Source organism: Malania oleifera, chromosome 1, assembly GCF_029873635.1.
Source record: "Malania oleifera isolate guangnan ecotype guangnan chromosome 1, ASM2987363v1, whole genome shotgun sequence".
NCBI lineage: Eukaryota > Viridiplantae > Streptophyta > Magnoliopsida > Santalales > Ximeniaceae > Malania > Malania oleifera.
Genome location: NC_080417.1, coordinates 91,756,917 through 91,829,005, shown reverse-complemented (window position 1 = coordinate 91,829,005; position 72,089 = coordinate 91,756,917). Strand labels below are relative to the sequence as shown.

Below are 72,089 nucleotides of genomic sequence, written 5' to 3'. Positions count from 1 at the left end.
CTTGCATGTTCTCTATGTGTGTGTGTGTGTGTATCTTTGCTTAAATTCCATCCTCACCAGAATTAGCGAAGTTATAATTTTTTATGCTCAGCATATGAGTTTGGCTAACAGCAACATTATACTGTTGGCAAGTGAGGCTACCCCTCAAATCCTAGCTTGACACAGACATAAATAATAGTTGCAGTGTAGTTTGGAGAATAGATGGTTGCATCAACTTGTGGACATTTTATTAAAGATGATTATTACAAAAATTATATACACTAAAAACATCTAGTATATTATTTATTTTTAGGTTGTGTGAATTAATCAATATAATTTTATGCTCATCTGATATATTGTATTCATTTATCCACTTTTAGGTGATCTCTGCCATTGTCTCCTATGCTTGTCAGCCAATTCAGGTTTATATTGTTGCACATGAAAAATCAAAATGGCAAGCTCCTCGTTAAACAAAAGTATATGAAAAGAATTAAGAAATGTAGCAGAAATTATTATTGACCCCTTAATTTTTATCAGGCTTTCTTAGAAAGACCTAGTGATTGAAATTGACTTTAAATCTGATCATAACTCCGATTGTTTCAATTTTGAGTCATTTTCAAAATTAGCTTCCCCCTTGAAAAACCAATTTTCCCAAAATATTCTTACAAATTCAGTTGAATCCCATTCAAAGTCCTAATCATTTTAAAATAATCTTGTCATAAATGAGTCCTGTTGAATCCTTTTATTGTAATAAATTCCCTAGTCACAAAACACTATCTCTTTCTTTCAGGGTTGTAAGATAAGCCATGCTTTAAATAAAGCCCTCCTGGTTTCAAGACCAATTCCTTGGATCAGGTTTAATTTTAAGTATCTCAGTTGAGTGTCGAAAACAATCAGGCCTTTTTATTTTCATTTTCGAGCCTCTTAAATTATGTTAGTGGCAAAATCAATCTCTTTCAATTTTAGGTCTCAAAATGACAAAATAATCCTCTCATTGAAGGTTATTTTCAAAACTTTAAATGGCGTTCTAAATGTTTAATTTGTGAAATCTGTTCTTTCAATCTTTTAAATCAAATTTTTAATTGAGTGAGTCCTTTTATTTTCAAACGGGGTTTTCTTTTGATGTTAAGGTCATGTTGTAATAACAGGCTCTTTTGAGTCAAAATTGGTCAACCAATTTTAGAGTCAAAATTGAAAAGTCACATGCACTTTATTAAGCGGGTGGGGGAACACATGCAGTAGATGTACACGCAGAAGTAATATGACATACATAAAGGAAAATGCAAGTGTACGAAATTAATGTTGCAAGAGAGAGTTCCCGGGATACATGTGGAATACATCAGCCAAAAAAGAAAGATGGAAAAAAAAATACAAAATAAAAATCCAAATGGAAGAGGCCTTGCCCTCCACTCGTGGGTTGCCACCCGGAACCATCCCAAAAGCCCGCAAATCCTAGACAGACACTTGGATCTTCACCTGCGCACAGAATGGGAAAATTGGCACCGTTAGTTAGCAGGAAAAGGAAAATAATAATAATAAAGGTAATCACTAAAAGGAATCATTCCCTGACACAGTTCGTTAGAGGTGAAATTTATTAGAAAAATTGGCGCCAAGGCCACGTAGTTCCCTATAAATAGAGAGGGGCTCGCACACTGCAAGGACACCCGGGGAGAGCATAGGAACTCTACAAGAATTAGAGAGCGCTAATAGAGCCCTATAGAAATTAGGAGAGAAGGGAGTGCCAAAAACACCCTGCAGGAGTGAAGAGAGAGAGAGAGAGAGAGAGGGAGAGAGAATGAGTAGAGCAATTCCTTAGAATTGCGGAGGGATTAGGGTTGTATAGAGAGCTAAAGGAAAGTGCCGCTTAGATTCAGAAAGCTTTGCAGCTGGTAGAGCAATCCGGGTTGTTCTCTGAGCATTCCATCCCAACCCGAATGCAAAAGACACCTCAAGGTGTCATCATTGTTCCAGTCTAGAATTCAGAACCGAGGAGCAATTTCCCCAATCGACATCTAGCTAAGTACAGTAAAGAGAAGAAGAAGACCGGAGGAGAAAGAAGTTAGAGGTATAATCACCCATTCCCTTCCTTGTTTCCTGCAATTCAACTACCATTCTGCATGCTAACAATGGTGCAGGAATTCGTGTTTAAGCCTTGAGTTCTCATATGAACATGAATTTGGGAACTCAAGTTTGGGTTTGAGGTCGCTTAACCAGCCCAACTCTCAATGACCCTGGTCAGCTCTTTGTTTTCAAATTCAAAGCCCATAGCCCAATTGTCCAACCTAGCCCATTCTAATTTTTAAACGGGCCTTGTTTAAAATTTTAAAACCCCCCGAGCCCGGTTGGAGTAAAGCCCATTTGTCTTTGAAAACCCCAAGGCCCATTTTCAATTTTTAAACCAACTAAACCAATTTTAAAAATTTTAACTCCGAGCCTAGTTTCAAAATTAACCCTGGCTGGCTTGTTTTTAAAATCCAACTCAAGCCCAATCCCAAAATGAATGCGGGCTGGCCCGTTTTTGAAAAGGTAAACCCAAGCCCATCCGTTAGCTAACCCAAAGACACCCACATGCATTCCTTAACCCCACACGAGCTCTAGCCACTGCATCTTTATCCCTGGGTTGACCCATGTGAGTCAACCCTTACATCAACTCACTAGGTTGAGACGAGTTCACTCGTCTTCAACCCAAGGCCAGAAACCCTAACCTCGCCAAGGCAAAAATCCTATGTGTCTAGACCGTGTTTCAGATAATAAAGATCAGGACAGTAGCACACATGGACCACACTCACACATATCATATTTCAAGACAATAACAAGAAAAAAATAAAAGAAAAACAGAGAATCAAAGAGAAGAGTTACTTATCTCTTCCTCAATCCTCTCTAGGATTTCCCTCATGAGGTTTTTTGAGTGTCTTGTTACTTCTCGTGGTCCAAGTGTGTTTTGTTCTGATCCGTACCCACCTGTCTGTACAAGTGATTCGCCAATGGCCGAATAGACAGGGAGGATTGGTCCGTAGAAGGATTTCATTTTAGGGAACAACTGAGATAAGGGATGAGGCGATCACAGGATAGGGTTTCGCTTGCCCACTTACATAGGGTGAAGTAGCTGTATAAAAAAAAAAAAAAAAGGGTAGAAAGGGGGAGTTGGGGGATTTCGATTTGCAGAGAAGATGTTGAAAGTAAGCTGGAAGATAGAAGAATGAGGTTTGCGGTTAGGGTTTTCAAAGAAACAGAAGGAAGAAGAAAGAGAGAACGGAGAGCATTTGAAAGAGAGACAAAAAAAAAAATAAAAAATGAGAAAACACAAAAATGAGGGCTTAAGTATCTACGGCTTCCGAGCCATAGGATCTCACCATGTGGCACGTTAATACCCATTTGATCACATAATCATGTGTCCCTCTTGGAGCTACATGATCCACATTTCTCATGAATGCCTCAGATCGAGCCACATCCTCAACCGGTGCGCACATGGTTTGCCACCCTTCGATTGAATGGTCCTTCAACAGTGGTGATTCACCTTCGTCAATAGCTCTGACACACTCGATCACCACCGTCCAATCTCCATAGCGTGTCAATGGCCCATATTGTCCACGTTAGAAACAATAAATGCTACCATACACACATACCTGTCTCCCTCATCCACCATGCGACACGTGGCGCACCGTCCCGAGGCCACTAATGATCCCTGCTACTCACTGCTGCTCATCCGATCGCGTCATGCCCCATGCCCCCCTAGTCTCCATCATAATCAATGCAAAGGCGTCCCCAGTTCTTAGCTATTTGATTGTCGCTGCATCAACAATTCTAGCTGCCAGCGTCAGAACGCCGATCATGCGTGCAAACGACATTGCCTAAAAACCAACACGTGGTTTTCCCCTGGCGATAAACAAGGGAGCCTCGTTGTTCCCTGGCCATCGAATCCATGCACCCGTGGGCTATCCAGATACTCGACGCGTGGTGCATGTCTACCCCACATGAAGCTAACACAATGCGGCCGTTTCTCAACTATTGGATCGCCCTCACTCAAGGGACAGATGGGATCTAGCCATGCCGAAGATCTCACTTATGCTAACCAAACCGCCCTCATGTTACCACGTGTCCCTGTTGGACCGGATGGTCTTGCCCCAGACCTTAAACCTAGTTGACCTACGTTGATTTGTTCGGATTCCCGAACCGTTTAGGTCCGTTAAACCGGTCTGTAGCCAGTTTAACTTCAATAACTCAAAAATAAATTCCAATAAATTCAATAAAAGCCATAAAAATCCAAAAAAAATAATAAAAATGTCATAAAATCACAAAAATTCGGGAAATTCATAAGAAAAATCTAAAAAAAAAAATATTTTGGCCTTGATCTTTGGTGCTTCACTTAATTAACTTTGTGTTATTTTAATTAAAGATAAAAAATCATCAAATCACAATTTTGAAATTAAAATTGCTTTGGGATATGAAGACCACTCCCATCCTGATACACTCACTCTTATGCATTCTCACAAAAATCACCACATGTTGGCTTAGTGGTCTCAACCAAGACCTTAAACTGGTTTTCTCCCATACCGGTCAATGGTTGACCGGTTTGTCATCCCCCGAATTAGTCCACACCGATTTTCCTATTTCACTTGATTAATATTCAAAAAATCCACAAAATTGGTCCCGACTAAGACCTTAAACCGGTTTTTCCCTGGATCGGTCAACGTTTGATTGGTTCATTCCCCCTTAAACCGGTTCACGCCGGTTTTCTTTATTTATTATTATATTTAGAAAATTCACAAAAATCACAAAATTCTCAAAAATCCCAAAAACATTTTCGTACTTCGATTTTCATTGATTTTATTTGTGTTATTTTTGAAGTTCGGGAAAAATCACAGAAAAACACAAAAAATGTTTTCACACTTGAAAAAATCACAAAACATGTTTTTAGGCACAGAAAATCATTTCCATCTCGAACAAATTTCAAAAACCTCCCGGAGTAGTATTTTCCTACTTAGAAAAACCTACAAATTTCAAAAAGCCTGAGAGCGTATTTCGTACTTTATTTTCTTGATTTTCTTTCCTGATGATTGCAACAAAGGGCATGAACTCTTCACAGTATTGGACTGCCCCGGTTTTGAGGGAATACCTATATAGTATTTTCATTCTTTGATTTTTGGAAGGGAGTAATCTTTAAAGGTTTATTACATTTATTTTGGGATAATTTTTGATTAATCTGGTATCGTTCGTAAGAACAGGCGTGTAGGGGGTGCTAATACCATCCCCTCGTGTAACCGTACTCCCGAGACCGACTCTGGTAACGCAGAATGATTCTACCCCTAACGGGGTAGCAATCAAGTATTCTAACCGCACTTCAAAAGGTTAGTGGCGACTTTATCTCACATTATTTTCCATGAAAAATACATTTTCAAAATCATACATCCTATATTTCCCTATTCGCAGCCGTACCCACACACATTTGTGCTAGAGAGCAGGTTTTCTCTGGGCCGGGTCCGGGACGTCTCGACAATTATTTACTTACCTTTCTCAAAAAAATTGCTATGATGGTAGAAGGGATGTTTTTCGGAGTATTGTGCAATCACAATACAAACCTTGGCTTACTATCACACAGGACAACCATCTTCTTCAACCCAATTGGCTTACACACTTGACACTACGCCAAGTATCGTGCATTATAATCACACTACAAACCTTTGTCCACTTTAGATAAACTCTCCAATTTTCAAAAGAAAGAGAAATTTCTTGTTGCTACAATGTATCCATTTGAAGCTAGCAAGATATAGCAACTTACATATGATATTCCAATATAAGCTCACGAACCTAAACTACAATGTAAACCAATAAAGACCAACTTAATTTACTGAGTTATCCTTTTTAAGAGTGTATATTTCTAATAATATTCATTCAATCCAATCCTCCATATATAGATCAATTCTTAGCCTAAGCATCCAACGATTTTTGAGGATGTATTAAATGTTCACTGGTTACTTTATATTTGGAGGATGTCTTTAGTAGTACAAATTTGACAACTAGACTATCTAATTCATGGCACCAATTAAAAAAATGTAAGTGAATTATTTATGTGGAATTATGCTTCAACATGGAGGGGGCAAACTATCTCCATTGTATTATCCATTTAAATGTTTATTTATTCATGTTGTCGAATATTCCTTAAATTTGACATGCCATGGGATGACACTCTCACTCAAGGAAATTTATGATAACTCTTAAGGTGTCTTGTTTGTAAAGTAATATTAACTTTTGTAATAAAAATATGAGGAAATGTTGTAGAACAAAAATTTACTTCAAGGCACGTTAGAATGTCGTTTTCCTTAAAACATTATTTGCCCCCACTAGATTGGTGTGTATTGGGTCAGCAAATACGTTTCCAGGATACAATGAAACTTAGAATATGATTTGATATCAGTTTTCGTTACACACAAACGAAAACTAATCACAAACACTGTTAGAGTAATCTGAATAAATATTCTAGAATTCTATCTCTGCGGAAAATAGATCCCAAATTTGAAAAAAGATATAATTTGTAGAAGGTTTATGTAAAAACTAGAAGGAGAGAATGATGAATTTTCTTGTGTATTTTGTGGAGTTAACCCTATATATTTATAGAAAAAAGTATTCCTTTTTTGAAAGGTTGCATCTGTTCAAATCGTGAAGTTTCGAAAGGTCGCATCTATTTGAATCGCGAAACAGATTTGACCTGGTCGCACCTGGCGTTGACCTAGTCGCACCAGGCATTGACTTGGTCGCGCCCCTGGTCGAGACTCTCGGTATTTCAAGTTCAGTCGATGGTCACATGCGTGTGCATGTGCGGACGGTGCAAAGGTGCACTAGAGTACACACTAGCACTTTCTTTTAACCAATTTTAAGAGATTATTCCACCTTATCATTTATTAATGATCTTTTGTTTTTCCACTTTTTCTAATATGAGACAAACACACATAACATTAAATGCTTTAGAAAATTCATCAAATGAAGACTTTGAAAATACCCCATAAAATCGTATATTTTAGAAAATATTTCAACATTCCCCCACCATTTTCAAAATATAGATGAAAAACAATTTATTTAGATAAAAGATAATTTATGCATAAATGAAGGTGTTTTTAGAACTTGAACCTTCACTTAGTGAATACGTATCAAAGTTAGTTAGGATTACATAGTAGACGAACTTTGAACTAGTAATCCTATTTTGATTAACCGAATACATATCACACAAAAATTATTAAATCTTTGGGTGTTACCATAAGCTGACGCATGGATTGGCTTTGTGTCTATATCCCAGTTTGATGATTGCTCTAGAGATAAATCCATTTCTTATAGGAAACGACACCACTTCCGACACTCATATAAGTAGGTTTATCAAAGGTACCCTGTAACTAAAGTACCTCACATAACTTGTTATAAACCTATTAAGAGCTTAAAATCAGCCTTCACCTTTTTCACATTATAGGTGCAAAGCACTATTTTCCTTAGGATGAATTATGTGACACACATATACATTTTAGTACTTTCAGTCACTACATAAGATGTTCGTTGCTCATTGAACTCAAGAGCTTGAAAATTTCAAGTGTTAAGCCGAGTTTTCATCATTGGTGACTATGGGTTATGGATTTAAGTCACACCCCCTTTGATGTTTTCCATACCATCTCTTGCAAGTCCTTTTGTTACTGGGTAAGCCAAATTTTGGCTTGATCTCACAAAATCTATGGTAATTACTCCATTAGTAATCAACTGCCTCATAGAACTATGTCTTAGGAAAATATGTCTAGATTTACCATTATATATATTACTATATGCCCGTGACAAAATTGCCTCCCTATCATAATGCAAAGATATAGGTGGCATAGGCTTTGGCCAAATTGAAATTTCTAATAGCAAATTCCTAAGTCATTCTGCCTCTTTGCTATAAGAAGCTAAAGCCACAAATTATGATGTCACAGTGGAATCTGTTATAAGGCTTTACTTCTTTGAACCCCAAGAGATAGCTCCTCCACCAAGTGTCACGCACCGAACCCGGTAATGGGACCCAGGGTGTGATGTAGTAACCTAACCTGCCCCTGTATCATACAAGGCACACTTGATACTATAATGAATGAGGGTTCGACCCCCTGGGGTTTACATACACCCTATACACATCCACATACATGACATATACGCAGAGAAAAAGTTCATTCCATACATACATTGTACTATAACAAAGTCTATACAAATAGAGTCTAAGCTCCATATTACAAAACATAACCCAGGGTGCTAGCAATGCCCAAAACGACAACCCTGTTACAGTCCTAGTACTTACACAAGTACTTTACGTAGTAAACCGATCACCACGCTCCCAACACAAATACGCTAGTTCTGGTTACTCAAAAGACCTGAAAACATGTACATACGATAGGGGCGAGACACCTCTTAGTAAGGAAGAATCAGGTTATATTGGTGTGTGGCATATAAGTGTTATCATGCCATAAAACATACACAACTTAATTGTAATATTTTCACAAAACAGTTCCAGTATAGTTCTCAACACACACATGATCAATCAACCTAGTGTCATCACACCCTTCGACACGAAGTCGGCCTGCATTACACGGCATCCCTGGCACATGGCGTAGCCCCAGGCTACCATGGCATTGTACCGGTACATCTGGTGGATCCACACCCTTTGGTGATCAGTTGGTAAGAGGCAATATTTCATGCCCTCAGATATAGAGTCAAACACTCTTGCCATTAGCAGGTGGTATTTCACACCCTCAGATATAGAGTCAGATACTCTTTTACAACCTAGAATAATTCGGAACTCACATTCCTATATCTCATTTCAACAAATCACAACTCAATGCATATTCATATAATAGTTCATTCCACACTCATTTGGTAATCTCAAAATCATGATTTTCAAAATATAGTTTAAAATAAGTCAAGGCACAGCCATCTCCATAACACAATATATCCACAGTTTTCCAACGAAACCAGAGATACAACTCGATGCCCCCTTTTTTCAAAACTGTAACATGAAAACCCCAAAAATTTACCTGTTAGATTTCTCCAAATAAGTAGCCAAAACACATACAGGATCGTGAACCATAGTTCTTCCGAATCCGATTTCAAAAATAACCGATATAAACAGAATCCTTTTAACTTTCCCCGAAAATCCAAACACGAACTCTACAACTCCTAAACAATGAATCGAGTTCCCAAAACCTATAAATCATAGTGCAATAATTGCATACAATCTTACACTCTACAGATCTATCAAAACGGAAATAAAAATCGAGCCTTACTTTGATTTTTGGGTCAAAACCCGAAGACCTCAAAACGAAGATCCATTCCACATAACTCATAGAGATTCCTTCCCTGATCCTCGCAGTAACGTTGGTTCTTCTATTCTAACAATGAATGGCGAAGAAATCTAGAGAGAGAGAAAAAAATATTAGGATATCTTAGCTTCTAAGCAACCCAAAATGATATTTATAACACCTTTGACTTAGCATACTTCGTCGATGAGGCGGCGTCTTCGTTGACGAGCCAGCGAAGGAAATTCGTTGACGTAGTGGTGGTCTCGTCGACAAGCCTAGGATTTCAGGATTTCACAAACCTCTCGGCTTTTATTCGTTGACAAACCTCTACATTTCTTCGTCGAGCAATAGAAGGGCCTTCATCGACGAAGCATACTCAAATTACTATTTTACCCTTTTCTTATTTATTTATTCCATATCTCAAGGGTTGGGTTCTTACAACCTCCCATCTTTACAAAACTTTTTTCCTCGAAATTTGTAATCTCTTATTTACAAACTCATTCACCCAACCAAATACACATACTCGACTCTTGGAAGAGCCGACGGCCACTTACAACACAGCCTGTTACAACACATACATACCCTCGCTTATAACAAAGGAATACCATGGTTACATACATATACCATCTCAAGAGTTCACAATAACACACACTCCCAAAAACTAACCACCGATCACAATACAATAGCAGCATTACTTACATGTACCCAACTAACTCTATTACCCAAGCTACCTCTCAGAACAACTGTGGATACTTTCGGCATATCTCTGTTTCCAATTCCCAAGAAGCTTATACAACCTCGTGATTCCACCACAATACCTTCACTAATGGTATATCCTTTGTACGTAGCTTCTGAACTTTACGGTCCAAAATCGAAACGGGTACCTCCTCATACGCTAAAGCATCCCCAATTTCCAAGTTCTCGTAACCAATAACATGCGACGAATCCGACATGTACCTCCTCAACATGGATACATGGAGCACATCAAGGATCTTCGAGAGCGCTAGGGGTAGTGCAATCTTGTAGGCTATTGGACCCACTTGCTCAAGAACCTAAAATGGTATGATATACCTCAGGCTCAACTTGCCCTTCTTTCGAATCTCATCACCCTTTTCATCGGAGCGATTCTCAAGAATATCTTACCCCCCACCTCAAATTTCAACTTATAGCAGAAAACATCCGTGTAACTTTTCTGTCTACTTTGGGCCGATTTAATCCTATCCCGGACCAAACCCACCTTCTCAGACGTCTACTACATGAGTTCAGGTCCTAAAACTTGACGTTCACAAACCTTATCCTAAAATAGAGGAGACCGACACATCCGACCATATAGAGCCTCGAACGGTGCCATCTCGATACAAACCTAGAAGCTATTGTTATAGGCAAACTCTACTAGTGGAAAAAACTACATCCAACCACCACTGAAGTTTAACACGCAGGCCCGTAACATATCCTCCAAGATCTGTATTGTTCTCTCCGACTGTCTATCAGTTTAGGGGTGGAACCTTGTACTAAAAGTAAGCTTCGTCCCCAATGCTTCCTGCAAGCTCTTCCAGAATTGAGAGGTAAACCTCGAGTCTCGATCTGACACAATGGAGACTAGTATCCCATGCATTCTGACTATCTCGTGCACGTACAGGTCTGTTAGCCTACTCAAGGGGTAGCTAACCTTCATCGGTATAAAGTGAGTAGATTTTGTCAACCTGTCAATGATTACCCAAATGACATTTTTCCCGTGAAGCGTTGGCGGCAATCCGGTAACAAAATCCATGGAAATATGCTCTCATTTCCACTCCAGAATAGCTAAGGGCTGTAACGGCTCTATCGGCCTCTAATGTTCAACTTTCACCTACTGACACATCAGACATTGCTCCATAAACCGAGCAATCTCCCTTTTCATACCACGCCACCAGAAGGTCTCATGCAAATCCTGATACATCTTTGTGCTACTAGGATGTACCACATACAAATAACGATGCGCTTCCTCCAGAATCATCCTTTTGATCTCTTCATCATTTGGAGCACACAACTTGGTTCCAAACCTCAACACACCTCCCTTAGAGATGTTAAAATTTGCAGCCAACCCCTACTGCACTTTCTCTAGAGTTTTAACAAACTTCGCATCACTAGCCTGTGTAGCTTTAATATGCTCAAACAAAGCCACCTGGATCACCAAGCTAGCAATGAAATCCTGATGATCACTGGCCACCAACTCTATACCAAGGCTTTCCAGATTCTGTCTGATATGATGCTGAGCTACAACTGCAGATACTATCAGTTGAATTTTTGGGTCCGTCTCTTGTTTTGATTATGACAAACAACAGTATCTCATCTGTGTGCTTTGAGTATTTGAACAGGTTTATTTTTCTAAGCACGGATGACAGATGAGAAATGGAAGCCTAGAAACACTTAAGTAAGCATACCTCGGTGTTTTCCATGGAATTGCAAAGAAGCAGCGCATGAAGACCGATTTTATTTTCAGTTGTATTAGTATATTTTATTTTATTCATTTCGGCTCTATGATAATTCAAAGGTCTATAATAATGAATGCATGACATGCATGGTAGGGACTATAAGCTCAAGACCGTAGTTTGACTTTAGGGATCACCCTTCGGTCGACCGATGCTAGATTTTTTTGGTGTCGTAAAGAAGATCTAGATTGACCTTAGGACTCCCTATAATTCCTAAAGATATGCACTATCGTTTTAAATAAATATGCTCACATGAATAGGGTTAATATAATAAGGGACTTTGAACTGAAATGTATGAAAAATACATGCTCAATCGATTGAACTTAAAAGCATAATTTCTCACGGTCGACCGAACTGGCCTAGGTCAATAGTTTGACCATGGCTCGGTCGACCGAAAAAGACCAGTTCAATTATGCTGGTCGATTGAACTTTCCCTGGTCAAAACTTTGACCTTTCGATCGACTGACCAGGAAAGCACTTCAACGCCCTGGTTGACCGAAGGTTCTCGGGAGATGCCATAACTTCCCAATTGACCGAACCACTCAGTTTAAAATCACCTGGTCGACCCAACTGCGCGAAAATGGAAAAATCACCTTGGAATCCTTTCTCTGGATGACCGAACTCTCCGTTCAAATTTGTCTCAATCGACCAAACTTTGTCACTTGGTCAACTGAACCTTGCATCCAGTCGATCGGTGCTCTCGGGGTGGAAAATTATTTTTACCCCAGTTAAAGTTTTTAAACAGGGTTAATTTTCTTAATAATTTTTAAAACAAATTTAATAATACCCTATGTATCCCCAATAACTATAATTTACCCCTCTCCTATATACATTTCTTCATTTGTCCAGATTAGGGAGAGATTAGGAAAAAGATTAAGAAAAATATTCTCTCAATTTTCCAAACCTATTTTTCACATACTACTTCCATACACTCTCATACTCTGAATTTCTTAATTAACCAAGCTTTTTAAGAGTTTCTATTGTATTTATTGCAGCCTGCTTAATACTCTCAATATTGTGCTTGTAGTTTGTTGTTGATTTTTTGAGAGTCAAGCAAAGAGTTATCCCACTAATTTAATTCGATAAATCTAGTGTTAGGAAAAACTCATAAGTTTGAGGATCTTTGCATTGTCATTGCAAGACTCCTATAGCTAAAATTTTTGGTGTGCAAATATTTTTCCAAGCTATAATATTTTCAAACTACTTTTGTGCTTGTTTCATTCAAGGAAAATATTTTAAGTTAGTTTGAATATTTGATTAGCATCTTTGAAACTCTGATTTGTTATTGAAATTTGTTATAACTTGTTTCAAAGAAATATCTTGTTAGAACACTCTTGAGCATATACGTGATTATACATTACTGAGTGTTTGCTTGCACAAAGATCGTTACACACATACTCTCACATACTGCTTGATATATTGACATTGTTTAGAGAGTAGTCACATTAAACTTCATTGACCTTATAGTTCTTATCTCTTGGAAGTGCATTGGTTATTGTATACGTGTATTGGTACAAATTTGCTTGTTGGAGAAGCACTGAAATTGTACACAAATTTTATATTGTAAATCTATTGTATTCTAGGCGCAGCCTGAGGGGGCGGTGATGTAGCCCGTAAGGATTGGTAGGGTATTCCTCGCCCCGCGAGTATTTGTAAAGGTTGAGGTCAGCCCTATGCTAATTGACCTAGTTGTAGTCGGTGTTGCTCCACCCGTTAAGTGAGCTTTAGTGGAATCCTCGGACTTGCGAGCTAGAGGCAAGGATGTAGGCACAGTTGGCCAAACCTCGATAACATTTCTTATGTGTGTTTTTAATTTTCGCATTTTAAATTTCAGCACACGAATGTTTATATTTTATTATTGTGAATGATTGAGTTTATAATTGTATAGACAGACCCTAGGTCATATACTACTGCTAATCTGGTTTAACCTAGGAGGAATAAATTTAAATTCCCAATTCACCCCCCTTTTGGGAATACACCAAGGCTAATAATTGGTATCAGAGCCTCGTTGCACTAGACTTAAACATTTTTGCAAAAAGATCACAGTGACTTAATTTGGTGTATCCCATTCGGTGAGGGACAGTCACCTTCTAGGCACCTGTATTTTGTGGTGTCGATTACACCACTTGAAAAATTTAAATGAGTGTATTTATAAAATCAATGGATTGGATGGCTTGGCGAGTGATTGTTAATGGGATTTGTATGCCCTTGAATGAAAATGATATTAGGTTAATGCATGTGAATTCATATGCCATGGACATGTTATATTTTGCATTAGATTCTGATATTTTTCTTGAGTTTGTGGCATGTCGGACTACAAAGGATATCTGGGATGAACTTGAAAGGAAATATGGAGAGTCTTAGGAGAATGAGACCACCACTCAAGGAGTGGTAAATGATAAGGAAATGGCATTAACAAAAGAAGAGGTATATGATTCTAGCTCAAACTCAATTCATAATTCTTATGCTGAATGTTGTGTTGTATCAAATGATGAATTATCCATTGAATTTCATTATAGTTCTATTGTTGATGCATGCGATGATTCTTATGAAATTTTTTTTGATATATCTTATAATGAGTCATTGACTATTTCTGATAATGATACTGTATGCATTGATTCATATGATAGTTATAGAGATAAATCTTGTATTGAATTGTGCTATGATTTTTATGATGAAAGCATGTCATTGAATAGACAACTAGAAAAGGATTCATTTAAAATTCATAAGTCTCTAGTTAGAATGTCTTATCATAAATTTTTTTTTTTTTGAAAATTCAAAACAAAAGGTTGGCTAAACAATTAGAGGAATTAAAAGATTATCATGCCACCTTAGAGAAGAAAAGCATGAAGAAAATATTGAAAATAATGTGCCAGGATGAAGAAATGGGAGATGATAAACCCTTAGGTCGTAAAAAGAAAAATGTTTTCAAAAAGGGTTCAAAATCACTTAATAAATCCCATACAAACTTTTATGCCTCATCGAGCAAACATAAGATTAGTAAATATAGCCTTTCACGAAAATTCAAAACTTGCTTACAACATAAAAGAGAAGGGCACAACGGGTTTAATTGTTTAGTCAGAGGTGCTAGAGCCTTAGAAAAAGAAATGAAATGAATAATCATGAAAGCAAACCCTGTAGGACCTTTGGAAAAATGGATCTAAAGTAATATTGCACAATCAATTAATCCATCTTTAGTTTCTAGGTTTAGGGGTAGTGATGACCAAAAGGCTAGGAAGTGGTCTTTGCTTAAAATATCAAATCTTGGTATATGTACTCACTATATAATATTGTTTTACCAAGAACCTTTAGAGAATCACGTCAGTGAGGAAATACATGTAATATATCCAATCTCAACTTAATACATATATAACATAATGATTGGTGAAAATATGAAAACATTGGCAATTTGTTGAAATAAATCCACTTCCAAATGGACATGGCATCTTTGCCAAGTAATTAATTTCAAATGCTCAATCCATACTTGAATGTACAAATCTTAAGTTAAGCATATATTGTCCATTGCATAAGCTTATGGTTTAGGGAACTTCACACTATATATCACTTAATCCTAAACCCATCCTTGAACTTAAAAGCCTTGAACAAGTAGTAGTCATTACTCTAGGCTTAAAGCACTATTAATCATAAATAACTAATATATATTGAGTGTTTCTCATAGTTATAACCAAATTAGGGGCATCTTCTAAGGGAATCAAGTCTTCATCTAGATATCATAAAATTGTTCCCTTTGAGTTTAAATCATAAATCCTCTATTTCTAGCTTATCCCATCCACAAGAAATCTTTACCACTTCATGATCATATTTGGTAAAGTATTATCCATCCATGGGCTCATATCCTTAACTTAACTGGTCAATTATGTTTCAACGGATACCCTCTAGCCATGGTTGATCTTAAATTATCAAATAGCATCATTCTTTAAATATTCTTACACTCTATACTACTCTTTTCTAAAACTAGTTAGGACATATTGGTTGGCGTACTCATCATTCATATTGTCCTGCTAGCACTTAAATACTCTTCTGAACCTAATAGAAATTTAATCCCTAAGAGTATTTGGTCAAATTCCTTTCTTAAGCTCTCAATCGTTAAATCAAATCCCTTAGAGCTTAGGACTCCCTATAATTTATAAAAATAAAATAAAATATGCCCTATAGTCTTAAACATTAATATGTCTTCATTTGTCCAAATTAGGTGGAGACTAGGAAAAAGACAAAGAAAAATATTCTCTCAATTTTCCAAGCCTATTTTTCAAATACTACTTCCATACACTCTCACACTCTGAATTTCTTGATTAACCAAGCTTTGTGAGAAATTCTATTGTGTTTATTGTAGCTTGCTTAATACTCTCAATATTGTGTTTGTAGTTGAGTTATCCCACTGATTTAATTCGATAAATCTAGTGTTAGGAAAAACTCATAAGCTTGAGGAACTCCTATAGCTATAATTTTTGGTGTGCAAATATTTTTCCAAGTTATAATATTTTCAAACTACTCTTTGTTCTTATTTCATTGAAGGAAAATATTTTGAGCTAGTTTGAATATTTGATTAGCATCTTTGAAACTATGATTTTTTATTGAAATTTGTTATAACTTGTTTCAAAGAAATAGCTTGTTAGAACACTCTTGAGCATATACGTGATTATACATTGCTGAGTGTTTTCTTGCACAAAGATCATTACACACATACTCTCACATACTACTTGATATATTAACATTGTTTATAGAGTAGTCACATTAAACTTCATTGAGCTTATAGTTCTTATCTCTTGGAAGTGCATTGGTTATTGCATGCGTGTATTGGTACAAATCTTCTTGGTGGAGAAGCACTGAAATTGTACAAGAAATTTATATTGTAAATTGGTTGTATTCCAGATGCTGCCTGAGGGGGTGGTGATCTAGCCCATAAGGATGGGTAGGGCCTTCTCCGCCCCATAATGAGAATTTGTAAAGGTTTAGGTCAGCCCTCTTCTAATTAATCTGGTTGAAATCGGTGCCGCTCTACCTGTTAAGTGAGCTCTAGTGGAATCCTCGGGCTTTCGTGTAATGACCTGCCTATTTTACAATTTTTTTTAATAATAATACAAAAAATAATAAATCTTGCAGATCATATCCACCTGTACTCGTGGGTACCAGAGATATATCAAAAATACAGTACGGAAGCCTAAGCAGTCGGAAAACATAAAATCGTATACATAACATAATATCACTTAATACAATACCGGAGTTTATTATATCCATAAAAAACATCCCACAATAACCAAAAACCAACCCTAGGATTAGCACCCAAAACCACCATCGAACCCTAGCAACCGACTTACCCTTCAGAAAGGGCAGGTTAGCTGTATCTACCTCAATGGAGCTTTATCCACTCTGCTATCCAGGGCTCCTAAAAAGTTCATGAAATTTTAGGGTGAGACACCTCTCAGTAAGGGAAATTAAACTAATACCAGTGTGTGGCAACATGAGTACTTCCATGTTCTATATAAAATCATACATAAACATATCAGTGTAACTGTCTGTATCATATCTAGGAACATATATTATCATATCATGGTAAAACATACATGATTTTCATAAACATAATTTATCTCATATAATATAATACGAAAAAAATCCTGGTAGGTTAGCTGACTAATGTCATGTATTACCCCCACATGACTAGGTTGTGTGGCTCGAAGGCAGGACCTGACAATGGCTGGTCAACCACTGCCAAGTCAAAATAAATGTCTGTAAGTATGATGGGTCTGCCAGACTGGTCCGCACACTAGGGTGCTAACACTTCAATAATCACATCGACTATCCATCCTCACACTGCCTCGTACGACAACGATAACACAAATATCATGATAAACGTGACCACATAGCTACGGTACCGTGTCTAGTGTAGCCTAAACCAAAACAGCCAGGTTTTGATAACATATATCATATTCCAAACCATGATACATCATTATTCCATAGTAATAATTATCAATTCACTATCATCATATCACATTTCATATACAAAGTGAAATATCATCGGCCCATATGCCGGCATGTCATATTTTATCAATCATGGCCCATACGCCGCGTCACATAACAAATAAGAAGCTCGGTCCGTATGCTGGCTCAATCACATCAATAGCTCGGCCCGTACACTGGCATATCATATTAATAGCTCGGCCTATACATTGGCATATCATATTAATAGCTCAGCCCGTACGTCAGTTTTTCCCATTGTAAAAACTCTACATTTTCTCAGAAATAGTATTTCACAATAAATCTTACTCATGCCACACCGAATGGGTGTTAGATATATTTAAACACTTCGTCATTTATCACAGTATTTTCCCAACATAAAATATACATATATATATATATATATTCATTTTCCTGAAGCCAAATAGTATAAGATTATATATATTTTTTCATATAATTACTGGCTTAGTTTATTTACTTACCTGATTCTGGAAAAGCCCCTAAAATAATCCGCCCTGCACCCGTAGGGTTCCCCGCTCAAGACCCTGAAAACAATATTTCTCAGAACTAAACCTCAGTATTTCATCGTATATAGCATTTCTTACAATTATAGTAAGGCCAAATACTGAGTAGAAAGTCTTACCATAAACTTGGATGGTTTCCAACTCAGCCCCACTGACGATCCACTCTGGATGATTTGAAGAGAATTCTCCCAGGAGTCTCATGGTGGCTTCATATTGTCGAACCGGCAGAAATCTGACCCTGAAAGTAAGAGAGAAGAGTGGAAAACCGAAGGGAGGGGAGAGAGAGAGTCTGTTCATGTGAAATCTGCCAAAAATTGGCATTTAGCACTATTTATACTGTGGCCTTCATTGACGAGCCACGTTACGTCATCGACGAGGTCATGAAGACAACTAGACAATGAAATTCAGAGTCACCCAAAACCCTCTCTCGATATTTTCTCATCAACGAGACACATCCTCGTCGACGAGCCCAATTGTAACTTCGTTGACAAGGCCTGCTACCCCTTTCTTTTCCCTTCCAACTTCTATTTCCCCCTCTTTATCATTATTTTAAATACCATAATTTCTCCGAGTCATTACATTCTCCCCTTCTTATAAAAATTTCGTCCTCGAAATTTGCTATTCATGTAGTTCATCATTCCTTAAAGAAAATGGTCTACTTATATTATTACCTACCCTACTTATGGTGGAGGAATACTGTGGTTACATTCCGAGTCCTGAGAGATTACATAAAGAAAATAAAATTCTCCCAAAACTAAAATATCACTTACCAATTAAACTATTACATCTACCTGCAAAAAGAAATATACCTAACTACTTAAGCTTCTCGAAATAATTGTGGATGCTTTTGCATCATTTGCTCCTCAGACTCCTAAGAAGCCTCTTCCACTGTATGATTCCTCCACAAAAATTTTAGTAGAGGAATGTTCTTGTTACGTAACTCATGTACTTTCCTATTTAAAGTCTATACTGGTACCTCCACATACAACAGTGAATCATTGAACTCTAATTCACCATAACTAATAATATGAGAAAGGTCTGGAACGTATTTCCTCAACATAGATATGTGGAATACGTCGTGAATTCTAGATAACACAGGTGGCAAAGCTAGCCTGTAGGCCACCGGCCCCACTTTCTCTAGAATCTCAAATGGACCGATAAACCTAAGACTAAGTTTACCTTCTTTCCAAATCGCATAATCCCTTTCAACGGGGCTATTTTCAAAAATACATGATCGCCAACTTCAAATTCTAAATTCCTACGGCGATTATCAGCACAACTCTTCTGTCGGCTCTGAGCTACACTAATTCTGTCTCTAATAAGATAAACCTTGTCATGCACATGCTGAACGAGCTCTGGTCTTATTACTCGCTGCTCACCCACTTCATCCCAAAATAAAGGAGAATGACATCTCCTACAGTATAAAGCCTCAAACGGTGTGATGCCAATGTTGGCCTGATAATTGTTATTATACATAAATTCTACTAGGGCATGAACTGATTCCAATTACCCCCAAAATTCAATACGCACGCTTGGAGCATATCTTCTAATATCCGTACCGTCATCTTAGTTTGCCCATTTGACTGAGAATGGAATGCCATGCTAAAAGACAACTGAGACCCTAATGCTTCTTGCAGACTCTTCCAAACACGTGACATGAAAGGCGGGTATTGATCTGACACAGTCGATACTAGCATCCCATGAGAACAAACTATTTACTGAATGTAAATCTCTGCCAAATGGTTGAGGGAGTAGCTGATCTTGATAGGTAAGAAATGGACAATCTTAGTCAAACGGTTAATAATCACCCAGATGACATTTTGGCCATGCAACGCCGTTGGCTGTCTTGACATGAAGTCCATGGATATATGATCCCACTTCCATGCTGGGATAAATAACGGCTGCAACTAACCTGCCAGCCTCTGGTGCTAAGCTTTTACCTGCTGGCACGTCAAACATTGTGTTACATACTCGGTGATCTCTTTCTTCGTACCACTCCACCAGTACGACTTTCGCAGATCCCTATACATCTTCGTACTTTCGGGATGAGCTATATACAAAGATCTGTGAGCTTCCTCTAAAATTGTCTTTCTGATGTCAACATCGGCAGGAACACATAACCTGGAATAGAAAAGATCTCACACCTCTCGCCATATAGATAATGCCTCCAAATCTTGAATGCATGTACAACTGTAGTCAATTCAAGATCATGGGTAGGGTAGTTCTTCTCATACTCCTTCAACTGTCTGGAAGCATATGCCTCCACCCTGTCATGCTGCATCAATACACAGTCAAGTCCGTTCAAGGATGCATCACTGTAAATAGTATAACCCTCACCCCCTGACGAGATGATCAATACTAGTGCTGTGACTAATCTCTGCTTCAATTTTTGGAAACTCTACTCACAACTGTCGTCCCACTCAAATCTAACATTCTTCCTCGTCAGTCATGCCCAAGGCCCTAATAATGCTAAGAATCCCTCAACAAAATGATGATAATACCTAGCTAGCCCCAAAAAACTCCTGATCTCCTAGATGTTCCTCGGTCTAGTCTAATACACTACTACCTCAATCTTGCTGGGATCCACAGAAATTCCATCTTCAGAAATAACATGCCCCAAAGACATGACCCTCTCAAGCCAGAAATCACATTTACTAAACTTTGCGTACAACCTTTTTTCCCATAACGTCTGCAGCACTTGTCTCAAGTGTGTCTCATGCTCCTTATAGTTCCTCAAGTAGACTAGTACATCATCAATAAAAAACAACAAAAAACTGATCTAAATATGGATGAAAGATCTTATTTATCAGATCCATAAATATTGTGGGAGCATTTGTCAAACCAAATGGCATAATAAGTAACTCGTAATGCTCATACCTGGTCTTGAAGGCTGTTTTTGAGACGTCTTCTGCTTTCACTTTCGTTTGATGATAGCCAGATCTAAGATCAATTTTTGAATAAACTCGTGTACCCTGGAGCTGATCAAACAAATCATCTATACGGGGTAGGGGATATTTGTTCTTGACTGTCACTTTATTAATCTCCCTATAGTCTGTACACATCCTCATAGACCCGTCTTTCTTCTTCATGAATAAAACTGGAGCTCCCCACGGAGATACACTAGATCGTATAAAATTCTTATCAAGCAAAACTTGCAACTGATTTTTCAATTCTGCCAACTCCACTGGCGCCATCCGGTAAGGTACTTTGGAAATCGATGTTGTACCAGGAAGTAGATCAATAGGAAAAATCTATCTCACAATCAGGTAGCAAGCCTGGTAGTTCATCTGGAAATACATCTATAAACTCCTTTACTATAGGCGTGCTAGCAAGTTTCAATTCATTCTTTGACATCTCCTTCACAAAAGCCACAAACCCTTGACAACCACTCCGTAGTAATCTACGCACTTTAATAGCCGAAACTAACTGAGGGAGGCATTGTACTTACGACCCTATGAACTTAAATTCTGCTCATCTCGGAGGTCTGAATATCACTTCTCATGCATGACAATCTATGCTGGAAAAATTAGTTGCTAGACAATCAACACCAAATATGAAATCAAACCCGTGCATGTCCAGCACTATTAAATCACCAGACAAAGTCTTCCCCTGGATATCAATTGGACAGTTTCGGAGCACCTTACTACACCTCACCGCTGACCCGGCCGGTGTAGATACCAACAACTTCATATCTAATAATTACGTTTCTACCCCACATAATCTAATGCACTCCAAGGACAAAAACGAATGCGTAGTGCTAGAATCAAATAATGCAATAACTTTAAAGGAAAGCATGCTAACCATACCAGTCACCACATCGTCAGCTATCTCTATAAGAACTCAAAATATGAAAAATGGGTTTAAATATTAAGAGAGGGGCAAAATTGGAAATTTCCCGGGTCAAAGGGCTATAAAGGAAATTCTCATTTCTTCCAAGCTAAGCAAACTTAGATTTTTATATCTCTCTCTCTCTCTCTAAACCTCTCCCTACTCCTTCTCTCTAGAATTCTTCACCGATCATTGACGGAATCGAAAAATGGAAGCTACCACGAAGATCGTGGAAGGATTCTCTACAACTTCTATGGATCAGAATCTCGTTTCGGAGATTTTCGGGTTTCAGCGTAAAATCGAGGTAAGACTCGGTTTTCAATTATGATCCAGTAGATTTGTAGGTAACTGTTTTGTGAACATATAATGTACGGTGATTGGTAGGTTTTAAAACTCGGTTCGCTATTTGGGGACCTTGGAGTTCAGGATTTGCTTACGGGGTTAAGGTAAGGGGAACTATGTTTATATTGGTTATTTTTGAAATTGGATTCGGTGGAACTGTGGTCCAAGGTCTTGTGTGTGTGTTTTGGCTACTCATTTGGGGGATCTAATGGGGAAACTATGGGTTTTTCATTATTACAGTTTTGGGAAAAAGGGGGTGACGGGCTGAATCTCGTGTTTTGTTGAAAATCGAGTATATGTGTGATTTATACTGTGATATTGGGATAGCCGTGCCTTGACTTTGTCTAAACTGTATTTTTTTGGAAAACCATGATTTATATTACCAAATGAGTGTGGTTTGTTTGGTTATATGAGCATGCATGTGTGTGTAATATGTTGAAATGCTAGTAGGAACATGGTTCTGAAATTTTCCCAAGTAATGAGAGTGTCCAGCTCTATATCCGAGGGCGTGTTATCGCCTGACATGTAGGCAAGAGTTTCTGACTCTATATACAAAGGCATGAGCCTATTCCAACAGATCAGGCCGAAGGGTGTGGATCCACCAGTTTAGCGACGGTACAATGCCATGGGAGTCGGGGAATAGCCATGTGTCGGTGGCGCCGTGTTCGCGGGTTGGCTATGGGCCAACGCCGTATGTTGCGGGCTGGTTTCAGGCTGAAGAGTGTGATGACACTAAGGATTACTGATCATGTCTATGTATTATGACGGGGCTGCATATAAATGGCCACCGTATGTGTGTGTGTATGCACTGTGTAAATTAGTACTGGAATGCATTTAACTGTGCGTATGTTGTATCATGATAACACTCAAATGCCACACACCGATATAACCTGTGTTCTTCCTTACTAAGAGGTGTCTCACCCCTACTGTACGTACATTTTTACAGGTCCTTCGGGTAACCGGAACTAGCGTTCTGGTGTAGGGAGCGTAGTGGCCGGTGTACTACGGTAGCGCTTGGGTAAGTGCTAGGACTGTAGTTTTGTTGGGTTGCCATTTTGAGTTGTATTTGGGCACCCAGTTTGTACATTTTTTTAGAGCCATGTGCTGCTCTTATATCGACTCTGGTATGGTACTGCATATGTTGATATAGAATGACTTTTTCTTGCTACATATATGATTATGATTTGATGTGTTTAGAGTGCCTGGAAATCCCACGGGGTTGGACCCTCATCCTTTGTACTGTATCTGTGATGATTTGTATGATACAAGGACAGGTTATATTATATTTTCACCCTCGGGTCCCATTTTCGAGTTCGGGGCGTGACAATCTTGGCATCAGCTGGCATCAAAGTAAAAACTTTGGTTGGAGTCGTATTCCTCTGCTGGCCCCCACGTGGTGCCTGATAGACCCCCAATGTGGTTTGGGAGGTGGAGAACCATCTGGTGGTGTAGGGTAATCACGCATTAAATGCCCCTGTCTACCATAGCGATAGTAGAAAACTCACCCCATTCGACACTCTCCCTAGTGCCTCCTCCCACAAGTTTGACAGACAGGAGGATTCTGCACCGCTTGCACCTCATGACCCCTAACCACTCACCTTTGTCCTCTACCATAGTTTCCTCTCCTCCATTGACCCTACCTAGGACCTTACTAAAAACTTGATGATACAGATCTCTTCTTCTGTCCCTACTCCTCTGCATCTATGCGCTCGTTAATCTCAGTTAAAGTTGCTTTATCGACCAACTCAGCAAAGTCATGTATCTTCAGCATTACCACCTTCTTGAATATACCTCGCCTCAAACCTCTATCAAACTGTCTCGCCTTCTTAATCTCATCAGGAACAATATACGGAGCGAATCGTGAGTGATCTATAAACCGCGCCGCATACAGTTGTATCGACAACTGTCCCTGTTTCAAATTTAAGAACTCTTCCACTTTAGCTTCCCTGATCGTGGTTGGGAAAACTTGTCAAAGAATAACTATTTAAACCGGCCCCAAGTCATGGCTATTGGTGTCATCCTCTACTACTCCATAAGCCTCACTGTAGTCCACCACCTCTCAGCCTCTCCCGCCAGTTTATAGGTGGCGAAGAGGATCCTATGTTCTTCCGTACAGTACAACACAGCCAAGATCTTCTCAATCTCCTACATGCAATCCTCAGCAGCTGCAGGATCGACCCCTCCTGAAAATGTCAGAGGATTAATCTTTGTAAACTTCTTTATAGTGCACCCATGCCCTGCAGACAGACCTCCCTACTCTTTAAAGCTCCCAGCGATCTCACTCATAACCTGCTGAGCCATGCTGCGTAAAACTGCATCAGAATCAGCCCCACCTACAGTCGAGGGCCCTGCTCCATCACTACCACTCGCGTGGGCACTACCTCCTCCAAGGTTTGTCTTGAAAAAAAATAAACATGATTTAGATACCTATTCCCTATATTTCACTCACCCTACATAGTCCCTTATCTTAATAACCTCATCCTATTCCTAAATCTAGTTCTACATTCTAGGAACACAACCCGATAATAGTTTACTATGGTTTTCCTAAAATCATCACCCTATGAAAAACACAGCATCTACCACGGAAGTCCTGTCACCATACTGTAGAACAAAACCTCAAATCTTTTTCCTATACTCTGGTATTGTTTCCACTGCGTTATAAAGTCTACAGAACCTAGCAACCTAGGCTTACTCTGATACCAAACTGTAACGACCTGCCTATTTTACCATTTTTTTTAAAAAAATAATAATACTCAAAATAATGAATCTTGCAAATCATATCCACCTGTACCTGTGGGTACCAGGGATATATCAAGAATACAGTACGGAAGCCTAAGCAGCAGGAAAACATAAAATCGTATACATAACCTAATATCACTTAATACAATACTAGAGTTTATTATATCCATAAAACACATCCCACAATAACCAAAAACTAGCCCTAGGGTCAACACCCAAAACCACCATCGAACCCTAGCAACCAACTTACCCTTCAGAAAGGTCAACTGTAACTACCTTAGTGGAGCTTTATCCGCTCTCCTATCTGGGGCTCCTAAAAAGTTCATGAAATTTTAGGGTGAGACACCTCTCAGTAAGGGAAAATAAACTAATACCAGTATGTGGGAACATGAGTATTTCAGTGTTCTATATAAAATTATACATAAACATATTAGTGTAACTATCTGTATCATATCTGGGAACATATATTATCATATCATGGCAGAACATACATGATTTTCATCAACATAATTCATCTCATATAATATTATACGAAAACAATCCTGGTAGGATAGATGGCTAATGTCATGTATTACCCCCACATGACTGGGTTGTGTGGCCCGAAGGTAGGGCCTGACAATGGTTGGCCGACCACTGCCAAGTCAAAATAAATGTTTGTAAGTACGATGGGTCTTCCATACTGGTCCGTACACTAGGGCGCCAACACTTCAATAACCACATCGACTATCCATCTTCACACTGCCCCGTACAACAACGATAACACAAATATCACGATAAACATGATCACATAGCTACGGTACTGTGTCCAGTGTAGCCTAAAACCAAGCTAACCAGGTTTTGATAACATATATCATATTCCAAACCGTGATACATCATTATTCCATAGTAATAATTATCAATTCACTATCATCATATCACATTTCATATACAACGTGAAAAATCATCAGCTTGTACGCTGACATTTTATATTTTATCAATCACGGCCCGTACGCCACATCACATAACAAATAAGAAGCTCGGTCCGTACGCCGGCTTAATCACATCAATAGCTCGGCCTGTACACAAACATATCATATTAATAGCTCGGCCCATACACCAGTTTTTCCCATTGTAAAAACTCTACATTTTCTCAAAAATAGTATTTCACAATAAATCTTACTCATGCCACACCGAATGGGTGTTAGATATATTTAAACACGTCGTCATTTATCACAGTATTTTACCAACATAAAATATACATATATGTTCATTTTTCTTGAAGCCAAATAGTGTAAGATTATATATATATTTTTATAGAATTACTGGCTGAGTTTATCCCCTTACCTGATTCCTGGAAAGCCCCTAAAATAATCTGCCCTGCACCCGCAAGGTTCCCTGCTCAACACCCTGAAAACAATATTTTCTAGAATCTAAGCAATTATAAATCCAATCATTTATAATAGTAAAATATAAACACGCGTGTGTTGGAATTTAAAATGCGAAAATTAAAAGTACACATAAGAAATGTTATCGGGGTTCGGCCAACTATGCCTATGTCTCCATCTCTAGCTCGCAATGTAATGACGCGGAGAAACTATGGTATTGATAAAGAGGGGGAAATAGAAGTTGGAAGGGAAAATAAAGGGGCATTAGGCCTCGTCAATGAGGACGTGTCTCGTCAATTAGAAAATACAGAGAGAGGGTTTTGGGAGACTTTGAATTTCGTCGACGAGGAAAGAGTTTGTCGACGAGTTGTCTTCATGACCTTGTCGACAAGGTGAAGCGGCTTGTCGACGAAGGCCAAAGTATAAATAGTGCTAAACGCCAATTTTCGGCAGATTTCACGTGAACTGACTCTCTCTGTCCCATCCCTTCGGTTTTCCACTCTTCTCTCTTAGTTTCTGGTTCGAATTTCCGCCGATTCGACAATCTGAAGCCACCACAACACTCATGGGAGAATTCTCTTCAAATATGCTGGAGTGGATCGTCGGTGGGGCTGAGTTGGAAACCATCCTAAATTTAGGGTAAGGCTTTCTACTTAATATTTGACCTTACTATAATTGTCAGAAATGCTATATATGATGAAATACTGAGACCCTCGGTCGTGTAATACTGTTAATCTGCTTTAACCTAGGAGGTATAAATTTTAAATTCCTAATTCACCCCCCTTTTGGGAATACACCAAGGTTAATAATTGGTATCAGAGCCTCATTGCCATTTAGCGAGGGACAATCACCTTCTAGGCCTCTTGTATTTTGTGGTGTCGATTACACCACCTGGAAAATTAGAATGAGTATATTTATAAAATCAATGGATTGGATGACCTGACGGGTGATTGTTAATGGTATTCGTATGCCCTTGAATGAAAATGATATTAGGTTAATGCATATGAATTCATATGCCATGGACATGTTTGATCTTGCATTAGATTCTTATATTTTTGTTGAGATTATGGAATCTTCTAGTGCAAAGGATATGTGGGAAGAGTTGGACAGGAGATATGGACTAGGCAAAGAGGAGGAGTCTGCTGCTCTATATGATCAAGAGGAGATAAACCATGAGCTAGTAATCAACGATGAGGTATATAATTCTCACTCTAGCTCAATTGGTGATTCTTATGCTGAATGTTGTGCTGTGTCATATGCTAAATCATTTGTTGATATTACTATTAATGATGTATGCGGTGATTCTTATGAAAAGTATTGCAGCATATCGTATGATGAATCATCTGATAATCTTTGTGATAGTCCTATTGAACAAGCATGCAATGATTCATATAATTTGTGTGATATATCTTATGATGAATCATGTAATGAACTAAATGTTAAAAGCTTGCCCTCGTATGGAGAACTAGAGAAAGCTTCATTTAAATTTCATAAGTTTCTAGTTAGATTATCTAAGCAAGAAATTTTGGTGAAAAATGAAAATAAAGGATTAGAAAAACAATTAAGAGATTTGAAAAATTATCATGCCATCTTAGAAAAGAAAAAGATTGTCAAGGTATTGAAAATCGTCTGTTTAGAAAGAAAGTTTGAAGATAATTCTAAAATGATTTTCAATCCAAAGATGGGAAGTGTAGTTCAAACAAACCCTTAAGAGTTAAAAAGAAAAATATTTTCAAAAAGGTTTCATCCTTCAAATCCCATAATCTTGCCTCATCAAGAAAAAAGAATTTAAATAAGCATAATGTTTTGCATATACACAAAATATGCTTATTTCATGAAAGAAAAGGGCACATGTGGTTTAACTGCCTATCTAGAAGTGCTGGAGGCTTGAGTAAAGAGATGATATAGGTTGTCATGATAGCAAACCCAATAGGAGATGAGGAAGGATGGTTTCAATAGAAATTGCATAATTATTTAATTCTTCTTTAGTTCTTAGTTTTAGGGGGATGTGATGACTGTAGGTTTGGGAAGTAATTGTTGTTTAAAATGAAAATCTTAGTATACGCACTCACTAAACACTATCTTGTTATACTAAGAATCTCTATCCACTTCCAAATGGACATGACATCTATGCCTGCTATTTAATTCAAAATGCTTAACCCACATTAACGTGAAAATCACAAGTTTAAGCCACAGTTGTCCATTACATAGAGATGAGCTTTAGGGGTCCATCCTATTCTATACATCTTTGACCATAATCTCATTAATCAAAATCCAGTCATCACTCTAGGTATAAGCACCATTGATAACAAATCTCATATCTATCTAGTGCTAATAAAAGGTCATCCTCCTTGTAATCAAAATTAGAGGCATCCACTAGGGGATTATTCCCTTTGATTTTAATATTTAAATCCTCTAATCTTGATTCACATATCCCCTTCATGGGAAATCCTTACCAAACCACGATCATATTTGGTAAGGTTTCACTCATTCCTTGGTTCGTATCCTTGCTCTAAATTGAAATCATATCTAAAGGATACTTTCCATCCTCTAAAGAGCACTGTTCCATAAATAATAATAATATACTCCTAGTTGTTATTGGTTTAACTATTCGGACATATTAGCTAGCACGAATACATTTTGAACAATGTCCTACCTCTCCAAAATACTCTTCAGAACTTAATAGAAATTTAACTGTTAAGAGTATTCATTCTTTACTTCGCTTCACAAGCTCTCAAAATGTTAAGTCATATCCTTTAGAGCTTCATATCCTTGGAAGTGAGTTGAATGGTTAAGTTGGTTGCACTAGGTCTTAATCTAGATGAACGCATAAAATTCAAGTAGACCGATGCTTATGCATTTTAAAATTGGAAACCATTCAAACTTGTGCCTCTCACTTGTTAGGATTCAAAAAGAAAAGAGGCAATGTAGACTTAGTTCATTTAAAGAGATACTCATTGTGACTTTTTGGTCCTCTAAGCCTAAGCATGATAAGCCAAGAGTAAATAATGAAAAATATAAAACACTTGGCTAAGTAATTAGAAAATGAAAAAGGCATTAAATGAGTTGAGTGCAAAACTCAAGGGGAGCTTTTATTCTTCATATCTATATAAACTAAAATGCTCTCATATCCTTATATTGTTTATGCCATATACCTATATGTACATAGCATTGCAGCACTATGCATGATTCAATAAATGGTTAAAATTTCTTTGATGGATAGTTTATGTATTTTCCTAGCACAAACTACTGTTGAGCTATATTGAATATCTTAAGTTGATCATACTACTGGATTGCATGCTTGTGTTGAATGCCTCCTGGATGGCGGATGTAGTGGATGTGTATTGCATGCTAGTAGTGGATATAGGTTCTTGCATGCTCAAACTAAAATATTTGAATTAATTGCTTGAATCTATCAGGTCTTGGTGCATAAAAATTTGGGAAATGTTCAATTTATAGTCGGCATGCTGCCGAAATTTCAGTGGAATTTTCCCAAACCAAATCCATGCACAAAGATGATTATAATGATAAAAATGTTAAAATCTTTTTGAAATGATGAGTGAAAACTTAATAAAAATTAAATTTCATCCTTACATAATCATCAGGTAATTAAAGAGCATAGCTCCATCCCTAGAGAAAGAGCATAAAGAACTCATATGCATCATGCTTTGATTTTTGAATATTGGGGCTCTTTTAAGAACCCTGAACATCATATCTCGCTTTTAAAGCTCTATGTTTTGATATGGATTGTTCTCAGTTATGTGCTTTATTTCATGCCTTAATGTATATTTTCTTATGCATGTGTGATCTATAGGGATGATTATACTGGTCAAATGGTAAAATGAATAAATTTTAATCCAGTATATTCGTTTTAAAAGACTTAAAAAAATTGATTGCTTATACTTCATGGTAAATTAATCCTTATTAAGTGTAAGCAATTTATCTCATCTAAGCTTGGATTCAACTTGAAAGGGGGAGCATCTTAAACTAAATTCTTATCGTGCTATGCTCACCAATATCTTTTAACTTAGACCCGTTTTGAATCAAGTGTGGCATGTGCTTGAATGAAAAGTCATTATTGAAAATCATAATTTGAAATATGTTGATCTGTCACAATCATTTGATTTTGTCATATGATCTTTACTTTAAATTGTTAAATCTTTAGGATCATTATGGTTGTGTTTTTCTAGTTATATCTTAGTATGTGCTTAATTGACAAATCAGAAAATTTGTGCTTACTTGTTTTACATTAAAGCTTCTTTTTCAGCAAGCAATCCCTAGCACCATTTTACAAACATTATAAGGGGGATATATATTATATACATATATATATATATATATATATATATGTATATATACATGTATTTTTGGCAAGATTAAAGTTCAAAACTAAACCTTTTATCACTTGCCTTATTATTATTATATACTATATGTTTTAAATTGCATAACTAATTTAATAACTTCACATAAAAATGCATATGAACTTATTGGACTTTTTTTTTTTTTTTTTATGCTCAAACCATCTATTTGCTTTCATATGTCATGTGCTTAGTCACCATATTTTTCATGAACACTTATATTTTTTATATGCCCTTTTGCTGATGACAAAAGGGGCAGATGTTTTACACAAGCAAAAGTAGTCCTTCTCTCTGCACTTTTGTTACTTAAAATAGAAAATAATTGTTGTATTTAATTGCACAACTTGAAAATATTCTAAAGTCTTCATGCTTGTATGTGAAATATATTGAATATCACAATTTGTTCATAATGTTAGGGGGACCCTTGTCCGGCGAATCCACATTTGCTCCTGTGTTTGTCATCATAAAAAAGGGGGAGATTGTTGACTTTTTGGGTCCGTCTTTTATTTTGATTATGAAAAACCACAGTATCTAATTTGTGTGCTTTGAGTATTTGAATAAGTTTATTTTTCAAAGCATGGATGATAGATGAGAAATGGAAGCTGAGAAGCACTTAAACAAGCATACCCTGGCGTTTTCCATAGAATTGCAAAGGAGCAATGCATGAAGACCGATCTTTATTTTCAGTTGTATTATTATATTTTCTTTTATTCATGTTGGGTCTATAATAATTCAAAGGTCTATAATAATGAATGCATAGCATGCATGGTAGGGACTAAAAGCTCAATACCGTAGTTTGACCTTAGGGATCACCATTCGGTTGACCGATGCCAAATTTTTTCGGTGTCCTAAAGAAGATCTAGACTAACCTTAGGACTCTCTATAATTATAAAAAAATATGCCTGATAGTCTTAAACATTAATCATTATATGAATAGGTTTAATATACATAGGAAATAGGACCGAAATACATTAAAAATGCATGTTCGGTCGACCGTACTTTCATAGTGTAAATCTGTTGGTCGACCGAACTAGTCACCAGGTCTACAATTTGACCATGATACGATCAACCGAACTTACTCAATTCAAAATTGTTGGTCGAATGAACTCCATGGGGTCAACACTTTCACCTTTCAGTCGACCGACCAAGAAAGTACTTCAACGCCCTAGTGGACCAAAGGTCCTCGGGAAATGCCACAACTGTTTGGTCGGCTAAACTTCTTAGTTCAAAGTGTCCCGGTCAATTGAACAATGCGAATATGGAAAATTACCTTTGAACCCTTTGTCTGGTCGATCGAACTTTCAATTCAAATTTCTCCCGGTCGACCGAACTTCGTCACTTGGTCAACCGAACCTCATGTTCAGTCGACCGATACTCTCGGGTTGGACAATTATTTTTACCACAATTAATTTTTTTAAACAGGGTTAATTGTGCTAAAACGTTTTAAAACAATCCTAATAATACCCTGTGTATCCCCAACGACTATAATTTACCCCTCTTCTATATATATGTCTTCATTTGTCTAGATTAGGTGGAGATTAGGAAAAAGATTAAGAAAAATATTCTCTCAATTCACATACTACTTCCATACACTCTCATACTCTGAATTTCTTGATTAACCAAGCTTTGTGAGAGTTTCTATTGTGTTTATTGTAGCTTGCTTAATACTCTCAATATTGTGCTTGTAGTTTGTTGTTGATTTTTGAGAGTTAAGCAAAGAGTTATCCCATTGATTTAATTCGATAAATCTAGTGTTAGGAAAAACTCATAAGTTTGAGGATCTTTGCATTGTCATTGCAAGACTCCTATAGCTATAATTTTTGGTGTGCAAATTTTTTTCCAAGCTACATTATTTTCGAACTACTCTTATGATTATTTCATTGAAGGAAAATATTTTGAGTTAGTTTGAATATTTGATTGGCATTTTGAAACTCTAATTTGTTATTGAAATTTGTTATAACTTGCTTCAAAGAAATAGCTTGTTAGAATAATCTTGAGCATATATGTGATTATACATTGATGAGTCTTTGCTTGCACAAAGATCATTACACACATACTCTCACATACTACTTGATATATTGAGATTGTTTAAAGAGTAGTCACATTAAACTTCATTGAACTTATAGTTCTTATCTCTTGGAAGTGCATTGGTTATTACATGCGCATATTGGTACAAATCTGCTTGGTGGAGAAGCACTGAAATTGTACACAAAATTTATATTGTAAATCGGTTGTATTCCAGATGCAGCCTAAGGGGGTGGTAATCTAGCCTGTAAGGATCGGTAGGGCCTTTTCTGCCCCACAAGGAGAATTTTTAAAGGTTGAGGTCAGTCCCGTGCTAATTGACTTGGTTGTAATCGGTGCCGCTTTACCCGTTAAGTGAACTTTAGTGGAATCCTCGGGCTTGCGAGCTTAAGGTGGGGATGCAAGCACAGTTGGCCGAACCCCGATAACATTTCTTGTGCATGCTTTTAATTTCTATATTTTAAATTCCAACACATGAATGTTTATATTTTACTATTATGAATGATAGAGTTTATAATTGCATAGATAGACCCTAAGTCATGTAATACTACTAATTTGGTTTAACCTAGGAGGAATAAATTTTAAATTCAAAATTCACCCCCCTCTTGGGAATACACCAAGGCTAATACTGTGCAGCCTAGTCATTTCTTGCATAATCTAAAAGGTCCATTTTTTTGAAAATCCTCTTTTTTATTGACTCCCTAGGGAACACAGACAATCTAACTTTGTAAGAGGTAGCAGCAAGTAGGAAGATTAGCTTCAGAATTTGGATTGTTTATCAGTCAATTCCTAGATTCCTTGTCCCCAAACTTTGAATGAGTTAAAGGACAGTGGAACTGACCAAACAATTCTAAACTGCAGGACTAAACCCTGAAGTATTTGCACTAGGTTGTCATTAGGCATTTACACTTTTTTTTTTCTTTCATAGTGTTGACTATACGAGTCCAATCCAATTTTGATAATGATAAATCACTTGGTATTTGATCTGTGCATTGGGTTTGTAAACAGGATCTATATTAAGCATGCATGGAAGGATAACAAGTCATGGAAGTCATAAAGTAAAGCTTACATATCTTGACAAGATCCATGGAACTCAAAGAGTACGAGAATCAAGATGCAAGCGGCAAAGTTCAAGAACGTCATGGGAATGGGTACTTAGAACTCACGTATTTACATTTTCGTATGATTTAATTTGAGGCTCAACATATACTCTAGAATGACTTTAGGACTCATGCATTTCATGAACATCATTAGGGGACATTCATAGACTTAGAAACATTTTTAAATCCCTGGAAAGTATTTTTATAAAAGGGCCAAGAAAGAGAGCAAAGCAAATTTTTTAATTAGAAAGAAAAAATTTAGAAAATGGGAACTTCGGTAGCCTGAACCCAACCTTAGTCGCTTGAAGAATTTCTTTAGGAGCTTGAAAATTAACCTCAGTCACCTGAAGAATCTGGTCGAGGCACTTTAGTCGCCTGAACTCGCCACTTTAGTAGCTTGAACTCCACTTCAATCACCTGAACCTGCGGGAAAACTTAAAAATCTAATTTTTTTAATGTGCAAACATGCGAGCTATCTTTTGATCCAATGGTTGAAATCAATTCTAAAGGTAAGACACTATATATACTGAATATCTAAACCCTAATAAAAAAGCCAAGATCAATGAGAAGAAAAAAGTACACTTTTTGAAAGCGAATTGAGAATGTTGAGCACTTTGCTATACGACATGGCCTTGCTTACAAAGAAGTTCGTAAAGTCCTTGAAAAAGAATAAGAAGTTCAACAAAAAATTTCGAAACTCTAAACTAGAAAGAGGAGAGTCTAGCATGAAGAAAAAAAAGGAGGATCCACCAACATGTTACAACTACTGAGAGGTTGAACACATCAAGCTTGAGTGTCCTAAACTAGTGAGAGCCTCAAAGAAAAAGAAGAAGGCACTAAAATTCATTTGGGATACACACAATGCTAGTTGTTTACAATCTGAATCTAGCGACGATGAGGTTGCCAATCTGTGTCTAATAGCACATGATGACCTTGAGGTACAATCATCATTTTCATCATCTTCGTATTATTCTATTGATTTTGAAAATGAAAATGATATGATTTCATATGATGAACTGAAACAAGAATACATGTACTCTATTAAAATGCTTGAGAAGAAAACAAAAACAAATTTCTGAGTTGAAAAGTAAAGTCAAAGAACTTGCAAGCTTACTTGAACGTCAAAATGAATCTCATGCATCTTTCATAAGAGATAAAGATTTGAAAATTGAGGAGTTGGAAACGGATTTGAAAGATAAATTTGAAATTATTTTTAAATTTACTAAAGAAAAAAATAATTTTGAAAAGCTCCTAGGAACTCAAAGAAATTCCCTAGAAAAGGAAGGGCTTGGTTTTAATGGGAGGGAAAATCTAAAGAAGTGACATCTTTACATGGGATACTTTATAAGAGAGTCAAAATCATATGTTCCAACTAAGCATTATCATAGAAATACTACATGCTTTAAATGTAAAAGGTTGGGTCACATAAAATTCAACTGTCCTTTCAAAAATAAAGATATCAAAATTATGAAAGTATGGAATGTCAAAGGAGAATCTAACACTAACCCCCCTGGACCCAAGAAAATCTGGGTACCAAAATTAGTTGTTTAATTGTGTCTTGCAGATATGTTTAAGATCAACATCCTCAAAAGATAAATGGTATAGGGATAGCGGACCACTTTTGGAGATAATGCTAAGGGAAGGATCACAGGTGTAGGTAAAGTTGGTAATGATTCATCATTAATTATTGATGATATTTTACTGGTTGAAGGTTTAAAACACAACCTATTGAGCATAAGTCAACTATGTGATAAAGGTTACAAAGTGTCTTTTGAACATGACAAGTGCATAGTAGAACACAAAACTGATAATAAGATAATGTTCACTGCTAAGCATCATGAAAACGTATATACCACTAGATTTGATAACTTAACTTCATAGAGTGTGACATGATTGTCTACTATGAAAGAAATTAGCTGGATTTGGCATAGGAGACTAGGACAAGCAAATATGGATTTAATCTTAAAACTTGTTAAGAAATAATTAGTTAAGGGACTGCCTAAGACTAAATTCGTGAAAGATAAAATCTATGATGCATGTCAACTAGGAAAACAAGCAAGAACAAGCTTTAAGAAGAAGAAAGAAATCTCCACTACTAGGCCACTCCAAATGCTACACTTAGACTTATTTGGTCCAAACCCAATTTAGAGTTTAGGAGGAAAATCATACGCATTTGTCATAGTTGATGATTTTTCAAAATATACATGGGTACTATTCTTAGGTCACAAAGATGAAGCATGTGAAAATTTTACAAACTTGTGCAAGAAAAAATTTTACAAACTTGTGCAAGAAAATTCAAAATGAAAAGGGACATACAATCAATAAAATTCAAAGTGATAGGGGTAGAGATTTCAAAAATCAAGGCATGGAAGACTATTGTAATTCATTTGGAATTGCCCATAATTTTTCAACTCTTAGAACACCACAACAGAATGGTGTAGTTGAAAGGAAGAATAGGTCTATACAAGAAATGGCCAAAAGTATGCTTAACGAACGTAAACTACCTAGGTATTTCTAGGCTGAGGCAGTGAATACCGCCTGCTATGTGCTAAATAGAGTTCTAATTAGACCATCACTTAATAAGACTACATACGAGTTATGGAATGACCATAGACCAAACATATCATATTTTCATGTCTTTGGCTATAAATGTTTTGTGCTTAGAGACAATAACCATCTAGGAAAATTTGATGTGAAATCAGATGAAGGCATCTTCCTAGGGTATGCCTTAGATAGTAAAGTCTATTGAGTATATAACAAACGAACATTGACAGTTATAGAATCTATTCATGTAGTGTTCAATGAGTCAAATCCCTTCTCCAAAAGAATTGATGAAGTTGAAATTAAATTAAACAAGGAATTTGAAGAACTATCCATTGAAAATGATTTTGAAAATAAAAATGAACTTAAGGAACCATCCACTGAAACTAATCAAACTAAAAATGAGGTTAATGAACCACCTACAGAATGAAAATATATAAAGAATCATCCCATAGATCAAATAATAGGTGAATCATTATGTGGAGTAGCCACTCGATCCTCACTTAAGAATATAATTTGTCACACTGCATTTCTATCTCAAGAAGAACCTAAGAATGTTGGTGAAGCTATAAAGGATGAAACAAAGTATGGACATTAGTTCCCAAACTTGAGGATAAGTCAATCATTGGAACCAAATGGATATATAAGAATAAGAAAGATGAACATGGAGTAGTTGTGAGAAATAAGGCTAGATTAGTAGCTCAGGGATATAATCAAGAAGAAGGTATATATTTTAAAGAAAAATTTGCACCTATAACTAGAATGGAAGCCATTCGAATGCTTTTAGCATATGCAACTTTTAAGGATTTCAAGTTATATCAAATGGACGTCAAAAGCACATTTTTAAATGGCTACATAAATAAAGAAGTGTATGTAGAATAGCCCCAAGGTTTTGAGAACCATAAGAATCCAGATCATGTGTATAGACTAACAAAAACCTTGTACGGTTTAAAGCAAGCTCCTAGAGCTTGGTATGAAAGGTTAAGCAGTTTTCTATTAGAAAATGGATTTATAATAGGAAAGATATATATACAACCATGTTTATAAAGTCTAAGAAAGATGACATTCTCCTAGTGTAAGTATATGTAGATGACATCATATTTGGCGCTACGAATAAAGAATTGTGTAATGAATTTGCTAATACCATGCAAAATGAATTTGAGATGAGCATGATGGGTGAACTAAATTCTTCCTAAGACTTCAGATCAAACAAGCAAAACATGGAATATTCATAAATCAATCGAAGTATATTAGAGACCTACTCAAAAATTTTAATATGGAAGATGGAAAAATACTAGGTATACCTATGAGTGCTTCATTGAAATTAGACAAAGATGAACAAGGTAAACCTGTAGATGTCAAGCTATATTGTGGAATGATAGGTAGCTTATTATATCTTACTGCTAGTAGACCTGATATAATGTTTAGCATATGTTTGTGCACAAGATTTCAATCGGCACCAAAAGAGTTAAATTTTCTAGTTGTTAAGTGAATACTTAAATACCCAATAGGAACCATGGAACTTGGGTTATGGTATCCTAAGTACACATCTTTTAATATTATCAGCTATTCAGATGCTGATTTTGCGGGTAGAAAAATGGATAGGAAAAGCACGAGTGGTACTTGTCATTTCTTAGGACATTCCTTAGTCTCTTGGTTTTCCAAGAAACAAAATTTAGTAGCTCTTTCCACAGCTGAGGCTGAATACATAGCGGCAGGTAGTTGTTGTGCTCAAACACTATACATAAAGCAAAAACTGAAGGATTTTGGATTAAGTTATGAAACAATCCCTATAAGATGTGACAATACGAGTGCAATAAACATTTCAAAGAATCCTATACTACATTCATGAACTAAGTATACAGAGATACGACATCACTTTCTTCGTGATCATGTGCAAAAAGGGGATGTGACACTTGAGTTTGTATGCACGGATGAACAATGGGCAAACATAACGAAACCACTTGTGGAGGATAGGTTTATCCAAATTAAGCGTGAATTAGGCCAAATGCATAGTCGAGAGGTTGCCTAGAATTATATTAGGGGACATTCATAGACTTAGAAACATTTTTAAAACCCTGGAAAGTATTTTTATAAAAGGGCCAAGAAAGAGAGCAAAGTACATTTTTTTAATTAGAGAGAAAAAATTTAGAAAATGGGAACTTTGGTAGCCTAAACTCAACCTCAGTAACCGGAAGAATTTCTTCAAGAGCTTGAAGATTAAGCTCAGTCGCTAGAAGAATTGGGGTGAAAAATAGAATTTGGCCGAGGCACTTCGGTCGCCTGAACTTGTGACTTTAGATGCCTGAACTCGCCACTTAAAAACCTAATTTTTTTTAATGTACGAACACACGAGCTATCTTTTGATCCAACAGTTGAAATCAATTCTATGGGTAAGACACTATATATACTGAATATCTAAACCCTAATAAAAAAGCCAAGATCAACAAGAAGAAAAAAGAACACTTTTTGAAAGCGAATTGAGAATGTTGAGCACTTTGCTATACGATTGCCTGCACTTCAACTTATACTTATCAAGCTTAGGCAAATCAACTCAAAAAAAATAAAGGGATCTCATATTCTCTTCTTGATTTCATTCTGGTATTGAGGTTTGGTAAGTCAATCTTCTAGTTAAGAGTTATTCTCATATAGTTTCATTCTCTAAACAGATTTGTTGATTGATATTCATTTTTCAAAGAGATTGGTATTGCAAAATCTATTTTTGATTAAGTATTAAGAGGTTGATCTTGTGTGTGTATATATATTAAATCTCGTTGATAGGATTACACTTGAAAAGAGTTTTTGCTATTGATTAAATACATTAGGTTCAAGTGAGTTTTTCCATTCAAAGACTTGATATTTTTTAATACTACAAATCCACTTGATTAGATATCCTTGAAGTTCATATATATATTGTTGAAGGATATTTTTTGAAATAGACTACGTTAGTTTTTTATCTTTGGAATACATATCGTCTATATATATACTTGCATATTACAAAGATCTTGTTGTGATTGAGTATTTGATAGAAAGCGTTTTGATTTTGATTAATATAATATTCAAGATAAAGCTTTTAATAAGTTCACATTAGATATATTTGTGCATCTTTACAAAGTGAACTAGAATCCAAATATGCTCCAAAGCGTTTCAAATATATCTTTACTTGGGAGTTTTTGATAAAAAGGGATTTGTGTGTTGAAGCATATCATTCATAAACAATTGTATTGTTTCATACATTCTAAGCATCAAGTTACATCATATGTTAATGTATTAGGAATTTGAATTGTACTCACTAGCTTTTGTTGGAAGCGATTTTGAGTGTTTTACAAATTTCATTGTATTCACGGTTCAGCTTGTGAACTAGGGTTTGAGATAAGAGTTGTATCTCTTGTAAGTAGTGGGTTAGGAGAGAGTTGTACCTCTTGCAAGCAGCGGATTGTAAGGGAAGCGGTAATGACCCAAGGAATTTTTCAACTTTTGGTCGACGAACACAGGGAATTCATCAACGAGGGTATAAGAGGAGCTCGTCGACGAGAACAGGATTCGTCGACGAGAAAATACCAAGTATGGGACTGGGGATTCTGAATTTCGTTGATGAGGGGAGAGTGCTCATTGACAAGTTGTCTTCATGACCTCGTCAACGAGATGACGTGGCTCGTCGACGAAGGCCGTAGTATAAATAGTGGTTAAAAGTGATTTTTCAGCTCATTTGTGCACAGAATTCTCTCTCTCTCTCTCTCTCTCTCTCTCTCTCTCTCTCTCATCCTTTGGTTTCTCCTTTTTGTCTCTAAGTTTTTGGGCCGGAGTTCCACCGGATCGACGATCTGAGGCCACCATGACGGTCTTGGAAAAGTTCTCTGCAAGTCTGCCCAGGTGGATCGTCGCTGTGGCTGAGTTGGAAACCATCCCAAATCCAAGGTAAGGCTTTCTACTTAGTATTTTCCTATTTTATAGTTTTAGAAAGCGTAGTACGCATAGTAATACTGAACTTTAGTTCTGGGAAATATCATTTTTAGGGTGTTGAACGGGGAACCCTGCGGGTGCGGGGCTGTTTGTTTTAGGGACTTCTCAGGACTCAGGTAAGGGGATAAACTAAGCTAGTAATTTTATGAAAATATGTATATCGTTACAACATTTGATTTCAGGAAAATAAATATATTTATATATATGATTTATATTTGGGAAATACTGTTGAAAATGATGGTATGTTAGATATATGAAAAACCTATTTCGTGTGGCATGAGTAGAAATTATAATGAAAAACTATTTTCTGGAAATGTGTTAATGATATTGATTTTTATAAAGGAAAACGGGCGTATGGGCTGAGATTTTGATATATTCGGTGGCGTACGAGTTGAGCTATGTGTATGATTTGCTAGCGTACGGGCCAAGCTATGGATATGATTTTCCAGCGTACGGGCTGAGCTATGTATATCATTTGCTGGCGTACGTGCCGAGCTATGGATATGATTTGCTAGCGTACGGGATGAGCTATGGGTATGATTTGCCAGTGTACGGGCCGAGCTATGGTAAAATGTGAAATACCGGGTGTATGGGCCGATGATTTTCATGATATACGTATATATGCAAAATGATATGATTGATTTGATAATTAATGATATGAAATATCCATGTATCACAGTTTTAGTATATGCTATATGATATCAGAACCTGGTTGGCTTAGTTAGGCTAGTACTTGCACGGTATTGATGTTATGTGTTCATGATTTATCATGATATTTGTGTTAACGCTGCTATACGGAGTGGTGTGAGATTGGATGGTTGATGTGGTTTTAAGAAGTGTGTGAGCGCCCCTGGTGTGCAGACCAAGTCTGGCAGACCCATTAGACTTACAAACTATACTTTTGACTTGGTAGTGGTCGGCCAACTATTGTCATGTCTTGCCTTTGGGCCACACAACCCAATCATATGGGGGTAATACATGGCAAAAGTTAGCTAACCTACCATGATTGTTTTTGTATTATTATTATATGAGATGAGTTATGCTATGAAAATACAGTATGTTCTGTCATGTTTTGATTATACATGTTTTCCCAGAAATGTAATATATATAGTTTTATTGGTTATGTTTATGAATATATGTATACCACATAAATGCTCAAGTACACACTAGTGTTAGTTTATTTCCCTTACTGAATGGTGTCTCATCCTAAAATTTTATAAACATTTCAAGAGCCCCTGATAGGAGAGCGGGTAAAGCTTTGCTTTTATAGTTCCGTTGATCTGCCCTCACTAAAGGGTAAGTTTTGGCAGGAACGGTTGGATTTTTGTGAAAATGACCCTAGGTTTTTCTTTTTTGGAAGTATAAACTTAAATACAGTGAATGTAGTAACTCTGGTATTGTGATGGATGATTTTGTATTTATGATATTATGATTGTATGTTTCCTACTGTTTAGGATTCCGTTATGTGTTCTAATGTATCCCTGATACCCACAGGTCCAGGTGGATCATGATTTGCTAAGCTTTGTGATATTGTATTATATTATGGAAAAAAATGTGGAAATTAAGTAGGTCGTCACAGTTTGGTATCAGAGCCTAGGTTGCTAGGTTCTGTAAACTTTAAAATGTAGCGGAAACAATACCAAAGTATAGGAAATGATTTAAGGTTGTTCTACAGTCTAGAGGAAAGGTTTCTGTGGTAGTTTCTGTGTTTTTCTTAGGGTGATGATTTCAGGAAAACCAGAGTAAGCTATTGTCGGGTTGTGTTCCTAGAATGTAGGACTGGGGTTAGGAATAAGTTGGGAATGTTAAGATAAGTGATGAGGTTAGGTGGGTAAATTATGAGGATAGGATTTCTAAGTTACATTTGTTATTTTTCATGATGGATCCACGAGGAAGTAGAGTCCATGCAAGTGGCAGTGATGGAGCAGAGCCATCAGGTGTAGCTGGGACCGACTTTGAAGCGGTATTACGTAGCGTGGCTCAGTAGGTTATGGCTGAGATCGCTAGGAGCTCGAGGGAGCAGGGTGGTCCGTTATTTGGCCATGGGTAAACTATCTAGAAGTTCACAATGATGAATCCTTCGCCCTTTTCGTGAGGATTTGATTATGCAACCGTTGAGAACTGGATGCAGGAGACTGAGAAAGTTTTGGCTGTGTTGCAATGTATTGAGGAACAGAGGGTCCTTTTCGCCACCTATAAATTGACAGGAGAGGCCGAGAGATGGTGGACTGCTATGAGGCTCTTAGAGCAGCTGAGGACTACGCCGATAGCCACGACTTGGGATCGGTTCAAAGAATTGTTCTTCAATAGATATTTTCCATCTATTGTCAAGGAGGCTAAAGTAGAAGAGTTCCTAAGTCTGAAGCAGAGACAACTATCCGTCCAATAGTATGCGGCGCGTTTCATCGAGCTTTCTCATTTTTCCCCGTATATTGTTCCTGATGAAGTGAAGAAGGCAAGGCAGTTTGAGAGAGGCTTGAGGCAAAGTATATTCAAGTAGGTGGTGGTGCTGCGGATCCAAGATTTTGCTGAGCGAGTCGATAGAGCAGCCTTGGTAGAGATTGGTGAGCATTTGGATGTAGAGGAGTAGAGTCAAAGGAAGAGATCTGCATCTATGGGCTACCAGCAGGGTCCTAGACAGAACTAGTGAAGGAGAGGTAATCATAGCAGAGGGCGGAGGCAGGATACTGGAGGTCATGAGGTTCAGGCGGTGCAGGGTCTTTCTGTCTGTCAAATTTGTGGTAGGAGGCACTGGGGAGAGTGTCGAGCTAGTGGTGTGGTCTGCTATCACTGCGGTAGACCGAGATATATGGTACGAGACTACCCTACACCACCAGACGCAGCTCCAACTCCTAGACCATACTAGGGAGGTTATCAGGCGCCATGCGGGGGCCACCAGAGGAATACGGCTCCAGCTAGAGTGTTTGCGCTGACGCTGAGTGTCATTGAGATGGCGGGTGACGTGGTCACAGGTATGACTGTTATGCTTTCTTTTAAAGTTATTGCATTGTTTGATTCAGGTGTGACACACTCGTTTGTGTCTTCGGGGTGCACTAGACTATGTGAGGCAGAAACACAGTTGTTAGACATTGAATTGTTGGTATCTACACCAACTGGGTTAGCAGTGAGGTGTAGTAGGGTGCTCCGAGGTTGTCGAGTTGATATCCAAGGGAAGACTTTGTTTGCTGATTTGATAGTACTGGACATGCACGGGTATGATGTTATATTTGGCATGGAATGGCTAGCAGCTAATTTTTCCACCATAGATTGCCATTCACGAGAAGTGATATTCAGACCTCCGGGACGAGCAAAATTCAAGTTCGTAGGGTCGCGAGTGGAATCCCCACCTCATCTAGTTTCAGCAATTCAGGCGAGGAGACTACTGATGAGTGGTTGTCAGGGGTTTGTGACTGTTGTAAAGGAGATGTCAGAGAATGAAATGAAACTTGCTAGCACGCCTATAGTAAAATAATTTACAAATGTTTTCTCAGATGAGTTACTAGGCTTGCTACCCAATCGTGAGGTAGATTTTCCTATGGATCTACTTCCAGGTACAGCGCCAATTTCCAAAGTACCTTATCGAATGGCGCCAGCAAAATTGGTAAAATTGAAGGATCAATTGCAAGATCTGCTTGATAAGGGTTTTATACGACCTAGTGTATCTCCGTGGGGAGCTCCAGTTTTATTTATGAAGAATAAAGACGAGTCATTGAGGATGTGTATAGACTATAGGGAGATTAATAAAGTGACAATCAAGAACAAGTATCCTCTACCCGGTATTGATGATTTTTTTGACCAGCTCCAGGGTACACTGGTGTATTCAAAGATTGATCTCAGATCGGGTTATCATCAGGTAAAAGTGAAAGCAGAAGACATCTTGAAGACAGCATTGGGTGTTAGTTGTATGGCAACGAGTACTTGGAAAGGTAGAGTTAATGTCTGGTTTAGTTGTGCAAGATGGCCTCACAGTTAGGCATTTTAGTAGGTCTTATACCTAGTCTCATCATCTGGAGACTCTAGACTCGTTGATGTAGAGCCAGGATGTAATCAATTCATGATTCGGTGAGAACTGTGTGACTAGATATTAAATATTGGCTGAGATCCATTTCAGACAAGTTAAATAAATGTGCACCTGCTTCTTGCACGAATATTGCACTCCTTCGTGCTTTGGATATTCAAGTAAAAAATGTGGGGTTTCGTCTTCCTCGTGTAGTCAGATGGTGTAAACATGGGATAGGTTGGGTTAAATTGAATGTAGATGGGAGCTGTAGAAGTAACCCAGGGATTTGTGGTGGTGGAGGCGTGATAAGAGATGAAAAGGGTTTATTTAAAGTAGTTTTTTCCTCATTATTGGGTTATGGAACAAATTACATGGCTGAATTGAAGACGATTATTTTAGGGATTAATCTGTGCAAAGATCTCGGATTTGATCAAGTGGAGATTGCATGTGACTCTACTTTGTTGGTTCAGTGGACAAATTCTGGGAAGTGCTCGGTTTGGAATTTATGGGATTTGTGGGAAGAACTTATGCTAGCATTAAGAGGCATACAGTTCAAAGTGGAACATGTTTATAGGGAGGCGAATAAAAGTGGAGATTTCTTTGCCAAATAGGGTGAATCTGGTATCTCTCGATCATATAGTTTCCAAGATGATCTTCCTCAGCAAGTTAGGGCAATGATTCGATTAGACTTGTTGGGTTTTCCTTCTTTGCGCTCATGATGTTTTGTGTTATTACACTTTTAGTAGTTTAGTTTCTTAGTTTTTTTGGTTGCTGGTGTTTGGTTTTTTGGTTTGGTTTATGTTGATTAAGTTAGTTTTAGGTTCTTGGATTTTGCTTTCGTTGTCCCAAAGTCTTAAAATTGTAACCATGGTTTTCCTCCATCATAAGTGAGGGGTTTTCTAATAAAATTTAGGAGGTGCCGCCCTCTTTTACCAAAAAAAAAAAAAAAATATGCAATCGACATCTCTAAAAATTATATCTCACATTCACGAACTAAACACATTGAGATTAGACATCACTTCCTTCATGACCATGTGTAGAAAGGGGATGTTGCACTTTAGTTTGTATGCACCAATGAGCAGTGGGCAGACATATTCACTAAACCACTACTCGAAGATAGGTTCATACAAATTAGACATGAGTTAGGTCTAATGCACAATAGAGAGGCTTCTTAGATATTTCATGATTTGCATAAATTTAGGGGAAGCTCTCAAGTGAAATTTACAAGTCTTAGCAACTAATATTATTGTTGATATGTCTTATTATCTTAGACTTTGTGAATATTGATTACTGCTTGTTGTTTGTAATTTGTATTTTTAAATATCTACAGCATGATAATAATGGGCTTTATGTTTTATTGCTTTAATCATACTAGAACTCTTTGAGTAGTTGTGGATAAGCTACTAGGATTTATAAACTCAAACAGGTTATTATTTATACAAGATCTATTTTTGGAACGTTCTATTTTCAAATTGCATTCTACCAAAATTTTTCAAAAACTTTTCAAAACTTATAATGTATAAATATTATACTTACCCTTTGCCTAGAGTTCTTAATTCTTATAGCCCTTTTTGTTGTTGCCAAAAGGGAGAGATGGAGAGGCAAAACTAATTGGATTAAGACATGAGTTTTCTTTAATACATATTGATATGGGGAGCCTTCTTAGGCTATACCCATATTTTTACTTAATATATTTGTCATCATTAAAAATAGGGAGAATGTTGACCTTATAGGTCACGCCTGGTTTTGATAATGACAAATACCTGTTATATTTAATAGGTGTTTGAGGTTATATGCAGGAACTCAAATTGGTAGATCATGATACACAAACAGAAAGTAAAGTTGAAGACCCAATTTTTATTGTATTTCATTTTTATTCAAAGGGTATGTAATAGTAATGAGGTTCTGTGGTTTGTGATAATCACACACACTTCACATGCATGATCTAATAAGTAAACTCAAACAAAAAATAACTGAAACAGGACTTAGAAATGACCCTAGAACACTCACTCACTTGTATGTGTTTTTTCGGTGAAATAGGACCGAAATGCACTAAATGTGCACACTCGGTCGATCGACACTTTATATACATTTTGCCCCCAGTTGACTGACCAAAGACTGGGTCAACTTGTTGACCATAGCCCGGTCGACCGAACTCTTGCAGTTCATTTGACCCTGGTCGATCAACCACCCCATGAGTCAACTTTATTGACTTCTTGGTCGACCAAGCATATTTTGAATATCACCAACTTGGTCGACTGAGTTCCCACGTGTGGGAATCTGGTCGACCGACCAGCTTAATTCAAATATGTCCGGTTGACCGAACCTTGCAAAAATGGGAAAATCGCGGATATATAAGTCCGGTTGACCGAACTCATAGTTCAATTTTTACCCAGTCTACCGAAACCCAAGAACTTCGGTCAAACGAACTTGTCCTGGTCGACCAGTGCTCTCGGGTTGGTCCGAATTTTTTACCATGGTTAACTTTGTTAAGTGGGATTAATTTAATAAAATAATATTAAATCTTTTCTAATAATTCCACTTGTGTCCTTAACGGTTATAATCCAGGGGAAGTCTATAAATACCCCTTCATTTGGAATGATTAGGAAGTTGATTAGAAAAACCTGATTAAAAATTCTTTCTCGATTTCAAAACTCATATTACTCATTTCTAAGCTCCATATGCTCATTCTTACCTTGCCTTATTGCCAAAATCCTTCGTAAGTTTGATTTGAGTGTTGTTTGCTCTAAAGGTTTGCTCTCCTTTGTTCTATGCTTGATTGATACGAATTTTCTTGAGAGCCAAACCTTAAGTACTCTTAGGGGACTTTGTTAATAAGTCTCTCCTAAGAAGACTTCTATTGAACTTCTGAGTATTGGATACTCATTGCAATATTTTGTGAAGTTCGTATATTATTTTGGTTGCAAAATCTTTTCAAAATTGTTTGCAAATGTCTATTGTATTTTATCTTGAAAAATATTTGGAAAGATATTTGTTTATGAGGTGAAAATCTTTGCTGCAATATTCTTTGAGTTATATCATCTATTAAACACAAAGATTGAATCTCTTTTTGCAAACCAAATTTATACGTTGCTTGAGCTTTATATGATTGAGAAAATTTGCTGGTTGAAATATATGAAGTTTGACTGACGTGTTTGTTTGAGCATTTAGATTGAACATCTTGTGATACAAAGATCATACTAGTTTGCACTTTCATGCACTAATTACATCTATTGCATATATATTTGAGAGCATATATTAAACAACATTAAGCTTACATATTATATCATATTGGTGGTGTATGTGATTGCACGTAACTGGGTACATATCTGCTTTACATGAAAGCATAATCACTGTACCAATATTCATTGTTGTAAAATCTGAGTGTTTCCAAGCGTAGCCTGAGGGGGCGGTAATCCAGCCGGGTAAGGATTGGTTGTAAAGGTCGAGGTCAGCCCTGTGCTAATTGACCTCATTTATTTAGGTGCCGCTCCACCCATTTAAGTGAGCAATTATAGTGGTAATCCTTATACTTGTTAGCCAAGGCGGGGATGTAGGCAATTGGCCAAACCTCGATAACATTTCTGCGTGTCACTCTTCCTTTACCGCTTTCTAGTGCTTGTTTTGTTAAGTAGACTACTTTATTTAATTACTAGTACATATTACAACTAATTTACATTACCTGCACTAGATTGACCATAGGGTTCTGAATTTACTGCTGTTAGGAGATTTACCTAGGGCTTAAATTTTAAAAATGCCAATCCACCCCCCCTCTTGGGATCACGGTAAAGCCAACAACCTTGAAGGCTTTCGGCGTTTGATCTCCTCAGCGAAGGCGACGGGCACGGATCCGAAGCGTCAGAGGCAGCGGGGAAGAGAGATGGAGAGACTGAGAGAGAGAAACCGGAGAGATTAAGAGATGGAGAGATAGAGAAAGAGAGAAAGAGATCGGAGAGACAAAGAGAGACTGAAAGATGGAGAGACAGAGAGAGAGATTGGAGAGATGAAGAGAGATTGAGAGATGGAGAGACAGAGAGAGAGACTGGAGAGATATGAAGAGAGATGGAGGGAAAAATGAGGAGGCTTGGAGGGAAAGCAATAACATTGGGGAATCCGCGTGCGACTCATCAATGTCAGACTATAAGTGACGAATCCAAAAATTCGTTACTAATAGTGTTTAATAATTTTTTTATTTTTTAAAATAAAAGAAGTATTAGAGAAAGATTTGGGAACCGTCACTAATTAAAGGATAATAGTGACGAAAACCAAAATTCGTCACTAAAACTATGAAATAAATGTTTTTATTTTTATTTTTAAATAAAAGAAGTATTAGTGACGGTTCCCAAATCCCTCACTAATAAGGGATAATAGTGACGAATCATTAAATCTGTCAGTAATATTATAAAAAATATATATTTTTTTAATAAAAAACCTATTAGTGATGGTTCCCAAAACTGTCACTAATAAGTGGATAATAGCGACGAATTATCAAATCTGTCACTAATACTCTGAAATAAAGTAATATTAGTGACGGTTCCCAAATCCGTCACTAATAAGGGGATAATAGCGATGAATTATCAAATCTGTCACAAATACTATAAAATAAAGTAGTATTAGTGACGGTTCCCAAATCCGTCACTAATAAGGAGCTAATAGTGACGAATCTTCAAATTCATCACTAATACTATGAAGTAATTTTTTTTATTTCTTAAAATAAATGTATTATTAGTGACGGTTCCAAAATTCGTCACTAATAAGGAGCTAATAGTGACGAATCTTCAAATTCGTCACTAATACTTTATAGGTCATTTTTTTATTTCTTAAGATAAAAGTAGTATTAGTGACGGTTCCTAAATTCGTCACAAATAAGGGTCTAATAGTAACGAAATTGAAGATTCGTCACTAATACTCTAAAGTAAATTTTTTTATTTCTTAAAATAAAAGTAGTATTAGTAACGATTCTCAAATCTGTCACTAATAAGGGTCTAATAGTGACGAATCTTCAAATTCGTCACTAATACTTTGAAATAAATTTTTTTATTTGCTTTAAATAATAGTAGTAATGGTTATTTAATCGTCACTTATAAGTGTCTTTTAGTGACGGATTGAATCCGTCACTAATACCGCAGAAATCGTCGCTAATATTTTTTTGAGATAATTTTTACGTGAAAATTATTTTCCCACGATATTTGAAACCACCACTGATAGTTTCGTTACTAAATATAAGTTTTTTTTTGTTGTTGTGTCAATGTACAAGAAGAATATTATAAGGGTATATTTATACAATAACCCATAATTGAATTAACAACTAAACTAACAACTCTAATACATTACGTGCACATTATTTTTTTTAAATATCATGTGTGATGGAAATTTATGGAATGAGACTTATCGCATGAGCCCGTAATATTATCACACCATATATGCTATATAGCAGTGCAGTTCTTTAAATATTATCTGCAATAAAAGTGTCTAATAATAAAGAAGCTTTAGTTGTCTTGCCCCTTATATGTCTTCAATACTTGGCCCAGTCAAAATGGTTGTTTTCCTTCCCTGCCACTGATTTGCAATTCAAATAAAGCTGTAGTTAAAAAATTAAAACAAATTGATATTGATCAGAAAAACCAAGAGCTGCATGGAGTAATGTATACTACGAAAATTGTTCGTCTTCCTCCTTAATTATGAATTAATTATGACACACGAGAAGAAATTAATAACCAGAGAATCGTTACGTATTTCTGTCTATTGCCATTTTGCAGTTATAACTGTTTATGGCACCGCTAAAAACATTTTTTTGCTTTTTATTTTTTATTTTTTAATTTTTCAAACAATTTGGATGACAGTATCTTATTTTGCAAAACTTCAATATTTTTATAAATAATATTTTCAAAAACAAATTAAAGATAAAACAATAAAATTATTTTTCGCAACTGACAAAATTTATGACATTGAGGAGTCACGATGACCCAATAAAATTCATATACACGGTAGAAAATTAAAGTCTCGTAATCATCGACTGGACGCCACCAAACGAGCTTGATCAGTCCATCCATCTCTCTCTCTCTCTCTCTCTCTCTCTCTCTCCTCAAATTTCCTTTATTTAATTCCCTCCTAAAGCATTTCCTTCTCCTCCATTTCTCAACCAAGACACAGAAAAAGCAAATCCACTTTCTCTTCAATTCTGATCTGTGATGGGAGTTTGGTCCGTGAAGCCTCAGCTTTTGATAATAATTTCAGTGTTATTATTAAGAGATGCAGCAGCAGCAGCAGCAGCAGCTGGCTGTGCCTATGGACAATGCAAGGTACGTTTGTCATTGAAGAAATGTTTTATGGTTTTGATTTGGTAGGAAGTGCGTACATATATATATATATATATATATATATCTCCGGTGCCATTTTGTCTATGGCTGATCTCTATGGTAGAATCAGCCGGAACCGTTAAGGCGGTGGTTTACCTGTGGCGGCGGATGTAAGATGCCTGAGATTCATTTTACACAGTTTCCAAGTGTGTATAATTAAATCTGTGTATATTAATTAATGTAGCTGCTTGAAAACTGCTCATCGGACGGTGATTGTGCAGCGGGATCGTCTTGCTCCTCCTGCCGCGGTGCCTTTTCCGGTTCCATGTGTGTGAGGTCATTCGTTACAAACCAATTCAAGCTGTTGGTATGTAGCATGTCCCCCATCTCTCTCTCTCTCTCTCTCTCTCTGTGAAAGTATAAACTGTTGTAAAGAATGATTCTTCCAACTATGATTTCGAATTCCCCCAATCATACAACATATACTAGCATTTAGGACGTGGAATTCACAATGTCAGAATCTACTCCAAAACGTATTTCTCATTGTGTGAGCTCAAAATTAGGATGAATCAAATAGATGGGTCGGCTCACACTACTTCATCTACGATCTGTGACACTTAACTTTTTTCTTGTTTCAAAAACTTTAAAACTTATACTTCATTTTAATTGGTTTGATGATGTTTGTTCTATTTTCAACAGAATAACTCGCTACCATTCAATAAGTATGCATTTTTGACAACTCATAATGCCTTCGCTATCCGAGGAGAGCCTTCTCACACGGGAGGTCCTCGCATTACCATTACAAACCAAGAAGATAGCATCACTCAACAGCTAAATGTATGTCTATTCATCTTCCAACCCCCTTCTTTCTAATTTCCTATTTTCATTGGTTTTATTGTACACACACATACATGTATAATTGTCCATACCCTTAGTTTAATTGTCCTTAGTTGCAACAGAATGGAGTTCGAGGCCTAATGCTGGACACGTATGATTTCAAAGGAGATGTGTGGTTGTGCCATTCTTTTGGAGGGGAATGCAAAGACTACACCGCATTTGTAAAATCTAACCCTTCTTTCTTATCTTCAATAGATAATTAATTGTACATTGAATATATATTTCATTGGATGCACAAAAGAGGTGCGTATCAAAAGGCACCAATCTATTTCAAGATTTCAAATTTCTCAATATGTTCGGAGCACCGAGCACTTATATATGTTTATTTCCTCTCCCCCTCCCTCAAAAGTACTTTGTCTAAATTTTCGGATGTCTATGAAAATTCATGAAATTTTTTATAAGAGGAATTGGTCAGCTTTTTCAAATTTAAGAGGAGGTTAATATTAATCAATTTCTGTATTTTATTTAATTTTAAATTATATATAGCATATGACAATAATAAAATGTAGGAACCGGCTATTGACACACTGAGGGAGATAGAAGCTTTCCTATCGGCAAACCCATCGGAGATTGTGACATTGATATTAGAAGATTATGTGAAAGCCCCAAATGGATTGACCAAGGTGTTTACAGAGGCCGGGTTGATGAAATACTGGTTCCCTCTTGCCCAAATGCCTAAAAATGGTCAGGATTGGCCCCTTGTTGTCGACATGGTCACTAATAACCACAGGCTCCTCGTCTTTACTTCCATTAGATCCAAGGAGCAAACAGAAGGCATTGCTTATCAATGGAATTACATGGTTGAGAATCAGTGTACGTACATCATTCTTTAATAAACTAGTAATTCATTCAAAATTAAGGGCGACAAAAAGGATTGACAGATCGAGTAATAAACCGGTATGATTTAAACTAGTTGGGTTCTAGTTGTTCCTTTTATAAATGGGTCACCCTCTCTTAAATTCAAACCTCATTTAGACAAATGAGTAATTAACGAGTCATCTGCTATACATAAACTCATTTTATTACCTGTATTCGAAATATTGGTCTTCTTGGGAATTATATCCCGTGAAAACATACCGCCAACAAAACACGTCACTAGAACCATCCTTATATGCCAATAACAATAATAACGATAAAATTTACTGTCGCCTGAGGGAGCCCCACTAATCTTTGGGGGCAAATGATTAACTTTAATATTGTAGGCTCTATTTTTATGTAATTAAATTTATATTTAATTCATTGAATATATCTGATATCAATTTTTTTTTTTCCATTATCAAAGAATAAAGAATAAAGAAAAGACAGAAATCCATGATTTTATTATGCAAAAAATAAATGCATAATTAATTTAGGGTTGGATGAAATGAATGCTGCAGATGGGGATGGAGGAGTGCACGCAGGAAGGTGTCCGGCAAGGGAAAACTCAGCGCCATTAAATGACGCGACCAAATCTCTAGTGCTGGTTAATCATTTTAGGTCGGCTGGCACAGCGAAGAATGCGTGCGTGCTCAACTCCGACCCGCTTTTGGACATGCTCCGCACCTGTCATGATGCCGCCGGCGGCCGATGGGCTAACTTCGTCGCCGTCGACTATTACAAGGTAATTAGTACTATTTCATTTCATCGTCTTGATCTCTTCTTTTTCCTTTTTCACTTAAATGCTATATAATTTGTTCATTATATTCTTAACCATATAGACCTTAATCAAGACAAAGCCATTTCTTAAAAATAATTGAGGTTATTAACAAAGACATTTTAGTTGAGTGTATTGCATTATGACATTCTTTAAAATAATATTTGATATATAAAATTACATAAAATTTAGAAAAAATATCTAATTAAATTTAAATAATACGAGGATATACATAAGTTGGATTTAAAACTTGCTCTACCATGCATGATGTTAGAAATCAAATTTTAACTCACACTAAATCTTATTTGAAGTCTTGATTTTTATTGGGTACATTTAGAATTTTTACGACAATGGTATGCATGTGAATATTTAAATTTAACTAGATATTTTACCATTCTAATTATTAATTATTTAATGAAGAGTAATACTGAGAAGGTGAGATTTATGAAATGACCAAAAAATAAATAAATTTAATGGCCTTATTTAGGGCCCTTCAACTGACTATCCCATGATGTTATTAATGAAGTACCAAAAGTCTAACACAATATAGTAAGTTTTAAGGTAATTAATAATTAAATCACTCCTAATTTGTACAAATTAATCAAATAATTAGCAACGAATATTTAATTCTTTTTATGTTTATGGTGGCTGGCACGTGAGCATAAGCAGAGGAGTGATGGTGGAGGAGCATCTCAAGCTGTAGATATGTTGAACGGGGAGTTACTTTGTGGGTGCAACGACCTACATTCATGTTTGGTACGCTTAAATTTTATTTTGCTTCTATTAGAGATTATTTTTTTCCTCCGAGGATGAAACACGTCCGCCCATTGACACATCTTTGATAATTCATTAGCATGATGTCTCAATGAGAAATCGAATCCGTGATCTTGAAATAATTAAAGTTATAAGTCGCTCTCACTACTTGAACTGACCCAACTGTGCATATCAAAGACTAATATCAAAGTAAATAAAATTAAAGTAAAAAAGATAGAAAATCTTTTTCACTTTAATTTTATCCTTACCAAATGATAAACTAATGCTAATGCACGTACTCAATTCATAACTATACTTAAGTCTTGATTAGTTGGTTGATTTTTTTTTCTTGCTTATTCTTTCTAATATCCTTTTACTATGCGTTAGAAATTGAAATAAATTTATTAATTTATAAATTGTGGTTAATTTATGAATTTATATTAGTTAAAATATTTTTTACAAGTCACAACTCTCCATTATTTCAATTTCCTATTAGTCTCCTTTTCAAAAAATTTTAATTTAGGACTTTGGAGCAAAGCCCATGGCTAGTATCTATAGCATGACTCAAAAGGGTGGAAATAAATACTGAAAAATCAAATTAAATTGTAAAATTAAATTAAAAAATTAATTAATCATTTTCTTGATTTTTTTAAAAAATAATTTTAAAGTTTTTGTTAACGATTTGATTTGAGTTATGCATATTTAATAATCAGGGCTTAAGCCGGACCGATATAATAAATATATAAAAATATATGCTATAATATCATATATAACCATTTTTTCAACGGTATAGAACTAAAATTAAATTTGTTACCTTTATTTTATTTTTCAAGAATTAGAACTTGAACTATGAATCTCATCTTTGTTTAATTTAGGGAGGGATGCTTTTAAGTTTTTGAAGTTTATTTAAATTTATATGTTTGAGTTTAAACCAATGATTTAATTTTAAATTTACATATAGGAAAAAAGTATTTGTTGATCGTGACTTTAAATTTTTAAATTGAATTCAACTGTTTAATCTAGTCAATTATTGGATATCACTATAAAAATTAATTAATCAAATTTGGATTAATCCTTTAAAATGATTTTACTTCAACTTACATTTTCTAGCAAACTAAAATTCCGAGTTGATTAGCAGTTCAAAAGATACAGATAATTAAACCATGTCTGATCTAAGTATAGTTATGTATTTATGTGTAATTATAAAATTATATTTATATAAATATAAATAAAATATAATTTCAAATATTATATTAATTTTTATTCTAATCTAAACATATTCAAATTCATGTATCCTTCTGACAACTATTTGCTATATATGCAGCCTGGAGCAACCTGTATTCCATAGAGATGGAGAGAGAGAACCCAAGTGCTGTAAAGGAAAGAGGGTCGTTGCACTATTTATTTTTATTTACATATTTGCCATGCTTTTACAATTAACTATTTTTTAATATTAAGTTAGGCCTTAATTTTAAGGGTACAAAATTTGTGGCTTGAGGGGTATGTGCATATATATATATATATATATATATATAGCTAAAGGAGGGCAGCACTTCTAATTATTTATTGATATAGCCTCACTTTTGACGGAAGAAAACCGTGATTACAAGACTATAGATAAAAAACATTAAAGGTCTCCCAAAAACAACACCAACAACCAACCTACTTTATATTTAATAAGGCTAGTTTAATTTTTTGTCATTCTAATTAGTGAAAGAAAGTGTTTTTATATGATGAGGGGTTGATTTGGATTACTATAAAAAAAAATTTGAATAATAGTGAAAAAAGGAGTTATTGGAATTGAAAAGTTGGTTCTCGAGTGCTAGATAAAAAAAAAAGTGTAAATTGAGTGGAATGGTGAAAATAACCAAAATAAATCTCATTTTAATTGATTTTCTATTTCATAAAATTGTGTTTGGCTAATTTTGTAATATTTGGAAAAAAAAATTAAGAAACGTTCGGAGATTAGAATAATAATTTTAAAAAATAGATTTTTCAAAAAATTGAAATCCATAATCTTTAAAAACTTCTCAATTTAATTTTTTTTAAAAAATTAAAGTTAATTATATGATGCATTTTTCTTTCTTGAGAATTGACATTCAAACTAGTTAGTAACATATAGCTCAACATCCTCTCTTTTTCAGCTTTTTCATGAAGTAAACAAGGCACATTCTATGTATTTTGGATGATAGCCACATACCATATGCTTTATCTATAATGATGAATGGTCGCATTCAAATGGTTAAAATTTGTAGAACAATGAGTCCAAAAGTTTTTGACTGTTTAAAAGTTTATGAATAAATTTAAAAGGTACATCAAGTTATGTGTGGAATATCAAATTTTTCATATTTTTATAATTACATAAAATAATTATATCGTTAATGCAACATTAAACCCAAGATCTACAATTAAAATTTTATCCATAAAAGAGCTAGATAGTTGAGGAAGTTTTGGACTTAATAATTATATATTTTATATTCATATATATATATATATATATATATAAATTATAACTTTATCTTTAAATTTAAGAAACCATCATTTTAAGTGTCACAATGTCCCGAATAAGGAGTTTAGATAGGCAAGGGATGATAAAGATAATGGTTCAATTGATTTGCCACTAACCTGTTATTTTCTTAGGTGCGGTTAATTGATCTAATTAATATTCATTGATTAGTCTCTAGACTAATCCTAAAGTTAAAGAACTAGTAGTTTCGGTCTGTTTTTACCAAAATTGAGATCAAGAGTATAGTTATGTGAGAGGGAAGCCCAACATACCCGTTTTATGAACTATACATAATTAACTATGAATTATCTTAGATTGAGTCAAATGATCGTCAACTAACTCTTAAATAATCAAATAAACATTGAAATCTTAAGAAGAATCCAAAAGTTAGTAACATATAGCTCAAGATACTCTCTTTTTCAGCTTTTTCATGAAGTAAACAAGACACATTTTATGTATTTTGGATGATAACCACATACCATATGCTTTATCTGCGATGTTGAATGGTCGCATTCAAATGGTTAAAATTTGTAGAACATTAAGTCAAAAAGTTTACAAGTTTATGAATAAATTTAAAAGGTACATCAAGTTATGTGCGGAATATCAAAATTTTCATATTTTTATAATTACATAAAATAATTATATTGTTAATGTAACATTAAACCCAAGATCTACAATTAAAATTTTATCCATAAAAATGTTAGATGAGAAAGTTTTGGACATAACAATTATATTTTATATTCATAAATAAATAAATATATATATTTATATTTAAAATTATAACTTTATCTTTAAATTTACGAAACTATCATTTTAAGTGTTGCAATGTCTCGAAGAAGGAGTTCAGATAGGCAAGGGATGATAATGATAATGGTTCAATAGATTTGCCACTAAACTATTATGTAGAGACCCAGTGAATTATAACAATTAAATAATAAAAGAAGAGGAGAAAGGGGGAATTCAAAAGGAGAAATTGCAGGGCTTGTCGACGAACCCTTCGTTTTCATCAACAAACTCACTACTAGATTCGTCGCATGCCAAGTGTCTCTTCGACGAGAAATTACCGAGATTGCTTTTTGCAGGACCTGAAATTCGTTGACGATGAATAAGTGCTTGTCAACAAACTCTCTACTTGGCCTCGTCGACGAAGGAAGATGTATAAATAGCTCAAACTCGGGTCTTCTTCGACAAAACCTGCATGCAATCCTCTTCTCTCTCTCTACATTTCGTCCCCCACCCCTTCTCTCTAAGTTTTTGGGCCGGTTCGACAATCCGAAGTTGCCACACTACTCTTGGGAAGATTCTCTCCATATCTGTTGGAGTGGATCGTTGATTAGGCCTACTTGAGCACTATCCCTAAATTTGAGTAAGTTAGTTAATTTCAGTTTTATTAGGTTTTTGGTATTTCTAGACTAAGGAAAATATGTTAGGGAAGATAATACTGAAGTTGTGTTAGGAAAATATCAATTTCAGGGTGTTGGAACACACAGAGGTGATTTTGGGTATTTTGTGGGTTTTCGAGAAGGTCGGGTTAAGGGATAAACTAAGTCAGTTTTCTTATGAAAATATATTTATTATTTTACAGCATTTAATTTCAGGTAAATATGTATATTGTAAAACTATGTTGGAAATAATGTTGTTGATTAGAAATATGGTTTTCTTATATAATATCAGAAATATGATTTTAGAACATATTTTATGTTATGAATATTACCCCTTTTGTGTGGCATGAGTAACATTTACTATGGAAATTATAATGGTGAAATATTATGTTTTCCCAGAATATTCATGTATTACTAGTTTTCATGTAAAACTCTATAACAGTACAGGAACTATGTTTTAGATATTATGTTAAATAGTACAGAGATTTCATAATTCAGTATGTTATGATATGTCGGCGTATGGGCTGAGATTTTATATGATATACTGGTGTAAGGCTGAGGGTTTTGTATGATATGCTATACCAGCGTAAGAGCCATGATTTCTAAGATACAAAATGCCGGCATAAGGGGCCGTGAATTTTATATGATATGTTATGCAAAATTTTATAAAAACAATATCATAACAGATATTATTATGAAATAGTCATGTATCATTATTTTAAAATATACTATATATTATCAGAACCCGGATGATTTGGTTTATGCTTTATTAAGTACATTACTGTAAATATATGATCACGATCATGTGTATGTTAGTGCTATCACTTGTCGTAAGGGGCAGTGGGAGATCAACAGTCAATGTGGTTTTATGGTAGTGCAGTCATCCCTCTGATGTCTAGACCAAGAGGGGCAAAATCATCGTACTTACAGACTTATGTTGATCTAGTTTGGTCGGTTAGCCATGGCTAGGTCCTGCCGTCGTGCCGCACAACCTAGTCATGTGAGGGTAATACATGACACCAGCCAGCTATTCATCCGGGGTGTTATCTCATGTACAGTTATATGAGATGATTTTTATGTATAGAAATTCAGTATGTTATACCATGTTATGTTAAATTATGTTTTTCCCAGATATGATATAGATAATTTTATCAAATATGATTTATGTACTGTTATATGTATAACATGGAAAAACTCATGTTGCCACACACTGATATTAGTTTATTTCACTTACTGAGAGATGTATCCCCCCAGCTATATAAACATTTCAGGAGCCCCAAATAGAAGAGTGGATAGAGCTTCGCAGCATTAGAGTTCGACTGTTCTACCCTATCTGAAGGGTAAGTTATTTTGCTAGGGTCAAATGGATTTTTTGGGTTGTAACCCTAGGGCACCTTTTGGTTATTTTGGGATGGATGAATGTATGTAACAGTTGTAGTAGAACTCTGGTATTGTGTTGGTTGGATGATTTGATATGTATATGATTTTACGTTTTTCGCTGTTTAGGTATCCGTGTTGTATTTCAGGTATATCCCTGGTACCCATAGGTCCAAGTTGACTATGATTTGTCAGGATTATTATATTGGAAACTATTGTGGAAGGAAAAAAAAATTTGGTAAAATAGGCAGGTCTTTATAGTTTGGTATCAGAGCCTAGGTTGATAGGTTCTATAGACTCTAGAGTGCAACGGAAACAATACTAGAGTATAGGAAAAGAATTTGAGGTTTTGTTCTGCAGGTTAGAGATAGGACTTCCGTGGTGGTTTCTCTGTTTTTACTGGGATGACGATTTCAGGAAAACCATAGTAAACTATTGCCAGTTTGTGTTTCTAAAGTGTAGGACTGAATTTTGAAATAAGATAAGGATGACAAGATAGAGGATTTTAGTTAGACATGTAAATTATAAGAATAGGGTCCCTAAGTTATGTTTATTATTTTTCAAGATGGACCCGAGGGGAGGTAGTGCTCATGCGAGCGGTAGTGATGGTGCAGGGCCCTCGAGTGCAGGCGGGGCTGATTCTAATGCGATATTACGCAATGTGACTCAACAGGTTATGGCTGAGATCGCTAGGAGCTCCAGATAGTAGGGAGGCCCTTCTATAGGGCATGGGTGCACGATAGAGAAATTTACCAAGATGAATCCTATGGCATTCCTAGGAGGAGTTGATCCTGCAGCCGTCGAGAATTGGATGCAGGAGATTAAGAAAGTTTTGACAGTATTATAGTGTACAAAGGAGTAGAGGGTCCTCTTTGCTACCTATAAACTGATAGGGCAGGCTAAGAGGTGGTGGACTACTGTAAAACTTCTAGAGTAGCAGAGGATGATGCTGATAGTTATTACATGGGACCGATTTAAAGAATTATTCTTTGATAGATATTTCCCAACCACTGTCAGGGAAGTTAAAGTGGAAGAGTTCCTAAATCTGAAGTAGGGACAGCAGTCGGTCCAGCAGTGCGCGGTGAGGTTTATAGAGCTATCCTACTTTGCCCCATATATTGTTCCTGATGAAGTAAAGAAGGCGAGAAAGTTTAAAAGAGGATTGAGGCGAGGAATATACAAGCAGGTGGTAGTGCTGAAGATACAGGATTTTGTTGAGTTAGTTGATAGAGCAGCTTTGGTCGAGGCTATTGAGCACATGGATGCAGAGGAGCAGGGACAGGAGAAAAGATATATGCCTTCAGGATTCCAGCAAGGATCGAGGTAGGGACAGTGGAGGATAGGAAACTATGGCAGAGGATAGAGGCAGGAGACTGGGGGTCGTGAGTTTCAGGCACGGCAAAATTTTCGTTTCTGTCAGACTTGTGAAAAGAGACACTTGGGAGAGTGTCGAGTGGGGAGAGTTCTTTGCTATCGCTGTGGTAGGCAGGGACACCTGGTGCGAGATTGCCCCACACCACCCGATACCGCTCTTGCTCCTAGACCGCATTGGGAAGGCTATAAGGTGCCCCGTGGAGGCCAGCAAAGGAAAGCGAGAGTCTATGCTTTGACGCCTGGAGATGCTAAGATAGTCGGCGATGTGGGGACAAGTATCATTAACATGCTTTCATTTAAAGTTATTGTATTATTTGATTCAAGAGCCACACACTCGTTCGGGTCTATAGGGTGTATTAGATTATGTTGGACAGAAACATAGCTGTTAGACACCGAACTTTTAGTAACTATACTGATAGGGTCAGTAGCAAGGTGTAATAGAGTGCTCCAAGGCTGTCCAGTTGATATTTAGGGGAAAGTCTTGCTAGTTGACTTGATAGTATTGAACATGCATGGGTTTGATGTAATTTTTGGCATGGACTGGTTGACAGTCAATTATGCTAGTATAAACTATCATTTGAAAGAAGTAATATTCAGACCTCCGGAAAAGATCAAAATTTAGGTTTATAGGGTCTCATGTACGATCCCCGCCTCAATTAGTATCAGCCAAACAGGCGAGGAGGTTACTCTTGGATGGTTGTCAAGGGTTTATGGCTCTTGTAAAGGAGGTGTTAGAGAATGAATTGAAGCTGGACAATATACCAATGGTTAAGGAATTTCTAGACGTTTTTCTAGAAGATCTACCTGGGTTACCTCCTGACCGCAAATTAGACTTTGCTATTGATCTACTTCCCGAGACGACACCGATCTCTAAAACTCCTTACAGAATGGCTCCAGTAGAGTTGGGAGAGCTAAAGGGTCAGTTGCAAGAGTTGCTGGATAAGGCTTTTATTCGGCCCAGTGTATCATCGTGGGGAGCTTCAGTATTATTCGTAAAGAAAAAGAACGAGTCTGTGAGGACGTGTGTATATTACAAGGAAATTAATAAGGTGACAATCAAGAACAGGTATCCTCTACCCTGTATAGACGATTTATTTGACCAGCTTCAGGATACGCGGGTTTATTCCAAGATTGACCTCAAATCAGGCTACCATCAGGTGAAAGTAAAGGTAGAAGATGTCTCAAAGATAGCTTTCAGGACCAGGTATGGCCATTATGAATTCCTCGTTATGCCTTTTGATCCGACGAATGCTCCTATTGTGTTCATGGACTTGATGAATAGAGTCTTTCACTAGTATTTAGACCAGTTCATTGTAGTTTTAATTAATGATGTACTAGTCTACTCAAGGATTTTTAAGGAGCATGAGATGCATATATAACTAGTACTTCAGATGCTCAGGGAAAAGAAGTTGTATGTCAAGTTTAATAAATGTGAATTTTGGCTAGAGAAAGTGTCGTTTTTGGGGCATATTATTTCAGAGGATGGTATTTTAGTGGATCCTAGCAAGATTGAGACAGTGTTGAATTAGAAAAGGCCGAAGAACGTTCAAGAAATTAGGAATTTCTTGAGACTGGCGATTTATTACCATCAGTTTGTAGAGGGGTTTTCAGCTTCATCATGACCTCTCACGTAGCTGACCAGAAAAGAATGTTAGGTTTGAATGGGATGAGGATTGTGAGCAGAGCTTCTAGGAACTGAAACAAAAGCTTGTCACTGTACCAGTGTTGATCATTTTTTCAGGGGGTGATGGTTACGTAATTTACAGTGACGCGTCTTTAAAAGGGCTCGACTGTGTATTGATGCAGCATGGTAGGGTTGTAGCTTATGCCTCCCGATAGTTGAAAGAGTATGAAAAGAACAACCCTACCCACAATTTGGAATTGACTACAGTTGTGCACGCGTTAAGGATTTGGAGGCATTACGTGTACGGTAAGAGATGCGAGATATTCTCTGATCACAAAAATTTGAAGTACTTCTTCACTTAAAATGAGCTGAACATGAGAAAGAGGAGGTGGTTGGAACTTATTAAAGATTATGACTGTACTATCAGTTACCATCCAGAGAAGGCAAACGTGGTAGTTGATGCTCTGAGCGAGAAATCAGTGGGACCAACACTAGTAGTTATGGAGGTTTAGCATTCGATTTAGATGGATCTGGAGAAACTTAGTGTAGAGTTGGTAGAAAGTGATCCTTAGTCATTTATTGCCAGCCTGGTAGTACAGCCTACTCTGTAGGAAAGAATTAAGACAGCTCAGAGGGATGACACAGAATTAGTAGAGCTGATAGCCAAGGTGCAAGATAGACAGAGAGATGAATTTAGTATTTATGATGATAGGGCCTTGAGGTTCCGTTCCAGGTTATGTGTGCTTGCAGATATAGACATTAGGAGGATGATTTTAGAGGAGGCTCATAGGTCCTTGTACACGGTTCATCCAGGTAGTACTAAAATGTATAGGGATCTGTGAGAGTCTTACTGGTGGAGCGATATGAAGAGGAAAATTGTCAAGTTCGTACAGCAGTGTCTAACGTGCCAGTAGGTAAAGGCTAAGCACAAAAGGCCGGCAGGCTAGTTACAGCCGCTTTACATCCCAAAGTGGAAGTGGGATCATGTATCTATAGACTTTGTGATGGGTTTGACACCGGCACTGTATGGTCAGAATGCTATTTGGGTGGTCGTTGATAGATTAACAAAGACCGCTCACTTCATTCCTATTAAAGTTAATTACTCCATGGACAGATTGACAGAGATTTATGTTTAGGAGATAGTCCATTCTCATGGTGTGCCAATGTCTATAGTATCAGACCGAGACCCACATTTCACGTCACCATTTGGAGGAACTTGCAGAAGGCACTGGGGTCTCAATTATCTTTCAGCATGGTGTTTCATCCTTAGACAGACGGCGAGACTGAGACAGTGATTCATATATTAGAAGATATGTTGTGGGCGTGCATGCTAGATTTTTGGGGTAATTGGACCTAATATAAGCCACTAGTAGAGTTTGCATATAATAATAGCTATCAGGCTAGCATTAGAATGACACCTTATGAGGTGCTTTATGGTAGGAGATGTCGTTCTCCTCTATATTGGGATGAGTTAGAGGAGCAGCGAGTTGTGGGACCAGAGTTAGTACAGTAGGCATATGATAAAGTTCGACTCATCAAAGACAAGATCAGTGCAGCTCAGAGTCGACAGAAGAGTTATGCAGATACTCATCGGAGGAAATTGGAATTTGATATAGGAGATCACATGTTTCTGAAGATAGCACTATTAAAGAGAGTTATGAGATTTGGGAGGAAGGGCAAGCTTAGCCTTATATTTATTAGCCCGTTTGAGATCCTTGAGAGAGTGGGGTTAGTTGCCTACAAGCCAGTCTTACCAGCCCTTTTGTCCAGAATACATGACGTATTCCATGTTGAGGAAATACGTCCCAAACCCCTCCCATGTGATCAGTTATGGTGAGATAGAGCTCAGGGATACTCTAGCATATAAGGAGGTACCAGTGCAGATTCTGGATAGGAAAGAACAAAAATTGCGCAATAAGAGGACTCCTTTAGTAAAAGTCTTGTGGAGAATAGAGGAGGCTTCATGGGAACTCTAGAAGCAAATACGATAAAAGTACCAGTATCTCTTCAACGGGAATCAGTAGAAGTCAGGAAAAGTTACTAGTGAATATGTAAAAGTTTTTTTGTGCAGGTTAGTTAAATGTAATAAATTTTTAGTAGTAGATATTATTTTGGTTGTGGGAGAATTTTGTTTTATGTGTATATGTAATCTCCCAGAACCCTGAATGTAACCACGGTATTCCTTCGCCATAATTCAGGGTAAGTAATAAAATAAGTAACCCATTTTCTTAAAAGAATGGTGTTCAATACAGAGAGTAAATTTCAAGGATGAATTTTTTTTTAAGTAGGGGAGAATGTAGGGACCTAGTGAATTATAGAAATTAAATAATAAAAGAAGAGGAGAAAAGGGGAATTCAAATGGAGAAATTGTAGGGCTCGTCGACGAACCCTTCGGATTCATCGACGAACTCACTACTAGATTCATCACACGCCACGTGTCTTGTCGATGAGAAATTACTGAGAGGGCTATTTTCAGGGCCTAAAATTCATCAACGATGAATAAGTGCTCATTGACGAACTCTCCACTTGGCCTCATTGAAGAAGTGATGTGTCTCGTCGATGAAGGCAGATGTATAAATAGCTCAAACTCAGGTTGTAAGAACTGGAATAGTGAAAACTGGGTTAAATATTTAAAGAGAGGGATATTTTGGTAAAAAAGCAGATTTCGTCGACGAAACCTTTGTTCTCCTCGTCGGCGAAATTCAGAGACTCGTCGACGAGGAGAAACTGAGGAGTCTCAGAAAAATCGGTGATGGCAGATTCGTCGACGAGGCCATTGATTCGTCGACAAAGTCAGTGAAAGATTCGTCGACGAAGGCACCATTTCGTCGACGAAATTGGGCCGGGTCAAAGGGCTATAAAATGAAATTCTCATTACTTCTTCACTATGTTTCTTTAAATCCCTCTCTCTCTCTCTCTCTCTCTCTCTCTCTCTCTCTCTCTCTAAACTTCTCCCTACTCTCTCTCTTTATAGATTTCTTCGCCGATCATTGACGGAATTGAAAATCTGAACTTACCACGAGGATCGTGGAATGATTCTTTACAATTTCTATGGATTGGAATCTCGTTTCGAAATTTTTGGGTTTCGGTGAAAATCGAGGTAAGGCTCGATTTTTATTTCTGGTCCAGTATTTTTGTAGAGGATGGTCTTGTGAGTATATTCTGTACTATGATTTGTAGGTTTTGGAACTCGGTTCACTGTTTAGGGGCCTTGGAGTTCAGGATTGGATATACGGGGTTAAAGTAAGGGAAAACTGTGTTGTATTGGTTATTTTTGAAATCGGACTCATTGAAACTAAGGTTCACGGTCCTATGTGTGTTTTGGTTACTCATTTGGGGGGATCTAATGGGGAAAAACTATGGGTTTTTCATTATTACAGTTTTGGGAAAAAAGGGGCAACGAGCTGCATCCCGGGTTTTGTTGAAAACCGTGGGTATATGTTGATTTATACTGTGATATTGGGATGGTCGTGCCTTGACTTTGTTTAAACTATATTTGTTTAGAAAATTATGATTTAGATTACCAAATGGGTGTGGTTTGTTTGGTTATATGAGCATACATATGTTGTATCTTTGTGAAATAGGAATGGGGTTCAGAATTGTTCTAGATTTGAAAATTCAACTTTTGCCGAAGAGTGCGCAATACCACTAGATTGGCCGGCTTTTGAGCCGAAGGATGTGTGAACACCATATCTGCACTGGTTCAACACTGATGCTATGCCAGGTTATCGGGGGCATCGGCGTTTTCTGAAGGGTGTAAAATACCACCAGATCACCGGCGTTTGCCGAAGGGTGTAAAATACCACCAGACAGTCCGGCTTCGAGACGAAGGGTGTGAAATACCACCAGATCACCAGTTTTTACCGAAGGGTGTGAAATATCACTAGACAGTCTGGCTTCAAGCCAAAGGGTGTGACGACACCAGATTGTATTGCTTGGTTTGTGAAAATATTGGAACTATTTTGATTGTTTTGACTATTGATCCATGCATGTTAGTGTATCATGATAACACTCAAATGCCACACACCAATATAACATGTGTTCTTCCTTACTGAGAGGTGTCTCACCCCTACTGTACGTACATTTTTATAGGTCCTTCGAGTAACGGGAACTAGCGTCCTAGTGTAGGGAGCGTAGTGGCCGATGTACTGCGTTTAGCGCTTGGGTAAGTTCTAGGATTGTAATTTTGGTGGGTTGCCATTTTGAGATGTATTTAGGCAACCGTTTGTACGTTTTGATAGAGCGTTGTGTCTGCTCTTGTATAGACTCTGGTATGATACTGTATATGTTTATATAGAATGACTTTTTCCACTGCATATATGATTGTGTTTGGATGTGTTTAGGGTGCCGAGGAACCCCACGGGGTCGGACCCTTATCCATTGTACTGTATCTTTGGGATGTTTTATTAGATATAGGGACAAGTTAGTTACATTTTCACCATTGGGTCCCATTTCGGGGTTCGGGGCGTAACAGCTTGGTATAAGAGCTAACCAGGTTACTAGATCTTGTAGACTTGGTTAGACTTAGTTGTGAGTACATACCAGAGTATAGGATGTGGATATGGGTAGAGTTGGTTGAGGGTTGTTCGGTTGCTAGACCGGAATTTGTCAATGGTATTTTGTGTTTTTCCTAGGATGACGATTCCAATAAAAGTAGGGCCGAACATTGATGACTTTCGTGTCGGTGTGATAGGACAGATCAAGACCTAGCAGGGAATAGTTAACACGATTAGTGTAGATCATTGTGTTAACTGTATGTGTTGTAGGGACACTAATAGATTCCTATTGTGTTGTAGAATGGAGCCCAAGGATAATAACCTGGGAAGTGGCTCTGAGAAGATTGCGAGTGATGAGTCTCCTTCTGTGCCTCGAGGTTTGACGAGGCAGGTATTACAGGAGATCGAGCAGAGTGTGAGGAGACGCGAGCGCTTTCCTACTACTGCGGGGTGCACCATTGAGAGGTTCACATGCATGCATCCTCCAACATTTTCTGGGAGACCTGACCCGACAATAGCGGAAGATTGGGTGGAGAAGACTGAGAGGATCTTGGAGGTCTTGCACTGCACGGATAGGCAGCGAGTCCTTTATGCCACCTTCCAGCTATCTAGGGAGGCGGGTCAATGGTGGACTACGGTGAGTCTGCTGGAGAAGTTGAGAGGTGGTCCTGAGGAGATGACGTGGAGCCGTTTCAAGGAGGTGTTCTTTGACAGATACTTCCTAGCTTCTGTACGTGACGCGAAGGCAAATGAGTTTTCTGCTCTGACATAAGGGAGTATGACGGTGCAAGGGTATGCGGCTCGGTACATAGAGCTATCCCTCCTGAGCGAGTATGAGAAGACTCGAAGGTTCGAGAAGGGTTTGAGGAAGGATATCAGTAGACTGGTGGGTATGCTTTAGATCCGCGAGTTCTCGGTGTTGGTGGATAAGGCTATGGTGATCGAGACTAGTATCCGAGAGGATGAAGCGGATCAAGAATTGAAGAAGAGGACATTACCTTATGGTTCTCAGACAGGATGTCATCAAGGATCGTGGAAGAAAAGGAGTAAGTGCTCGGGTTACTGGCAGAATACCAAGCGCCAGGATTCTCAGGGGAGCCAGACTCATGGACGTTGTGTCAGATGCCACAAATGGCACGAGGGTGAGTGCCAGTCATTTGGAGGTAATTGCTATAACTGTGGCCAGCCAGGTCACATGTTTCGGGATTCTCGTGCATTAAGGCGAGATGTGCCTGCATTCAGTGGGAACCGAGGGAGCAATTAGATACCTCGAGGAACCGTTCCAGGCGAATACAGCTCCGGCCAGAGTATACTCTCTTACTCCAACGGATGCTGAGCAGGTAGGGAACGTGGTGATAGGTACCTTATTATTGCTTTTGAATAAAGCTTCTGTTTTGTTTGATTCGGGTGCAACCCATTCCTTTGTATCTGTGAATTTTGTGGGATCAGGTGGGGTTGAGACCCAAGACATGAATGAGGTGTTATCTGTTACTACACCATCTGGGAGTGTATCTTTCTGTAGGAAGATGTTGATAGACTACCTAGTGGAAATTCAGGAGAAGCTGCTACTGGCGAATCTTATGGTATATGACATGTCGGGGTTCAATGTCATTCTGGGGATGGATTGGTTGTTCTCCAATTATGCTGTTATCGACTATCGTAGGAAGGTGGTAGTTTTCAGACCTCCTAGGGAGTAGGAGTACGAATTCATGGGATCATGTGTGCGTTTAGCGCCACAAATTTTGTCGGCACTACAGGTAAGGAGGCTACTCTTGGACTGATGTCAAGGATACCTAGCTTGTATGAAGGGACCGCCGCGAGATGAGTTGAGACTCGAGGACATTCGGGTAGTCAGTGAGTTCCCTGTTGCGTTTTCAGATGATTTACCCGGTTTACCTCCAGATCGAGAGGTGGAGTTTGCGATAGAGTTGCTGCCCAGTATGGCACTAATCTCTAAAGCTCCATACCGGATGGCTCCAGCGAAACTTCGAGAGTTGAAGGAGCAGTTACAAGAATTACTGGACAGGGGATTCATTCAACCTAGTGTTTCGCCCTAAGGAGCTCCAGTACTGTTTGTGAAAAAGAAGGATGGGTCGATGCGAATGTGCATTGATTACTGTGAGATTAACAAGGTAACGATGAAAAATCTCTATCCTTTACCTCCTATAGATGATCTCTATGACCAGTTGCAAGGGACATGGGTCTTTTTGAAGATCGACTTACGGTAGGATATCATCAGGTGAGGGTCAAATCGGAGGATGTAGCGAAGACGGCTTTTCGAACCAGATATGGCCACTATGAGTTCTTGGTCATGCCATTTGGGTTGACGAATGCTCTGGCGATATTCATGGATTTGATGAACATGGTTTTCCATGAGTACCTAGACCGATTCGTGGTAGTGTTCATTGATGACATTCTAGTATACTCGAGGAGTATGGAAGAGCACGTGGAACATTTGAGGTTAGTATTACAAATTTTTCGAGAGAAAAAGCTATATGCTAAGTTGAAGAAGTGTGAGTTCTGGTTGAGTCACATTGCATTCTTGGGCCATGTGGTTGCTGGGGATGGTATATCAATTGATCCTAATAAGATTGAAGCTGTGGTCGACTGGGTAAGGTCGAAGAATGTGCAAGAGGTTCGGAGTTTTTTGGGACTGGCAAGTTATTATCGTTGGTTCATAGAGGGTTTCTCTAAACATTCTGGACCTCTGACACGATTGACCAGGAAAGGAGTGCAGTTTGAGTGGACTAGTGATTGCGAGCAGTGCTTTCAGGAGTTGAAGCACCGGCTGGTTACTGCTCCAGTGTTGACCATTCCTTCGAGGGATGGTGGGTTTGTGATTTATAGCGATGCGTCTCTGAAGGGCTTGGGATTTGTGCTTATACAGCAGGGTAAGGTAGTAGCGTATGCCTCTTGGTAATTGAAAGAATATGAGAAGAACTACCCTACGCATGATCTGGAATTGGCTGCTGTGGTTTATGCACTGAAGATCAGGTGACACTATCTATACGGGGTGCAGTGTGAGATCTTCACTGACCATAAGAGCCTCAGGTATTTCTTCACACAGAAGGAGTTGAACATGAGACAGAGGCATTGGCTAGAGTTGATTAAGGACTACGATTGCACGATCAGTTATCACCCGGGGAAGGCTAATGTGATGGCTGATGCGTTGAGTCGGAAGTTAGGGCCTACGGCTGTATCTCCGATTGTAACTCAGTGTCACATTAGATGGGATTTGGAAAGCTCAGGTATAGAGTTGGTGGTTGGTGATCATCAGGCTTATCTTACTGGTTTGGTGGTCCAATCGACCTTGTTTGAGCATATAAAGGCGCGCAGGCTAGTGATACAGAGATGGCAGAGGTTATGAAAAAGGTACAGCAAGGACTAGCTACAGAATTTAACATCTCTGAGAGAGGTGTGTTGAGGTTTGGGACCATACTGTGTGTTCCGAACGATGATGAGATCAGAAGGACAATTCTAGAGGAGGCGCAACGTTCTATGTATACGGTACATCCTGGTAGTATGAAGATGTATCAGGACTTGCGTGAGACCTTCTGGTGGTCTGGTATGAAAAGGCAGATTACTCAGTACATGAAGTAGTGTCTAACGTGTCAGCAGGTGAAAGATGAACATCAGAGGCCGGTAGGGCCGTTGCAGCCTTTGCCTATTCCAGTGTGGAAATGGGAGCATATTTCCATGGATTTTGTGACCGGATTGCCGCCAACGCTTCACGGGCAGAATCCTATCTGGGTTATCGTAGATAGATTGATGAAGTCTGCTCATTTCATACCGATGAAGGTTAGCTATCCTTTGAGTAGGCTAGCTAATATGTACGTGCATGAGATTGTGAGAATGCGTGGAGTACCAATGTCCATTGTGTTAGATCGAGATCTGAGGTTTACTTCTCGATTCTGGACGAGTTTGCTTGAGGCATTGGGGACGAAGCTAACTTTCAGTACAACGTTCCACCCCCAGACTGATGGACAGTCGAAGAGGACGATATAGATATTGGAAGATATGTTACGAGCGTGTGTGTTAGACTTTGGTGGTAGCTGGATACGGTTTATGCCACTTGTGGAGTTCGCTTATAACAACAGCTTCCAGTCTAGTATTGGAATGACACCGATTGAGGCTTTGTATGATCGAAGGTGTCGATCTCCTTTGTGTTGGGATGAGGTTGGTGAGCGTCAGGTGTTAGGACCTGAACTCGTGCAGCAAGCATCTGGGAAGGTAGGTTTGATCCAGGAGAGAATTGGATCAGCTCAGAGTCTGCAAAAGAGTTACGCAGATGTTCACCACCGTGATTTAGAGTTTGAGGTGGGAGGTAAGGTATTTCTACGTATTGCTCCGATGAAAGGAGTGATGAGATTTGGCAGGAAGGGCAAGTTAAGCCTGAGGTATATCGGACCATTTGAGGTACTTGAGCAAGTGGGTCTGGTAGCCTATAGGATTGCATTACCTCTAGCACTTTCGAGGGTCCACGATGTGCTTCACGTATCCATGTTGAGGAGGTACGAGTTGGATCCTTCATATGTTGTTAGCTATGATGAATTGGAAATTAAGGATACCTTAGCATATGAGGAGATACCTGTTTAGGTTCTGGACCGTAAAGTTCAGAAGCTTCATATTAGAGAGATACTGTTAGTGAAGGTATTGTGACGAAACCACGAGGTTGAGGAAACTTCTTGGGAACTGGAAACGAAAATACGTCGGAAGTATCTACAGTTGTTTTGAGCACTTGTACATGATCCTACTGTGTGTATGTATTTTGAACTCCTGGGACTATTGTATATGTAACCACGACATTCCTCCACCATAAGTGAGTGTATGTATGTGTATGAGTATGACGGGGCTACGCTGTAGTGGTCGCCAGTTTTTCTCTAGAGTTGTGTCTATGTATTCAATTGTATGAATGAAATTGTGAATGAGAGATGACAAATTTCGAGGACGAAATTTTTGTGAGGGGAGATTGTAAGAACTGGAACCATGAAAACTGGGTTAAATATTTAAAGAGAGGGACATTTTAGTAAAATAGCAAATTTCGTCAACGAAGCCAGAATTCGTCAACGAAGCCTTTGTCCTTCTCGTCGATGAAATTCAGAGACTTGTCAACGAGGAGAAACTGAGGAGTCTCAGAAAAACCAGGAATGGCAGATTCGTCGACGAGGCCATTGATTCGTCGACGAAGCCAGTGAAAGATTCGTCGACGAAGGCACCATTTCGTTGACGAAATTGG

General features: G+C 37.4%; 1 protein-coding gene across 2 annotated transcripts; it reads left to right on the top strand.

Moving 5' to 3' along the window:
• The first annotated feature begins 50,514 nt into the window (after positions 1–50,514).
• Positions 50,515–55,579, top strand: LOC131161359 (PI-PLC X domain-containing protein At5g67130-like). Of its 2 annotated transcripts, XM_058117089.1 has the most exons (8): positions 50,515–50,814; positions 51,056–51,178; positions 51,511–51,648; positions 51,771–51,869; positions 52,218–52,521; positions 53,085–53,308; positions 54,011–54,097; positions 55,419–55,579. In XM_058117089.1, the coding sequence occupies exons 1-8, from the start codon at positions 50,704–50,706 to the stop codon at positions 55,440–55,442; spliced, it is 1,110 nt and encodes a 369-aa protein (XP_057973072.1). In that variant the 5' UTR covers positions 50,515–50,703; the 3' UTR covers positions 55,443–55,579. The 2 variants fall into 2 exon arrangements, with proteins under 2 accessions (XP_057973072.1, XP_057973064.1); XM_058117081.1 differs by lacking the exon at positions 55,419–55,579 and having other exon boundaries at positions 50,520–50,814; positions 54,011–54,262.
• The last annotated feature ends 16,510 nt before the right edge of the window (positions 55,580–72,089 follow it).

Excerpts from the sequence above, each read along its gene's own strand:
- LOC131161359 (XM_058117081.1), top strand. The coding sequence starts at position 50,704 with ATGGGAGTTTGGTCCGTGAAGCCTCAGCTTTTGATAATAATTTCAGTG. Across the intron at positions 51,649-51,770 it reads GCATCACTCAACAGCTAAAT|AATGGAGTTCGAGGCCTAAT; the intron begins GTATGTCTATTC and ends TAGTTGCAACAG. Across the intron at positions 51,870-52,217 it reads GCAAAGACTACACCGCATTT|GAACCGGCTATTGACACACT; the intron begins GTAAAATCTAAC and ends AATAAAATGTAG.